Source organism: Cucumis sativus, chromosome 6, assembly GCF_000004075.3.
Source record: "Cucumis sativus cultivar 9930 chromosome 6, Cucumber_9930_V3, whole genome shotgun sequence".
In the NCBI taxonomy this organism is placed as follows: Eukaryota; Viridiplantae; Streptophyta; class Magnoliopsida; order Cucurbitales; family Cucurbitaceae; genus Cucumis; species Cucumis sativus.
Genome location: NC_026660.2, coordinates 17,624,819 through 17,696,123, shown reverse-complemented (window position 1 = coordinate 17,696,123; position 71,305 = coordinate 17,624,819). Strand labels below are relative to the sequence as shown.

Below are 71,305 nucleotides of genomic sequence, written 5' to 3'. Positions count from 1 at the left end.
GTAATAGTATATATGCCTTGTTAATTAATGAAAAAGACAGCAACTTTATTTAGATTGGTTCATTGACGTACTGTTTCATTGACCTAGGGTTTGAATTTTCTACCTTTATATTATCAATAATTGTATATTGATATTTAGGTATAGTTTAAAATATTGGATTTTCAAAATGTAACAAAAAATAGATGGTTTTATTAAAAGAAAAACAGAACCAAAAACTCTAAGTGCAATGAAAAATTATTTTAGTCCAAAATATTTACAAATATATAACAAAAATTTTAGAATATGTAATACTTAGTTTCTTAAGTCTTGCCATTTGCTTTTGAAAGTGATATTTATGATGAGGTAATTTTAGAAGGAAAAAAAGTTACCCCATGCTCTTCTTCTCCTCCCATCTCCATCTTAGCATCTTCGTCTTCATCCTTATTGCCCATTGCTTCATTTTTGCTTTTGAAACACATCCAGATTCACCGTAAAACATTTTACAATGGCGGGTTGAAGAAGAGTGTTTTGCATTTCCATTATTCATAAAGATATACACTTTTTACATACATTTTCAAGGATTTCCATAGCCTCGGAAGTACCTTTAGAATCAACTCTAAGTTTGGGGTTTCTCTAAATCATCAAAGCTTCGTTCCCAACCCCACCGCTAGCCCGACCTCCTCTGCCCTCGTTCTCTGCAATTGAACCTCCATTGCCACACTTTTGGAGATCCCAATAACCATAAGCTAAGGAGACCCATTCCTCCCAACCAGCTTTATACATACATACGTATGTATATATATGTATGTTCTGGCTTTCTATATTAATTTTATGATTATTAATGAAACAGACTTAAAAATAAAACGTTAATTAATAATTAAAATTTTAAGGTAAAACTAATTATTCTATAACTATAGTGTAAGAATCATATATTTTATTGAATATTATTATCATTCATTGATATAGTATTCAATATATTCTAGTTTTAAAATCAGCTTAATAACAAGTCAAACCAACGTTTTATTAATGCATTATACACTAATTTACACTTAGATTGATATAATATTAAATTGAAGAGAGTAATGAATGAGTTGTATATAAATTAAAGGTCGAATAATGATCATAAATAGTATGTATGGTTAATCTAATCCATGATAATCATTAATTCAATATTTTTGGTATAATTTATATTTTAAATTATTTTAAAAAAATTATTAGATAATAAATAGTACGTATTAATTCAATATTTTTCGTATGATTTATATTTCAAATTATTTTAAAAAATTATTAGATAATAAACAGTACGTATGGTTAATATAAAAAATGGTTATAAGAATTTCAACCATTTTTGAGTCATTATATTGCATTCCTACTATCGTGCTAATTATGATTATACACTTATTTTATTGATTTTTATTAAAAAAATTAATTTATTGTGTCTCTTGTATCGAATAATTATTTTTTTACCTTGTATTTTTTTAATTACGTTAATATTTATATTTATTTTAATTAGACATTTTATTTTATTTGTGACGTTTTATTTTTAATCATTCTTGTTATGCATATGTGAATCAAAGAAGTATAATATGTGTCTATACCTTATTTATGATATTTTCGAGATTAACAAGATTTTCTCAATATCTCCTAAATATAAACTTATAATTCATAATCAATTTTCGAATTTTTAATATTTAAATCAAATTAGTTAACATTTATTTATTTAATTAATAAAAGTTATATTTAATAAATATTTTGTCTAAAAATAGAAAAATTCCTAAAATAATAGTAATCACTCGTTTAAATTTGAATTTGTTATATTTTATTTTATTATATACAATATTTTGGGTCAGACGTGGCTATGAAAACAATAAAAACAGTCCATTTCAGGAAAGGTTTGAATATCCAAATTCGACATTCTTAGTCCAATCTTTAATTAATTTAAACATTAAACTGTTGTATTTTTATCCTAAGTTTTAACCATTATTTCTCATTACCCAAAATATGCAAAATCCCACTTTTATCCTTAGTTTATGCTCACTTTGCTCTTTGGTATTAACTTTTACTTCAATATTTTTTTACGTCACGTAAAACTGTTTAATTGATTTTAATAACGACAAAAAATTTACTGAAAACAAATTTAATTTATAATTATATATTCAATGGATTGATAATCATGAACACCCATGACCCATCCTTCAAGGTGAGTATTTAATTTATAAAAAAATATTAATAAACTTCAATATCTAAAACTAATAATTCCTTAAACTTCAATATCTAATAACGATCTAAAACCAATTAATTAAATAGGACCAAATTTAAATAATGAAAATGATCAGATTTAGTCTTTCAAGTTTTACAAAATAGTAATTGGATCGTTAATACCCAATTACAGTTAATGTTAACACCTTAATCCACATATTGTCAAAAGTTAGATATTGTTAATAAAATATTGGATGATTAGGCAAAAAGAGAAAAAGACAAGTTTCTTTCTTTCTTTTTTATTCTTTTATTGTATTGAAAGAGGAATGAATAATTAGGGTATATAGTCCATTTGATTGCACATTAAAGCAAGAGAAAAAGGAGAAAAGAAAGAAAGAAAGAAAAGAGATGACCACTTGAAACATCCTTTAGGAGAGAAACTTTTGAATTAAAAAGAAGAAGAAGAAGCAAAAAAGGCCAAAGTATATCTAATAAATGTCAAAGTAACTGTCATCAACAAGTGTATTTTAGTATTTTAGTAATGTATTGTATCGTGTACTGTACTTTATGTAATGTTTGTCGTTTGACATCAAATGTGCAAGAAGAACAAAAACAAAAGGCAAAGAGAAAGTGACAAAAGACAATGAATTCCAAGACTTTTTTGGCAAACTCATCCAAAATTAAATACACACAGAAGAAAGAATAGGGGAAAACCAAAAAAGAAAAAGAGAGTAGTGACTTTCTTTTTCTTACAATTTTTTTGGTATAGAAAATGTGTAGCGAAGATGTCATTTTCTTATATAAATACTCAGAAATTTTCCACAAATTAATTAAACCCAATGACCCCTTAGATGGGGTTAGCCCAGTCAACTGTCAACCCCTTCCATCCCTAACATTATTCATAAGACTAATACTCAATTACACCCGTCTTCCACATTTCCATTACCAAAAACATATAGAAACCTATAAGAAAACATGTTTTTCACAGTCACGTAACAGCTTGTAAACTTGTAATTGAATGGACTACCCAAAGACAACACAAAATGCATCAAAATGTTTTTCAAAATGCACTCAACTAAGTTGTGTGTATAATGTTTACAAATCTAACCAAGAAATTCACCCATCAAATAAGAAAACAAAAAAACTTGCTATTCAGACGGGTTTGTTAGTTAAGAAAATGAAAACACCCATCAAGCCATGTTTTAAACCTATAAACACTACTTTCACCTTCAAATTTCCTCCTTTTCTATTTACTTTTTACCGTTGGTTTTAAACCAAGCCAAAATTTAAAAACTAAATTTTTTTTTTTTGAAAACTTGTTTTTGTTTTGGAATTTGAAAATTAAGATGCATGATAAGAAATGGAAAGGAAATAAGCCTCATTCTCAACAACCAAAAACCAAAAATGAAATTATTCAAATATTAAAATATGGGAACTAAACAAGCAAAAAAAAAAAAGAAAAGAAAAAAAATCAGTAAAGTGGGTTTGACTTTGGGGTTGCTATATTGGCTAAAATTTCATAGATCTATTAGGTCAGGAGATTGACTATTTTGAGGTGACAAAGGAAGAAACTTAGATTATTCAAAGCACTTACATCAATCCAGCTAACTATCCTAAAGGAAAGTCTTGGTGACGAAACTTTTAGGAGCTTTCCTAATTCATACACAAATTCTTCCATATAATAATAATGTTGCAAAAGGAGAGAAATGTTTGTTTTATTCATAACATAACTCTTTTTTTTTTTTTTTTTCATTTATACATATATATGTGTGTGTAGAAGTGTAATGTATTGCACAGAAGAAGAAAAAAAGAGAACTTTCTTCACCTCTCTAAAACATAAATAAAAGAAAAAAAAGAAAAAGAAAAAAGAAGAACAAATAGTATAGATGATAAGGTGGGGAAAAAATCAGGGACCATCTTACAGACTACATACACAGTTTTCATTTAGGAGTATTATTCATGTACAAAGATATATCAGAGCAAAGACACTGATATGTACCTTGGAACAATCCCAAGTAGCTCTCGCGATCATCTGACCTGAACCCGAGGCGTTGAAAACTTAACTCAAATAATACAGCAAATAGTCGATGCGTACCTTTTAACCAAGCTGCTTTTGGATGAAGTCGGGTGTAACACGTGTTTCTTCAAAACATTCCTATTCTGTTGAGTCAAGTGCGTAGTTCTGTACAGGTGATATAACTATTCGTTTTGAACGTCATTTATTACATTACAAAACATGCTTCACTCTGCTTTTATCTTACACGCTTCACAAATGTCTATGCACCTGAAAGAAAGCATATATATGAAAAGAAAACTCACATCAGTTCATAAAACAGTCGGATAACAGTACCAATAATAGTTGACTTTGTACTAACTGCTAGGGAGCATTGGGGGTAAAAAGTGAAGCTGTGAACTCCTGGGCTCATAGTGTAAGAAGTTAACAAGCAATTTTTTGCCTTTTAACTCCTTGGGCCCAAACATCCAGCAGTTGATTATAAAAGTGTACTAACATTTCGAAAAGCAGTTTCAAATCTTGAAGTTTAAAATCAAGCTTTCGTTTGATAACCCTTCGTCTAAAAATTTTCCCTCTAAGTATTAACTGAAAAAAAAGTAGGAAACTCATGCAAATAAAAGCAGGATAAAATGCTTTATAAAAAAAAACTCGAAATGTCAGACTTACATAGCTTTTTCAGCAACTTCTATACAGCAACTTTGAAGAAGTTTAGCAATCTTAAGGATCTGATTCCTGGGCATGGGTGTCTTTATTCTGTTGTGGGGGCGATATTTGTGATGAATTGTTAAACCTACGACAGCGTACTTCTCGTAAATAACTTTGAGAGGCCAAATACTCGAGTGCTACAACAATATCAGTAATAAGAGGGCGAAACAATGGTTGTTCCTGAAGACACATTGCAGTAATTGCAACTGCGTGTTGCAAACAACGAAGAGGGAACTGTCCTTCCAACAGGGGATCAACTAGTTCCAAAACCCTTCTTCGGTCGCCAAGTATAGGACGGGACTGCAAAATTAATGGAAAGTGATGAAACAAATTAGCCCAGGAAAATAACTGCAGTTATATTCTTAACTCTCAAAATATACATTGTATGGAGAATGACACAAAACTAGAATCCACAAAACTAAGCAAAAAACTCAAATACTTCAAATCAGCAAGTCAAATGGATCGTGCAAGAAGGACAGATGAGAACATGCACATTAAACAAAAGTAAGTGAGACTAAGCTTAACTGGCATGAAGTATGTGCTAACGACCAAAAAATCAGTAATTCAAAGCCCCCACCCTATTGTACTAATAAAAAAAGTGGGACTACAAAGTATAAACGGGTGTAGAATCTTTGAACAAAAAATGATTATTGAAGTACTGACCCAAACAACTAGGTTCTGCTCTCCTGGTCTCCTTTTTGTATCAATTACCTTGCGCCCTGTAATAAGCTCAAGTAGAACAACACCAAAGCTGTAAATATCAGATTTAACGGTTAATTTTCCACTCATGGCGTACTCTGGAGCACAATATCCATACGTTCCCATTATTCTAGTTGAAACATGAGTATTGTCACCAACAGGTCCCAGTTTAGCCAGGCCGAAATCTGAAAGCTTAGGATTAAAGTCATTGTCCAATAAGATATTAGCTGATTTCAAGTCACGGTATATGACTGGTGGATTTGCTTTGCAGTGGAGATACTCAATGCCTCGGGCAGCGGCAACTGCAATCTTCATCCTTGTATTCCAACTCAAAGGCTTTTTGTCAGTACCTATATCTGAAATAAAAAAAAATTCACCATAAAGATACCATGTTATTTGCTTCTTTTAATAGATCTATATCAACCCAGAAACCTTCAGTGAAACTATCAAATATCAAACTATTAAACCACCAATACATCCAAAAGCTTAAGCTAGTGGTTGAAGGAAAATTTAATTATATATCACCAATACAAACCATAATGGTTTTACTATGATTTGCGCATCCATAATCTGACTTTCTATTTACAACTGTTCTTCAGTTCAACTTCTTATTAAACATAAAATTTTCGAGTTGTAAGATAATATCTTAGTTGCTAGCATAAGACCTATTCTCAATTATCATTCAAAAGAGATGAGAAAAAAAAGCTATAGGTCAAAGCTATGAGAACAGTCATTGACTTGGAGGTCTAAAGATGGATATTATAGCGACTTTCATTAGTGACTAGTAACCCAAAAAGACAGAGAGAAAACTTGAAATTTTCATGATAACAAAAACTAAAGGTTAGAAAGTTGAAAAATCTTTTACATTATATAGGATAACATTACATCACAATTTATTCCAAAGAGATTCAGCTATCTTTCTAAGGAGGATATAATACCATAGCTTCATTGCATTTACGTATTTGAATGAGAATTGAAAAACTCTAACAAAATGTAATTAATAAGTCAATTATGTTAGATAAAATGATAAATTAACATAAAAAAGATTATAAATACGTTTTTCTGACTCTAGTATATCAATTAACTTATCATTGGCTTGGTTGATTCACCCAAGTCAATGGCCAAATTGGTCAAGTAGGATCAAGTCTAACCAGTCCCTCTCACGATCCATACAGAATTCTAGTGCTGCAGTAGTATCTGCCATTCATTGTTTGCCATAAAAGAAGCATTTAATAATTGTGTCAGACCCCTAAAATAAAATAATACAGCATAAAAGGACGAATTTTTATGAAAAAAGTATGTACTGTTGTAGTACTAGAAATCTTCCTATATGTGATATAATATGGATATTCACATGATCATACAACTATACCTTCGGAAAAACAGAATATAGGACTTGCAGAAAAGAAGACGTAACTCGTGTCAGAAACTGATAGCATAAATTTATTATATTTATAAGAAACAAAATAGTTCTTAATTGCTAAGAAAAAGTTCATATAATTTAACAAATTGAAAACGAATAGAACAGAGTTAAAAAAGCAACAATATGGGTACATCCCGACCTACCCATCTTTATGCATCCCACCCTCATCACAGACAAATTTTACAAAAAAAAAAAAAAAAAAAAAAAAAAGAAGTGAATTTGCTACGCAGATAAATGATGATCGGACAATTCGGTGGGATGCACCTAAGAATTTTTCAAGTGCAAAAAGAACAGCATTTACCAAAAAGATGGTCTTCCAGGCTTCCCATAGGCATGAACTCATAAACCAAAAGCCTTTGATCCCCATCAGTACAGTAACCAATCAAGGTGACGAGATTAGGATGGTGCAACAGACTCAACATGAGAACCTCCACAATAAATTCCTGAAAGCCTTGAAGCCCATCACGATTAAGCTGTTTAACTGCGACAATCTGCCCACAACAACAAATAGTAAAAACTGTAAAAGAAACTAATAGTTTCTAGCCATAACAAAGCTGACAAAATGCAATGAAACATTGAAACTTAAATTACCTGTCCTGATTCCAAACGTCCTTTGTATACACGTCCAAAACCACCCTCTCCAAGCAAATTTACTTCCTTGAAACCTCTTGTAGCCATGGCGAGTTCACGGAACGTAAAACTACGAGCAGCTGCGCTCCTCTTCGGACAGCTTTCATGCTTGCTCTCACCTTCTTTTCCCCTCCATGTACCTGAATTTCAATGGTTCATAGCCTGATTATAAGAGTATTACCCAAATGCACACTGAAGAAGCACAAATAAGAGCAAGATTATCAACACCAACATGCCTTTAAGTCATTACAACATTTCATAAATCTGATATATAAAAAGCAAAAGCGGGGGAAAATAGAACAAACCTGAGGAATTAGCAGAATGGCGGGATTCAAATCGAATACGACTATCAGTTTCGACCCGGCTCCCATCTTGAGTACGAGAAATACAAGAAGAAAAGCAAGGCATATTGGGCGAACCCAAAATAAAAAGAAAACCGCAACCGAAATCGGGAATTTGTTAACAGAACAGAAGAACCCAAATCATTCGCTGCAGAGAATCATTCCCTCCTCCTCCTCCTTCCCCCTCCGAAACGGAGAGATTAAGAGAAGAAAACCCTGAAACAAAAACTCCCCACCCCGAAAAAGAAAAAGAGAAAAAGAAGAAAAGGGGTGGTGGAGATTAGTGCAGCAAAGAAGACAGCGTCAAGAATCTGCAATGAGAAAGAATGAGAAATATTGAGAAAGGGGAGAGGGGGTTTAGAAATAGAGAAGGGAACAGAGGAATGAATTGCAATGGGGAAAAAACAACAAACCCAAAAATAGAAAGAGGGAGAAGCAATTTAGCGCCACAGTTAGCGGAGAGTGGCTCCTGAATCATACCCATCTTTTTACTTCTCTCTCTTTTTAATTCTTTATTTGGGGAGAAATAAAGAAAGGAAGAAAATGGATATGGATTGCGTTCGGTGGCGGTGGGCCTGTTCTCCCACGCTGCACCCTTCTCATTTCCCAAACTTCTGACCGGCGGTTAAGTTCATTTTACGGAATTGGCGTTGTAAAATGATGTTATCTACGAGAAATGCCATTGGAGAGTTTCCATTTGGGGAGGCCAAAGGAAAGTGTTTCTATCAAAGTCACCCTCACTCTTTCTTTCACCACTCCCTCACTCCCTCACTCCCTCACTCCCTCCACCCTCACTTTCTTACTCTTTCTTTTCTGTAACAAAATATCATCAATTCAAAATACTATTTGTAGCCACTTACAGTTGTTTGTTTCCAAATACAAATTTACAATTGATCATTTTTTGTTTGTCAATCATGTTGTACTTTAACGGTTTCTTTCAATGATCAATTCGTCTTATTCATGCCTATTTACCTTTATTATCAAAATAGCAATTTTAGCGTTGAATGTTCCTCTTTTTCAACCTTCCAATATTATTTAAGGAACACAAAAGGTAATAAGTTTCAAATATGTTTTACTTTTTTAAAAAATTAGTCATCAGGTCATGAACTATTTAGACCAAACATGTGTGTAATACATTTGAGGCCAATGAAACCAAAAAAAATTGAGATGATTTTGGGTGAAAGAAGATGACATAATTTTTAAGTAAGCTAGTCTAGACAGCTCACGACAACGTCAATTGTTCTACATGTTGAAGGAGGTGAGACGACGATGATAACGTAGGAAAGAACCAAACAATGGTAGCAAGATTATTAAAAGGAGAGAAGAAAAGACACACTATAGAAGTTAAGAAAAAACAGAGGGAAGAGTGAAAGCCACCAAAATTACCCAAACTTCACTCAAACGAGAATCAAAATACAAGTAAAAGATAAAAACAACGTCCCGTTAGTTTTTTCATACCAATCAATTAAATATAGATAATTTAAAGTATCATTTTTTTCCTTTATTTTGAGAATCAGATATACATTGACTCTCTAACCTTGAGAAGGGGTATGTTTTGTTTCTAAACCATCAAGTAAATGTGATCATATATATATATATATATATATATTTAACTTTTATTAGCTAGTGCTTATTATTTTATATGCTAACATTTAGATACTTGATGATTATGTAGCTATTGAAAAAGAATTGAGGGACACATTATTTCTATAAGTTATCATATCATGTATCTCCTTCAAATCATTAATGTTGGAATTGACTTTATTGCCCATTTCATAATCATTCTTCAAACTTCTAGTAGGCATGTCGATTGGTATTTTGGTAAATTTTTTAGTCTATAAAATCTACACTGGTTGCTCCGTGTTGGAGATGAGATCAAAAGCTCCACATTTGTTAGATAAATGAATGACAACTATCTCTATTAGTATATACAACATATCCCAAAAGTAAAGACATGAGAGTTAATAACGTTCAAAATGAATAATATCATATCATTATAGAGATATTTGAAGAACCGTTCTTCCTACTCAAATTTTGACTTTCTATTTATTGTTTGATTTCGTAAATTTTTTGTTCTTTTTGTTAAAGCAGTAGAAATTAGTAATTAAGCAATTGAATAAAAGTCAGTTTTTATAAATCTAAACTTATATTCAACAAAGAACCTATGTGGTTTGAAAACAAACTTCTTGATCAAATTATCAAATTCATGTAATTTATAGCAAACAAAAGTGTTATAGTTATCATACTCATCTAACTAAAACCTTCTCTAATAACACTATTTAGTCTTTTATTTTTTATTTTTCAATTTTATTCTTGTTTTTCTACTAAATTTTAAGGATGATTTTTTTTTTTTATCCTTTCTAAACAAATATGTGAGTTGTTAGTCAAATTTCAAAAACCAAAGTTGATTTTTTAAAACGAGACCATAACAAATAAATTTATAAGCTTAATTTAAAAAAGAAAAAGAAAAAAAGATTGTTGTTGTTCTAGAGATTGAGTATTTAATTAACAAATAGTTAAAGTAAAGTAAAGGTTAGACAAAAGGTAATCTATGGTTAGATTCCCCAAACCAAGCAATTGAGTGAAGAAAAAGAAAAAAAGCAGTAAATTTAGCTTTCTATTTTATTTTTATGGAAAAGATGTGTTTTGAATGATAGTGGAAGAAATTTGAATGATTTCACATTTTGGGTTTGCATTTCACATTGACCTAAGGCCCCTACTTATTTTTCATTAAAACATTATGGGGAATGATGACTTTATAGATCTTGTCCAAATATAAAATCTAATCATAACGTTTTAAATATAGTTGCCGACGTTAAAAGTGGGATATCAAATGTATTAAAATGTCAATAGAAACGTTGTTAGAATAGTATCGATAACATTGACTATCAATTTCTATCGAACATGAATGATGAAAAACCCTAGTACAAGTACAAGTGTGTAATTGAAGAAATTATGATATTACACCCATTACATTTTCTTTTCTTTTTTTTCAAGTAATTAAACAACCGTCGTGGAAGACAAGTTAATTATATTGATCCCAAAAATAGAGATAGAATAAGATAGAAGAGACTGAAAATGTGGATGAGATTGATTATGAAGACACCAAAAACAAAAATATACTTGAATTCATCAACCAAGTGTAACCTATTACATTTTTTGTATTATTCTATTCTGTTTGATAATAATTGTTATCAAATAAATGTCATTGGAATTAAATTTTCAATTTTAATACACGTTATATCCTGATATATAAAGGTATACAATTATATTTAAAATAATTAATATATATTTCAACGTAATTACAAATATAGTAAAATATGTCTAAATTTATCGATCATAGAAACTCATCACTAATAAACCATATTGTAAATATTGATCTATCACATAAGAGTTTGACAACAATATAAATCTTTCACTAATAAATTTTGATATATTTACGATTTCTTAGAAAATTTGCTGAACACATAATTATTATCCCTAAATTGTAAATATTTACTTCTCCAAAAACATAAAAAGGTTGAAAACAACCTACTTTATTATTTAAAAAAAATACAAGTAGAGTTCAAAATCTCACTGGAGACCACATAGAATCACAATTTAAAGTCTACATACGTAATTGAAACTTAAATGTATAAACTAAATAGGCATGTTAAAGATTAAGACCAACTAAATTTAGTGTGACAAAAAGGCTTTTTTCCACACATATTTGAGTTATTGGATAAACAAACAGGCAAATCCATAATAAACTCCAGCATAAGTAACATCATTGCTGAATCTACTGGGAGCACTATTCCAGTTAGGTTGACTAGAAAGGCACACATTAAGTATTATTGAGAACTAATTTTAATCCTCAAACATTTGTATAACTCAACAACTCAACGGTTAAGATATTCATACATCTTTTAACTAGAAGCCAAGAGTTCGTGCTCCAAAAGTGATACTCTTCATCTTAAATGATAAGATTTAAACTTGCAACCAAATTTTTAAGAGCACTAAACAAGAGAATCGAAGCTTCCTTCTCAAAGGGGGTGGTACACCACAACACAGTTGGTGAAGGTTGCTCCTAGAACTCCTAAGAACATACAACTCTAGAGTACAGAAGCTCACATTGGGGTCTTTAGTTTATAAGTGCAGTGGATGAGAAGGTATCCATCTCCTATAACATTTCCTTTGCAAAGTACTTTTGGAGACGAGATTTTTCTTTTTGAACTTCACTTAAATCTCTTAGAAGAAAATTTTCCTTGCGATAAAAGAATTCTCTCGGTCTTGAAAGCTTCCTGAACCCTCGTCCTGGAAACAATTCAGGTGTGACTTAGTTCATGGAATGAATATAACTCCTACAAAATGTATCACCATCATGATCGAGTGTCAAATATGTTCGAAGCATTACATCCACATAAATGATTATCATGAGCAGTAACGTTCTACTTTTTTGGCTATCAAAAAGCTATGTTGCACTCGTTGCTTCGGCCTAATGGATATCAAACTTTGAACAATTTCATCCCAGTAGAATGGAATTGCATATAATTCTAAATTTCCAACAGGCTCCACACAAGCATATCATATTAAGACCATTGGTAGAACTATGAAACTAAAATATGTTTCCTAATCCTTGTAATGGTGTTTGTATGTTGCAATATATCTATCCATGTATGGGGCAAAGAAACAACCCCATCTGTCAAATTGAAAACAAAATAAAACATTGAAATGTTCAACTATGAAGTGGTGACTAATCACATGTTTCGAAAGGATACCATGTCAGTAGTAGTAGTAACTACCTGTACGGAGACCTGAAGTCGCATTTATCAGATCCTTCTTAATTTCCCCATTTCAGCATGCCCTTTCTCCTTTGTTAACTCTTTGCCTGTCACCATGAAACAATTCTGTCCACATAAATAATATTACGCCAGCTTCTAAATAGTTTTAAGTTGCATTATTATTTTACAGGGGAGGGAACTTGCAATCAAAATAGAAGATTATATTCCAGTCTCACTTAAAATGACAATAAACATTTTTTTAAAAAAACATGTCAAATATTTGAATTGACAAATGACCGATGCCATATTTATAGAATTAATTAGTCCCAGGACACTTTCAATTTATAGTTTACAGTAGTTCAATGAATCTCATACACATTTAATATCAAGTGCTTGAATGTTCAAATCTCTCTTTTCATCAGTGCCTTCGTTTACTGCAACAATTTTGCTCGCTCCTTCAACCACAGCTGTGCCTAGTGCTACTCTTACATTGCTCCTGAAACAATGTGAGACCTTTGACTGTACCACACCACTGCAACCAGGATGAGTCAACTACTTGTTCGGCGTTCATTGTGACAGCAGGTATAAGTACTCGCCTAATATAAAAAATCAGAAGACAGCATATATCTGATGGCCATGTGTTAACCAAATTGGACATTGACACATAATGTATTTGGTAAGAAGAGCCAACCAACTGTCCAATAAGAAGTTCGGTGATCACAAAATTACTAAATTTACCACAATTTTTGTGTCAACCGATCAAAGAACTCAGAAGTTCAAGCTCTGCACAAGCAAAACCAGGATATTGCTATTGGTCTCTAAAAGGGAAAAAAAACTATACTAAGACAAAATGGTCCACATGGAGAACAACTGAAAGAGAGAAAACCCAACAACCCAAGAGGAGCCAACCCACAATAATTACTTTTGGTTTGAATGAAAGTTTCCAAACCATCCATCATTGAAAGGGTCTTCTCGGCACATCTAATGTAACACCCGCATTCCAATCCCTATATATTGAACATTTTCCACGTAGCACAACCTGACATACAACTTATTTTTGTCCACCCACCACAAACAGATCTTTTGTAAGTTCCAGTATGATTTTCACTGTCACCCTTCAATTTCAAACAAAACTGTCCAAGAGTGCACCATGGTTCCAGCATTCTTTTCCGTGACCCTTCAATTCAAATAATATTGCCGAAGAGTGCACCAGCTTTTACTTCAGCAAAGAAGCTTACCCTGCTACTTACGTCCATAAAATGAAAGGGGCTAATAGCTGTTGGGTATATTGGATTCGAACAGGTTCAACTTACTCCTAATGTTAGTCAATAAAACAGGTTCATCACCGCATTCTTGATGTTAACAAATTCCTCGGTGGCAATTGTTTTAATGCAAATCTCCTTAAGGGAGTTGTGTTCAGTTTGCAAATTGCTAATGACAGCTTTGACATATATTTTATCACTCATATCAAATATAATAAACTTTCAACCAAGAAACTTATGTTTAAGGGCTATTTTTCAGGCTTTTGTACTTTAGACAGTAAAATCTCCTTAAGGCTTTTGTACTAGTGTGAAAAACTTTGGTTTATTATTAGGATATTAGCAGTGAGATAATGTAGGGGGACGTTTCGTGGGACTACAGTAATTATTAGGCACAATATATTTATTTTTAAAAGGCTTGAGCGTTCTGCAAGTGATATTTGGTCCCTTATTAAATTTAAATTTTTCTGTGGGGTTCAGCAACAAATCTTTTGATAAGATCGATATATGGAAGTCTTATTTGATTGAAAGAACTTGCCCTAGGGTCGCCACGGTTCAGCAACAAATCTGGCTCGGTAATTCATCCAAAAATCAATAATAAATAAAGAGATAAATACAAAGGTAAGAAAGTATTATGGAGAAGAGGGATGGGAAGAATTTGGAAGAGTAATTTTGGGAGCCTCTCAAGTTGCTTGGGGTTTAGTACTGTAAATTTCCATGTAACCTGTAAATGCAATTTCACTGTTTATATTGTAGTACAAATTAATTCTGAGCTATTTTCTGTCAATATCCATAGAAATGTCAAGGACCTACCATTATTATCCTTTCAATAGGAGATCTCATCATATTTTCTGGTATTGTTTCCCTTGGCCTTGTCAATATATTATATTATTCTCTCAGAAAAAGAATGTCGGATAAATTTTTTCCACCTAATTACTTTGATATTATCACTTCAACTCTCTGAAGAAGGATAAGAAAGAACATAAAGTTAGTATTGATTGAATCCCACACAAATAGGTTAGGCTGAAGTCTGAACCTCATTGTGAACCTTATATGTGTAGAATATTTATGTGGAAAACCAAGTGTTCCGTAAGCTTTTAAAATGAAGAGAAATCAACTGAGTAGAAGAGCTAATAACCCAATGATCAAAGTTACTAGGATGAGAATTGAACCTTCTAAACAAGCTACAGGAGAGCTTGACTCTCACAACGAGTATGCCAGCTTCAATCAATTTCTTCTTGCTCTGTCCTGAAGAGGTGCTAAATATCACTATGCCATTCATAGTTGACATTGAATTAGAGAAAGAAACGTGGAATACCTGGTTGAAAGTTTATGGCAGCTTACATTTGTGTAATTGATGCATAATTGCTCAAAACTGCACAGAGTAAAGAATAAACTTAGTCAAAATAGTGGTGATAGTTCTCAGCTATACTAAAAAAAGTAACTTCTCTGATGTTACCTATTATTTAAATATAACCAATTACAAAATAAACTTCAATGACCTTATGCTCGATTACAGCATCCAACCAACAAACTAAAGCATATTGAAAAAGCACAAGAACTCCTAAAAAATACTGGGATTTACAGTTTCTCATTTACGTTCAGGATGGGTATGTGAGTCAAACCAACCTTTATAGCAAAGAAACGAGGTGAAAGAAAGCTAAAGGTCCTACCCCAACCAACCTTTACATCAAAGAAATTGAAGGATATTTCACGAGAACACTCAAGTCTAGTTTTCTACTGAAGTCTAAGCTTTCATCAATATATTAACTTTAAAAGTCCCTGTACCTACAATAAAATATTCGAGATTAATCTAATCAATGAGAATGTGAAACTGACAATCTAGTTTAAGAGTTCTTGACAAGTGTCAAAATGTCAAGGTAGTTCATACGTGAAGGAAAACAAGAAGTCAGAAACCAATTTACATCATCCACTTCATAAACAAAAATAATATTTACATCAAGAAAGAAGAACATGAGTTATTATCTTAATGTTATGCCAAAAATCATATCTTGTCGAAATGCTTGTCTTCACAGGAAACTGTTTAATGAAAAGAGGACACTTGAGCTCTATCTCAAAATCAACAAACAAATGAGAAGTACAACTCCATTACATAAATTCCCTAACGAAACATTTTATTGATGAAATATACAAAAGGAAGGTAAGAATCACCACAAACCACGAAAGTTAAAAAGGGCTGTCCAATTAATAAAAGTTGTCTGATAGCTGTTGAGAGAAGAAAGCTCGAAGAGAAAACAATCATATGAATTTTAAATGTATAAGAGAATATACAAAATGAAAAGAGTAGAAGAGCTTGCCTTCCCATTATTACTGAAGTTCTACTCGTTCAAGCACAATTGCCTATAGTGTGGTACCCACTCAAAAATTCCAAATGTGTACCCTTCCCTGAGCAACATCAACCTTCAATCACTAGAGAGCTAGTAGCAAAGGTGATAAAGTATCTAGTGGGTAATGATTTTGCATTCATCAGTATACACCACTGAAAGAAAATAGGGTTGTCGTCCTTGAAACTATAAATGATTAATCAATTTCCTGAATACCATCAAATCCCTCAATCAACATACTGTATGTCTTAGGATGAATTTGGCAACCTTGTGTCTCCATGATGCCAAATAGATCAGAGCATTTATCAGAAAGGCCCTTCTTAAGTAAGCCATCGATGAGTACTTTCCAAACCATTTCATCATAATTATATTCACACTGAAGAAAACTACAAAACACTCTTTTTGCTTTCTCATCATTTCCTTCATCATACAGACCACAAAGCAGCAGCTTGCAAGAATCTAAATGTGGTAAATGTCTATTCTCTATCATTATGTCTAACCACCTAATTGCTTCCCCGTACAATCCCAATTGACAAGAACAACCGAGAAGAGAGTTATAAATGTCTTCATTAGGTGATTGTCCCTTTTCTTTCATATGATCAAACAATCTGTGAGCTACTTCCAAGCATCCAACCTTGCAAAGACCTGTAATAAACTTGCCATAAGTATTAGCATTGGGAGCACACCCATGCTCGGCCATTTTGCCAAATAAATCCAAAGTGAATTCATAATCTACTCTCCTCCAACAGTTGGAAAAATCATTTGATGCAACCCCTGATGACAAGTCACTCAACTCTGAACTGCTACTTACTTCTTTAGGCTTTGCATTTGAGAGATGTTTAATTAAACAAGAATATGTGTAGTAAGACGGCTCACAACCAACTTCATGCATACGCTTCAGAATGCCAAAAGCACCATCAATTGATCCAAACCGTCCATATGCATCAATGAATAATGTATAAAGCATAGTGTCTGGCATTATTCCTTTTGCATTCATCTTACAAATTAAAACCTCTGCGTCTTTTAGTCTACCATGGCTACAATATGCATGAATAAATGCAGTATATATAAATACATCAGGATGAGAACCTGTGGAAAGCATTTGATCAAACATATCATGGGCTTGGTCAAACTCATCATCTTTTAATAAATTATCTATAAGAATGGTGTAAGTATCAGCAGCAGGCTCAATGTCCCTCTTTATCATTATGTCCACAAGTAAACGAGCTTCTTTAAAATTTTTCTCTTTGCAATATCCATCAATCAAGGAATTATAAGTAATTGAATTTGGAACACATCCAGCACTAAGCATTTTATCAAGCAAGAAACGACCATCACTGACTTTTCCAACCTTGCAATAGCCATCAATCAAAGTACTGTATATTACTTCATTTGCCTTTATGCCTTTCTCCTTAAGAGACTCAAAGAGAGAACGAGCTTCTTCAACCAGCCCTCTTTTACAGAGTGTATCTATGAAGACGCTGTAAGTCCACTCATCAGGAACCAAACCACTTTCATTCATCAAACTAAGGAGCTTATAAGCACTGCCCAGATCCCCCTCTTTACACTGTCCATGGATCAATATATTGTAGGTAACAACATTTGGTTGAAGCTTCCGCTCAAGCATTTTATGAAGTAGTGACATGGCCTTGTGGATATTTTTTCCCCTGCAAAACCCCAGTATCAATTCGTTATAAGTGCGAGCATTTGGGCTACAATTATTTGATTCCATGAGACTCAAAATTTCCAAGGCACTCGCACTCAATCCTTTCTTGCAATAACCATCAATTAAGGCATTGTACGTGACTACACTTGGAATCAATCCTTTCTCAAGCATCCCATTTAGAATTTTCTTGGCATCATCAAAATTGCTGTCCTCGCATAAACTACAAATAAGAACCGTATAGGTATGTACATTTGGCTGACAATGCTTCTCAGTCATCTCCTTGAACATATTAAGTGCTTCTGTTTTCCTGCCCAACTGACACAATGCAAATATGATAACTGTGTAGGTACGCACAGTAGGCCAACAATTATCCTCATGCATTTGTGAGAACAATTTAAGAGCTTCATCAACCCTCCTGGCTTCACAAAATCCATGAATCAGATTGGTATAAGAAACCTCGTTTCTGAGGCAACCTTTATTTGGCATTGATAGAAAAATGGCATTTGCAGCGTCTACATTCTTATTCCTACAATATCCTAATATCAAAGAAGTATAAGTAAATGTATCCAAACTCAAACCGGCTTGCACTATCTTACTGACATACAGCTCTGCTTCAACTACGTTACCCAATTTACAATATCCATTGACCATTGTGTTGAGTGTAAAAATATTTGGTGTAACCATGTCATCCAACATCTCTAAATACACACTTTTCATTTCATCAATCATGAGAAACCTAGACAACAACATCAAGAGCATGTTATAGCACCTAAGAGTGAGCTTAAATTTGAAAGCGTCCACCCGGCGGTTCATACTCCGCAGCATTTCCAACACGAACAGCGCATTCTCTGATGAATCCGTAGACTTAATCATTAAAATTCGCATATTTTCAGCAATGCGGAGGTACCCATTTGGAACAAGGATATTTAACATAGAAACATGGGATTGAACATTGTGTTTGAATCCATGCTTCTGCCCGATCCAATTGAAAAACGCAAGAGCAGTTTGTGGATCGAGATTGAGGGCGAAAAGAGCAGAAATATGGGAGGGAGCAATAGAAGGGATAAGATTTTTGAGAGAAGGATGTTTCTGCCAATTGGGGCGAGAGAGAATGGAGAAGAGTTGAGCGGGTATATCATGTTCTACAGAAAAGCTTTGAGGAAGAGATGCAGGTGATGTGAAAAATCTATGCGTGATTGAAAATGTAAGTCTAAGCCTGAACCCAAGGACGACGAGAAGCTGACCTGATTTGATAATGGCAGTGGAATTTCTAATCATCGTGGGGCATCGAACGGGGGTGAAGACTCCATGCATAAATGAAGAGTTTGGCAATGAAGTAAAAAGATTCATCAAGCAATAACCGACCCTTACAGCCCAGATTCGAAAATCTCAGGAATCGGCAGACTGAGGTTTCGAAATAGTCTATCGTCGGCGATGGAGGTCCAATGCGGCGGGGATTTTACCCTTCTCGCCGGTCCAGGAAGAGGAGAGGAGGAATATGGGGGAAAAAGAAAAATGGCGGAGAAAATAAATGGGAAAGAGAATAAGTACTCAATTTAACACATCCGAATTTTCATTTTATAAAAATGTTTGGGCCTAAACTCTGTATCTCAAATTTGTTTTTTCGAAATTTTTGGTATAACTTTGCTACACCATTCCAAAACACACAATCTTACAAATTAGAGATTCAAATATAAATTTTACCTCAACTTTTAAAACTTATTAAAAATATCCCAACGGTTCAAATTTTTTAATGAAAATTGTTAGAAAGTGTTTATTTGTTTTTTTTTTTTTTTTGAAAATATAAGATAATCAAAATCTTAGATACTCGAATTATTTATAAATATACGAAATCGTTAAGTTCGTGTAACTCTAGTATGTTTAATAGGAAACTTTTGTAGGTATTTGGAAAATGTTTTTATCATCATCTTTGGTACAAGTAAATTTATATTATGTTTCAATAATCGCCTTACCACTATTTAATCATTTTATATGATTTGAGCTTATAACATATTTGTTTTTTTCTAAATTATTACCATTTATATCATTTTTAATTTATATGTTGTTTAAATTTAAATATGTGATGATATAATAAAAAGTGATATATAGGATTGAGTTCTTATTTTAATGGAGAATTTTTTAAAATGAAATAATCGACAAACTATTTACGTTCCATAACAAAATTATAATTTAATCCAAGCTCAAAGTATTCATATTTTTTAGGTAAATAGTTTTTATTTTCTTATACTCATATAAATTTCTCTGTTTTAATTATATACTACAAATAAAGATCAATATGTCTGTGAAAGAAAAAAAATTACAAAAATAGTAAATGAAAACTTAAGAAACTTAGAAAGATCTTACCATCCAAAACTCTTGAGATACCCTATAGAATGCCCAATAATCTCTAGATGTTGAGACATCTTATACTACTACGAATTCTTGGCTAGTTTTTAAAGATTTGGACACAAATGATGGTTTTGATCATATATTTTTTTAGTCAACAAAAACTTAGCTCAACTAACATCTCATTATCCTATTAGCCACAAGGTTTTGAGTTCAACAAAATAATATGATAGTCGAGATGCCCACTTCATGAGAATTGAGGATGCGAGTAAAACAAATTATCCCTTAAATTTTTTTGTTTCAAAAGTACCCTTTAATTATTGAGAAGTCTCGTAAATACTTGAACTTAAAAAAGTTGAAGTATTTTCGTTGACCTAAATTTTACATCAATTTTCTGATCGACCAAAATTTAAAGTTATTAAAACATAAAATTTCAAAATATCACACAAAATTTTAAAAAACAAATTCCCCCTTAAAACATACTAAACTAATAAGTACTAATTAAACACACAAATGTATTTGACTATTAACATGTTAAACTTTTGAAAGTATTTTAATATTTTCAAAAGTTTTAAAAATACTTTTAAACTAAAATAATAATAATGATAATAAATACTCTTATTGTTATATAGCACAAGTTCCATAGTTTAGTAAGATATATTAACTCTAACAATAACAAAGAAAATAATAGAAGCACCAAAAGATTTTAGGACTTGAATTATTTAATTATGTTCTATGTTAATAATTTAGCAAAGAATAGAAATGTTACATTTTAAAAACCTAATGAAAACTAAACTCAAAAAGTAATTAGTACATTTGACAAACGATGTATTATCCTTTTCATTTTCCCTACAGTTGAGAGAATACCATTAATTAATAACACAAAGTTAGCTACAAAAAAAAAGCAAACACCCACATGTCATGGTAGTTAGGCACTTGCCTTACCACATCATGATCATGATATGTTTCTTGAAACCCTATACATTGTTTATCCTTGCCCGGCATTGATCGATTTCGTCCAATACACAATGTGCAAGGATTGTTATATATTTGGCGTTGCTCCCTTAGTATTACCTTCGAATATTTGCACAAGCGAATTGAAAACAAGTCTTTGTAGCCGATTATTCAATAACCATACTATAGCAGTAAAATGAGGTTCTTACCATCTTACTAACTTTGGGAGCAGACTTAGTTTATTATTAGATTGGACCATAAACAAATTATTAATTATTATAGGGTTAAAATGAACTTTTAACCTAATTTTAATTACGAACAACTTGTGAATAATCAACTTGCACGTAATGATTAGGTTCAAGATTACTTACTAGTACAACTCTAAATCTTCAGTGAAATAACCTATAATTAATGAATAACGAAAAACTAATTTTGTGTTAGTTTATTAATACGATCTTCTAACTAGTTCATACAAATAATTCAAGGTCAACGAGGAGAGAGTAGAACTCACCAAATAGTTAATGGTAAATATTCACTCTAGCCTTGTCTTTTTTTTAAAATTGTTATGAAGAACTCACAATTTGATGATCCAATGCGTCGGTTAATTAAGTGATCAGTTTAAAGTGTTTATTTATTTGATGTAATAACTCAAATGTGGATCCAGCAGAATGTTTAATTTACCATTTTTATTTTATTAAAAAACTACGAGTACGTTTGAATTAAATTAAGAAAAAAATATTTTTCAATAAATTCATATTTGAGTTTAAACTATTTTTTCTAAAATTTATTTTAAATATACTTAAAATTATATTTTGAGTGGTTTCTAAAGACTTTATTTTTTGAAAAATAACTTATTTTATAAATTAAACACTTGAAAATGTAATCCAAGCATATCCTAACCTATAATTAATTGATAATTAATATAGTTCTTTTGCTGATGATGAATGGTATAATTTTATTACTTAATTTTGACCTTACAACCACATTTAGATATCGTGTGTGGAAAAGAAACAAAGATTGCAAAAATTGGAAAAGTGTGCAAAATATTTACCCTTAGCAGGAAATTCAACTTAAATAAACTTTTGCTTTTTTTAGTGATTTTTTTTTCTTCATAAAATGTAATAGTTTTTTCTATTAATTATTATTATTCTGCTTAGAAGAACCCAAAACAAAATTATGTATAGAAGAAGGAAAACATATATGGAAATTTACATTGTTAATGATAAATTAAATAGGTATTTAGAGTTGGGTTAACCATTACTTACCTAACAAAAATATATAAAGTATAGATTATATTTTTTAAGGTATATAAAGTTATCAAGTTTGGTGACACGACTGGTTATTTCCTCCCCCACTTTACTTTTCAGCTTTCACCATTTCTCATTCTCTTTCAGTTCATATACCAAATTATGATCATTGCTTGAAATGTTCATTTCTCCTACCAGTCTTCCACACCCAATGGAACAGAAAATGACAGGAAGAAAGCAGAGAAGAAAAAAAAAATCCTCTGGAGGCTAAAATGGAGAGGGTGAGGAAGATGAGAGGAATGCATTTCCTTAAACGTATAAACTATTCTTTAAAATAAATTAATCAGAAATATATTTTGTTGAATATATTTTCTGCTAAGCTAAGAAAAATATTGACTTATGATAAGATTCTAAAAATTTCAAATCCAAGTTGAAATATCAAACGTGACAGATTGTAGAATAAAAGGAAGATGATGAAGGTGGAATTTGTTTTCCACGATCACATGTGAAGGCTATACTTTAATTTGATTACAACTTTCTCTAAAAAAAATCAAAACAAATATAAAATAAATTAAGGAATGTGTGGAGAATATGATTGGGTTTCAGGAAATTATTGATTGATTTCCTACGCCAACTTTTACAATAATAATTTATTTGTCTTATCAAAATATTATAGGAAGAATTAAATTGTAAGGTCATGTTTGTTGATTTCTTCAAAGAGGAAACAGTTGTTATGATCCAAATTTATAACATAAAATATTGAAAAAAATAACGATAAAAGAATCAAGGTTACTTAACCTTTCACGAGGAGAATCGAAATCGTTGAACTTTATATTCACGTATTAGTATTAATTGAATTATGATGCAAGTTCAATACTGTTGAATTAACGTTTAATGTCAAACCTATCTTTGTGTAATTGATATTAATATTTATCTTTTTATTTAATCACTTTGTTACTAATTATCGATATATTTGATTTAATAATTCATCTTAAATTAGTTCTTCCACCGTTGTTTTTTTTTTGGATTCTATTATATTTGCAACTAATGAAATGTCATCCTATTTTTTGAAAAAATTATACATTCGCTTTTGGTGAGAACATATCTCTAGTTTTGCAAAAAAAAAAAAAATCTTTTAGAAAACAAATCTTAATTTTATGGTTTTTTTGTTATTTGTTATTTGTTAATAGAGAAAATAAATCTTTATGTAGAAATGATGGCCAACCATGAGGCAACTTCATGCATGCAAATATATATATATTATTGGCATAAAAATAATTAAGTTGGTTAGTCGAGCAAACAATACTTTTTAGTAGCTAGCTAGGATTGTGATGAGGTTGTGTTAAGGAATAATTGTTCTTCTAAATGTTGTGATAAATTATATCTATAAACATGACTCAATCATCTAGACAATCTCTCGATATCAAATTAATTATATGTAAGACGATGATTGTTTAAATATTATAATCGATAATTTTAATTTTGCATTTAAATGCACTTTTTCCAACCAAAGTTTTGTTTTTGTAGATTTTAAATTGAATCTTCAACCAAATTTGTTAAAAAAAATACATGTATGTAAAAGTTAAATATAAATATTACTAAATGTATAAATATAATTAAAACGTGAAAGTGAGAAATTCCATATCAATAACTGAAACCATGAATATTATATCATTCTCGCAACCAAAATTAAACCATTAAAGTAAAAGTTAAACTAGTCGTTTTTATGTTTTATTTTTATATATATAACCATATTTTTAAATGTATGATTGAGTTACTTAAGAACCGCTCTTGTTCTGTTCTTAACTAAATTCACTCAATTTAAATATTAACATTATTTGTCATCTTTCCTTAGTCTTTTGAATTTTATAAATCTAAGAGGTGAGGTTGTGTGGAAGTAGAGGAATTATATATGAAGAGTATGGAAGATTATATATATAAAGGTTAATCACGTGAGTTGAATCTCAATACACAATCAAGGCATATGGAAAACACAAGAAGAATTTGATTTCTTGAGGAGGACATAAAGCTATTCTATAGAGAACTATGCAAAACTTTATGTAAAATCTAATCATTCTAACCCAATATATTTCTATTCTACATTATATTTTTTTTCTTTCTTTTTTGCATTTTGTATATTAAATTAATACATAAATAAAGGAAGACTATATAGAAAATTATCTATTACAAAATGAACACAACGATTAAAACTTTTAATTAATGCGTTTAGGACATTGTCATATACCCATCAACGGAGGAGAAGGAAGCAACCGTCACAACTTGCTTCCAAAGCTTATTTATTCTCTTTTTTTCTTTGTTCTTTTTCAAAGCGTTTGATACAATATTATATTGATGAGTTTGTGTGAAATTAAAAATATTTTCAATTACTCTCTAACAATAGTCACTTGACACATGTTCAAAAGCTATCACTGATAATCTCTTGTTTCATATGTTTAACAATATTAACATATGATTGAGTCAAACAATTTTTAATATATTTTTTTTTGAGATTGTTATGAAGACCAAAGATTTGCCTAAAAAATATTTTTGTTCTATTTTTAATATTCACTAACAAAAATTTGGATTATTTTGCTTTATTTACAAATATATTGTTTTGTTTAGTATAGGAATTTAGAGTATATGTGGCCAAATCTTTAAAAACTAGCTACGAATGAAGATAGCACAATCATAGACGTTACTTCCTCGTAATCATAATTTTAGGAGTGTTTTAAAAAAATTCAAGCTCAATTTTAAATATTAAGAATTTATTTGATAACACATTTGTTCTTTGAAATTAAATTTTAAAAACAATCATGTTTGGATAACTAATTCACTTTATAATTTTTTAACAAACAAATTTATTTTCAAAATTACAAAGAAATATTGAAAAAAAAAAAACAAGATTTTAAAAAATACACTTTAATTTGTTTTTCAAAAACAAAAAAAAAACCAATTACCATAAATGCTTTTTGCTTTTAATAAACAAACAAAAAATTTTAAAAGAAAAAACAAAAACAAAAAACTGAAATTGTTACCCTAAAAGCTTAAAATTTTTGTTTTGTGTGTTTAAATTTGGCTAAAGAAGAAAAAAAAGAATAATTTTGAAATAAACTGCTATCCATATATATGTATATATATATATATATGAACGAGAATCATAAATGTAACTTTTAACATTTTTTAATTGTACAAATATTATTCAGTGATACTCATTTTGAGAATTTAAATAGGTATCCATCACATTTGACTTCTAAAAATAATGATGATATAAAAATATTAAAAACACAATTGTATTGTTTATTAAATTGAATTATTAAGACATATGATCATCCTTTCTATACGTTGTACAGCTATCAACCTAAATCCTTTCTATACGTTGTACAGCTATCAACCTAAACAATAAGACAATACAATACCCTTACCCTAAACTAAAATCAAGTAACAATACATTATCATTTCAATTTTGAACCTTTTCCCCTTATTGTTCAACTCCTTCTTCAACCCCTCTATTCCACCAATTATCCTCACCTTCCTCTCTTCACCATTTTCAAACAATGTTATTCTAAATCTTAACTCTTCTACTCTAAAAATTGTTAATGGTCTAATTAAAAAAATTCCATTTAGTCCAAACAGATGGGCTGGCTTGTGATCTTCAGTGTTGTGTTGTGACCAAGTTAATGTTATTATTCCCATTCTAGCTAACTTCCCTTATCTTCTTCTTCCTCCTCCTTGAGGCTTAAACTTTACAAGTCAACTTTGTCCATTCCTCACGTTATTCCATTTGTTCCTTTCTCTCAATATCTACTTTTCTTGTTTAATATAATCTCTTCTTCATTTTAGTTTAACTTCTACCCTTTTCTTATTTACTCTATTTCTTTTCTACGTTTCCTAAATTTATAACCATAACTCAAACTCCATTCCTTACCCTAATATTCCCTATATATATATATATAGTATAAAGTTTCTACCATGAGCTAGAATTTATTAAACAAAGTTAATCGAATAGAAAAAAAAGTATAGTCTTTCGATCCTATTCTAGAAAGTGATTAACAAGTTGTGCGACTTTTAATTTTGATTATTGATAATAAGTCTTTTTCATTCTTGATTTGATGAGTGACGGAGCTAGAACTTAACGTTTGGGGTACAATTATTTTATATATATATATGATTAAAAGTTTAGCTCATTTACTTCTAAATATATTTCTATATATAGTTCTAAGATTTTAAAATGTGTATTAGTAGTAGAATGTGCAATTACGGATAGAATGAGACTGCATGATTATTTTGCCAAAACTTCATTTTACTAGATGTGTGACACGTACGTATCCTTGCTCTCACATGGCTCTACTCCTGGATTCGGTTAAGTTTAATGTTTATATTACCATATGTGTCTAAACATATTGAAAGCCGGCTTTCTTATAAATTTAATAGCACAATCAATGTTTTACATGAACATTAAAATAATAAATGAGTATATGTGAAAACTTATATTATAGTTTGGTTTGATTATCATTTTGTTTTGTTTTTTTATTCATAAATTATTTTATCAATGTTTTCATAAACCAAACTTTAACGTTTTAAAAACTAAAACTTGTTGTTGTTATTAGAATTTAAAATGATTATTATAAAGATTTTCTTAATATTTGTTAGAAACTTTTTAAAACTAAAAAACTTAAACCAAACTTGTAATTAAAAACTTTTCATAACCTATTTAAAGAAATTTGGTTTGGGTTCAAAACTTCCATAAATTTATATTATCAATTATTATTCATGAAAGAGTGAAATATTTATAAGTTAATAAATAACTAGTAAACCATAAGGTTTTAATTATATTACATTTTAGTCTCTAAACTATTTTATTTAGTCTTCAAACCTAAACCCATAATCATAATCTAATAATCTCCAATGCAATAATATAATATTATAGGTAAGCTTTAGGACTCAATTATTTGTCTATTAATTAAGGAATTAAGATAGACATCCATTAATTAAAAAAAGATAATGAACAAATTTAAAAGTCGCATGTATGTTAGGTTTGTATCAAACAATTTTATTAAAATAAACATAAAAGCAAATGTAATTAAGATAAAGTTATTTAAATTTTGGATTTACTTTTTGTTCAATAAATAAAATGCTACTTTTAATTATTATTGAAAATTTAATTTTCTTTCTACCCTTTCAATTTCCAAACACTCATTTTCACTAGTCTATGTTTATTTATTCTTTTAATAGTGGTGAGAAATGGTAATAATTATTGTAATTATTAAATTAACTAATAAACATTAATATAAAGATTTTAAAAAAATTATTTAATGCTAACTAGAGGTTAGAAAGAGTAAATCTGAAAAGCTAGTAATCAAATTGGAACAAAACTAACTAAATAATTAACATTTTGAACTTAAGAATTAACCTTTTTAAACTTAAGATGGCAAAAAAAAAACTAAAATTGGTAGTAACAGAAAATAATTTTGAAATGATGACGATGACAGTAATAATTAAGAAATATAGAAACCAAAATAGGAAAAACATTGTGTGATTAGTGCAAACATTCGGGTAAATTTTCCCTATATATCTGTTAAGCGTTTACTTATCTCAAATCCCTACATTAATTCCTTCTTAATCCCTTCATTTTTAATTACCATGTGGGTGAGTTAAGTCAATATACGGAAACCCAGCAGGCAAACACGACCACCAATCAACACCTTCCACGTATATCACATTCTTTTATTTGTGTGTGTATATATATATATAACCCCCCTTCACACTCCACCCCTCCCCCGCCGCCTGTGACGCAACTCCCATCACCGCCAACTCCTCTCCATATCCTTTGAATTTCCTCCGACAACCATGCGGCGGAAGCCGCGCTTCACCGGCCTCATCTTCTCCGTTGCCTTCTTTCTTCTCTTCGCCTTTCAATTCTCCCGTAAGGTCTTCTTCTTCGGCGCCGATCTAAATATTTCTTCTTCTTCTTCTAACCTTCTCCCTTCGCGTTCTGCTAATTCTGTTGTTCATTACGCTCTCCATGAAACTAATCTCGACTTCCCTCAACAACTCACTCACCGGACTCGCCACGTCTCTTCCATTCTCGATCCTATTCCGACGGTTTCGCTCCTTCTTCCCGATTGGGAAGTTCTTCTGATTTCTTCAATCGACACGCCGCTTTCTTCTCCGGATTCATTTCGGGACTTTCTCTGTTTGTTTCAGAACAATGCTACTTCATCGGCTAATTTTTCTGGGGTTTTGGATTTTACTGGTCGGGTCACGTTTAAGTGTCTTATGCCGGAGTCCGTTCGTCGTCTCCGGCCCTTTTTTCAACCGTTGCTAACCAAATCACCGGACAAGGAATTTTCGTCTTCTTTGTCTTCTTCTTCTCCGGCGCCGGAATTGATGAGGTGGACTTTTTTCGCTTATGAAGCTTTTGAAACAGAGGAGGATGTCGTTCTGTTCGTCAAAGGCGTGAACAATCGTCAAGGAAGTAACCGGCAACCGACTGATTTAAACTGCGTGTTTGGCGATGGCGATGACGCCATTAGAACTGCCGTTACCAGCTCCGTGCAGGAGGTTTTCCGATGCCGTCATCCGAATTTAACGACCAGTGAAGATCACGACAAATTCAAAATTACTCTAGAAATTCTCGACGCGAGAGGGAAAAACATCCTCGTGCCGTCCGTCGCTTATTACTCACCGCGCCGCAGCGGCGATGGTGGCGGCTTAGTGGAGACTGAGGCGCAATCAATGATTTGTGCTTGTACGATGGTATACAACGTCGGAAAGTTCTTGAGGGAGTGGGTGATGTACTACTCGAGAATCGGCGTTGAGAAGTTCATTCTATACGACAACGGCAGCGAAGATGAAATTTCCGCCGTCTTGAAGGAATTGAAACAAGAAGGTTACAACATCGAGATCGTTTTCTGGATTTGGCCTAAAACGCAAGAGGCTGGATTTTCTCACAGCGTTGAGTATTCGAAGAAGTCATGCAAATGGATGATGTTCGTCGACATCGACGAATTCGTCTTCTCCCCCTCGTGGTTAAACTCATTGAAACCGTCGAAGAACATGCTGAACTCTCTACTTCCGACGAAGAATAGCGGAATCGGAATGGTCACAGTCATGTGCAACGACTATGGACCGTCCGATCGTATCTCGCATCCGGCGGAAGGAGTAACACAGGGGTACAATTGCAGGAGAAAAGTAGAAGAAAGGCACAAATCGATTGTTTTATTGGAAGCCGTGGATCGGTCGTTGTTGAATGTGATTCACCATTTTAAATTGAGAAAGGAGTTTCAGTCGAGACAGATGCGGGTGGAAGAGGCGGTAGTGAATCATTACAAATACCAAGCGTGGCCGGAGTTTCGAATGAAGTTCCGACGGCGCGTGTCTGCGTACGTGGTGGATTGGAAAAATTCAGCGAATCCAACGTCAAAGGACAGGGCGCCGGGGCTTGGGAACACCGCGGTGGAGCCGCCGGAGTGGCCAAGGAAATTCTGTGAGGTTAGAGATGATCGGTTGAGATTGCTGACGCAGAGATGGTTCGGGTATGAGACGGCGGACGGGTATAGAATGGCATGGCAGTCATTATGATCGGTTGTTTCTTTGTAGATTTTCTTACCTTATTGTTTTCTTTTTTGTGTATATTACTTTAATTATTTAGAGTTCACCAAAATACAGAGAATACAAAAACAAACCTCATTACTTCATTTACAACTTTTTTCTTAATATTACATTTTGTATGTTTTTAGAATAACAACGTCAAGATAGAGAATCAAACATCCCAGATTTTAACTTCAGTGTATAAGTTGTCATATGTTAAAAGTGTTTGTTATACCAATGATATAATAACATCCTATAGTCTTTACATAATCTTCTATAGACTTTGTTCTTGGTAGTATTCAAACTTGTTTTTCCAATGGTTGAGAGAACAATCAAATCTTAGATTTTGGAGTTGACAATGAAAATTTATGGAATATTTTCTTTGATAATTTTAAAAAATAACTCTCCATATATACAATTTGTGATTAAATTCTTATTAAAATATTCATTTTATGTTTAAATACAAAGGAGATATACAAAATAGGAACTGCTTGTCAAAGAAACAAAAACCAAAAATAAAACTTGCTTCTCTGTCAAGTTTGTTGAATTTGGACACTTGTTTCCTTCATCAATTAGGCAAACTTAAAACTATATTTAAATTAATATATTTTTTTAAAGGATATTATTGTTTTCTATTACTTACAATACAATAACGATGGATTAGTTTTTGTTTTTTGTTTCTGAAAAATTAAAATTGTAAAAATACGAAGGAATATTTTTAAAAAATGGGAGAAAAAACAATCTATTTATCATCTAAACAATAAAATTTATTACTGTTGATTTTATTGGTGGAGTGTAAATATTTTGTAAATCTTTTCCATTTTCGAAAATTTCCCAAAAAAACATAAAATAAATTGGTTACCAAAGTCAGATACTTATTTTCTTTTTTCCAACGTTGAATAAGGAGATGGTAGTAAAGAAGGATTAGTTAGGAAATTGAATAAGTAACGCTTTTTTTTTATAATTATAATGTTGATTGAAAATTTTGAAGATTTAATTTCTTAAAATTGAAACGTTTTTTTTTTTTTTGTTAATTTTTATTTTTTGCAATGAATAACGGGAGGACAGTTTAACCTTTTGTTATTTGAAAGGTTGCTGTTGTTTTTGACCAATTGATATATACATAAATAAATATTTTTGAAAATTTGACAAATTAATAGAGTTATTATTTCTTTGAATGCGAGTCAAGTTTGTTAAAAATTATTTTTAAAAGGAGAACAATTCTTCAATTTTCAAGATTCAATGATAAACAATCTAAAATTTCCTAAGAAAAAGATTTAAAATATGTAATTTTTGTTAAAGAACAGTCAATGCATCATGGTTTACTACGGAAATAAGGAAAAATTGTTAAAAATGGTAAATTTGACAACAAAAAAAAGAAAGAATAATATTTATACTTACTATGTGTAATGAATTTTTATTGTTCAATAAGTTTTTTTCCATGAATTGTAAATCTTCTTTTAATTTTGATTATTCTTACCAAATACCCAAAATCAAGAATAGTATTAAATTTACCATAAAATGATAATAGATATATTATTAAATTGTAATTTTCAATAAATCATAAAAAGAAAAAGAAAATACTCAACAAATTGACAGTAAAACTAAAAAATGAAAAGAGAGAATACCAACTCAACTCAGTTTCATTCAATCATGCCATTATTTGTTTTCTTATTTGGTCAGCGGATTGTTCTTGGCACTTATCCAAAGGAATAAAACTAAAGCTATATACATATTTATACATATATATATATATATATATATATATATGTATGTATAAGTACACAATTATTGTAATGAATGATTATTCAATATAACAAAAGATGACAAACCAAAAATTGCCCTCATTTTCTGACTTGTTTAGATGACGAAACAAAGTTTAAAACAAAAGAAGAGGCAACAATGACATTGGTGAAAGCTATGCATATTAAAAAAATGATTAAATTTTGATTAGTTGTAAGATAGTTTGGAGTCCGTATTCTTAGTTTATATCGTTTTTACGTCACCTTGCGAGGTGGGGTTTATATTAATACATTGTTTTCTCTAAGAAGTAATCAATATAATAATTTAATTCTTTTTAAGATGTTTGTAAATAAGAGAATGGGTTTTCTTAGTAGGAAAATTAACTCACATTTAAATCTAATAATTAAATGAGATATTTTTAAGAATAGCCTAATGTTAAAATTATTTACAAAATATAACTAATTTGATTTTTTTCACTATACTATGTACCATTCATAAAAAAATTCTTAACTAAATTGAATATATAAATTATTTTTGTTTGGTTTAATTTACAACAGAAAATTTTGTTAATGGTAGAAAACAGTAATTTTTGTTTAATTTAGAAAAACGGTCAAAATTAGCAAAATAAATAAAATAATTAGCACATATTGAAAAAATAAAGTGTAATCATTTTTGTATTTTCGTGATTTTTTTCTATAGGGTGTATATAGTTTTTTTTTTTTTAATCCCACTTTTATTTATCTTTTAATAATGGGAGAATTATTGTAAATTATAAATTTGGTGAAAATATTTATCGTATATAATAAAATTTTAAACTATATTGATGAAAGACGCTTACTTGATCAAATATGAAATTTTACTATATTTTTGTAAATAGCTTCACCCATTTATTTTACTATATTTGAGAGTGCTCCTTTGTAATTTTGTTATCATTTTTTTTCATTATATATTTTTTCTTTTACACCCTAATTTTGGAGAATTTTTTTCTTACTATAGCAAGTTTTAAAACAAAATTAATATTCTTGTATTCATGGAATCATGATACAACCAATTACAACGTTCATTTTTTGTTATCAATTTGTGTGGTCTACATATTTTATGTTGAAAGTTTAGACCATATTTTGTGGCGTCGTCGTGGTTAATTATAGATACTATATCATTATGATTTTGACCAAGATTAAAAAAAAAAGAATCATGTTATAATAAAGAATAAAAGATACTTTGTTGAATGAAGAATGGATGGAAGTGGGAAAGGAAAATGATAAAATTAAAAATGGTAGGAGATGACCAAAATAGAAACAAAAGTTAGGTTTTATATAGCAAAACAAAACAACAAAATTGAAAGAAAAAAGTGCACATTTAATTAAGAATTTTCAAAACAATGAAATGGTCCATGGATTAAAATAAAAATGTGAATGAGACAAAAAAATAACTTTATTTTTACATATAGTTTGTAAATTACCATATTATTACAAATATATGTCAACACTATCCTAATGTGGAATAACTCAATCACAAAAGAAACAAGAAAAAAAAAAGAAGTTAATTACTACTTTAGTGTCACATATCAATACCATAAAATCACACACACATATTATATTAATTATAGTAAAAATTAATATAGTTAATTATTCTTTTATGAACAGTAGTTTTTTTAACGCATATTTACAACAAGAAAAGGTTTATATTTATATGTGTGGATATGGTAAACTTTATATAGGATGTCGGTAATAACGCTAGTAAACATAATTTTTAATTTGTAGTTTAAGGAAGAAAATAATGACCTACAATATATCACACATAGATGTCCATGGGATGGGGTGAGACGAGGTTGAAATGTCACTCCTCGTCCCTTTATCCCATTTTCCATCCCCGCAAATTTCTCTACAAGAACAGAGCGGGAATTCCTTGCAAGATTTCGTGGTGATGGAGTTCCTCGTAGAAAAATATTCCTCGCTTTTGTTTTGATAATTAAATATATATATATATATATATATATATATATATCTTTGTCTTTGACCCATAATTGTTAATGGGGAAAAATATTCTCCACTACCTCCTCCGTTCTCCTTGTATTCGAGATTTTTCCCTCATTTAGGGTGAGAGCCTGCAGATTAAATGGAATCTACGTATATGCAAACTTGGTATAATACTTGGCTATATACATACAATTTTGAGGCTCAAAATTAAATAATGAGGAAGTACAAGAAGCTTAATTTTTTTTAGTGTAATAACTGGTCACCTTTCATGGTATAATCACACATATTATATTAATTCATGGTTTGAGAGTTGAATTAAATTGATTTTTGATCATGCTCATTTGGGTCCTAGGGGCTGTACTTGCTTGGATTTCATTCCCTTTGTGCTTTCTCGATTTGTGATGAGCAATTATATTTTCAGCCTTTAACTTAAAGTTATTCATGACATTAGCCCTTGCTACCAGGTTAGGACTCATGTGTTAGCTCTTTTGTGCTATGAGCTATATTTAGAGGAGAGACTCAACTTAAAATAGTATCTTCTATCTTTGAGTCCTCTTGTATTATTTATGTGTTTGGCTTTAAGTAACCAATCATTGCATACTTGTTGTTTGTCTAGAGATTCATTGGTTACCTTTGGTTTTTTTTGGGTAGCTAGCCAAAACCCTTTCACTATGCAACTAGCTTTCAAAAGTGTTTTCTCCCCTTGTGAGTGAGTAGAATTGGGATACTTTACAACTCTATCAACAACAACAAATACAGTCAAATTAAATGTGTGTTTGGTTGAGATTTTAAAGTGTTTAATTTTGTAAAAAAGAAAAACTATTTTGAAAAAAAACTGTAGCGTTTAACAAATTAGAATAATGTATTGTTTAGAAATTTATTTATAAAATAATTTATTTTAGAAAAATAATTAAAAACTAATTTTTTTTTAAAAAATGAAGCTTAGGTGATTGACTGGAAAATTGACCATTTTTTCTATCTTTGTGAAAATTACAAAACTGTCGTTCATACTACCATCTCCAATCTTATTAATATTATGGCGTTGAAAGAAATAAAGTATTGTTGATAAAATATCTCATATTTTTTCTCTTTTATCTTGAATAATTACTGAAACAATACAATAAATCAAGCTTGTTTATTTATGGTGGCATTATTAATTTATTTTTCTCTTATTTATTTATTTTTTCAAAAGAAAAGAAAAGGAAATAATTATCTTAATTATGAATTTAAATATCAATATATTTCTACTTCTCAAATAAAACTATCTAAAAAATGTGATAGAAAGAAAAAGTAATGCTTCTGGTTCTAACTCGACTAATTTCAAAATTTTAAAACATTTAGTTCTGAGGATATCGTGTCAATAATTTAAAGTATATTTTTTTTAAAAATAAAATATATGTATTTTTATGAAATTAGGTCACACTGTTTTAGTAGTCTTTTATGGTAATTTGAGTTAAGTCTAAATATTTTTGGTATATGACAAGATAAACAAAATTCACATATGAACACTTAAAAAAAAGTCTAACCAAACATATAAGTGTTTAAATTTAAACTCAAGAAAGTATTCAAAAGGAAATGTATATTTTTTAAAATCATTTTGCTCTTAATTCAATCCAAACGGACCCTAAACCAATCGAAAAAACAACTCATTATACTCACTCAAAAGTACTATTTAATAAAAAAAAAGGAACCATTACAAAAATAACAAAAAAATCTATGATAACAAGACTCATGTCACTATATTTCCTAAATTGCAAAAATAACAAATTTAAAAATTGATAATCCTCTAATATATCACTAATTACATATCATATTTGTTATATTTCCAAAATACAAAAAAGAGGTGTTATATATTGTTTTTTTTTTTTTCTAAATGTTTTCATCTATGTGATTCAATTTTTGTATTAGACAAAAATTAAACTTAGAAGACTTGAAATATTGAGCTCTCTTAAATTGTAAATACAAATTTTATGGAAATGTTTTAGTGCAATAGAGACTTGTAGATTCAAACTTCATTATGCACATTAATTGAATGGAATATACGGATGATATCTTATGAATTTGTTCTTCCAATAAATCACCATTATTATGGAAGTAAATTGAATTTTTTTTGAAAAAAAAAAGTGGAAATTTTGTAATTCTCCATGCACACTACTTGTGGTAAAAAATGATTAATACAATGTGAAACATGGAAATCTCCACATCCTTTTATGGCTAAGATTAAGAATAATATAATAACAATTGGGTTATTGAATATACCCTTTTCCTCCAACTTATTATTATTATTATTTCATATTCCCTATTGAATTGAATTAATTAGGTATATTGGTAGAATGTTAGGTTATAATTTGAGGTTGTATACTATACAATTAATTTATGAGCATATGGTGTCATTATAAAACATTCATGCTATGCTAGGCTGTCTCTATATAATGTTGTATCGTTGTTAACTACTTTTTTTAAAAACACAATCATTTCCAATTTCTTCTACACTTTAGTTGTCTTCAAATTAATATTATACATTCTCTCTTTTGGTCTATTATTATTGCATTATTACTATCATCTTCTTGCCTTTTAAAATCTCAATTAATTAGCTCATAAAAACCCATTCTATTTTCTTAATTTACCTCCCCTAAATAGACATAATTTCACACCTTTATAATATTTATTTTCACACCATTCCTTATTTATTTTACCGAATTTGAGAGTGTACCCTTTTCAAAATAGGTTTAAAAGACCCCTCAAATAATTTTATTGTTTTATTTTAAATAATTATATAACATTTTAAATTAAATGAATAATTTCTAAAAAAAATATTATTTTTTATTATAAATATCATATAATTATATTTTAAAATTAATACATATTATATTTTTTTAGATCTTATAAACTTATATTTTTAAATTTGGGACTAGAAAGATATAGGATAAAAATGAGTTTAGCGTTATAAACTTGAAAACTCAGAATGTGATAAAAAAAGTTTTCTTTATTGTTTACAAAAACTTTTAAACTAATATGACTATACTTTTTAATATCTTCTAAAATTTTATACATAAGAATTGATGGATGAAATTATTGTCTAATTAATATCTATTAAGTCTGGCTAAAAGTAAAATATATTGTTTAGATTGAATAAATTTCAATTAATACATTTAAATGTAGCATTAAATATGTTATACGAACTAATTAATTTAAAATCTTATAGGTCTAGTAATTATATTGAATAACTAAATTAAGTTTAATTGCTGTCCAAGATAAAAAAGTATAAATTTACTTTTATTTTTATTTTCATTTTCGATAACGCCAAATTTAATTTATGACTACATTTATTGTTCTCCTATATTTAATTAAAAAGTATAAAAGAATGAATCAAACTATTTATCAAATATAATAATTTTTTATTATATCAAGACGGAGGTTATGAATATTGATAAAATCTAAAATGTCATTATATTTTGTAAATATTTGGATCGTTCGTCAATTATAATACATTTTAAAATAAATATACTTTTCTGAAAAGAGTGTTGATTATAAAACTATTATAACCTAAATAATTTTTTATTAAATTAAAAAAAATAACGAATAACATTTTTAAAAATAATAATTAAGTATATAACAACATTTTAAAAAAAAGTTGTAAATATAACAAAGTGTATCAGTCATAGACTTTTATCGTTAATAGAGGATAGACTCTATGGTTTATCAGTGAATATATTTATATTATTAATAGTATTTGATGGATTTTGCTATATTTGCAATTTTATAAAAATGTTGCTACATATTTAATTATTTGGGGAGTTTGTAAAAATAGCAAAAAAAATTATGATAATAGAGCTCATATCACTTACATTTTCTAAATTGCAAAAATGACAAATTTAAAGGCAGATTATCGTCAATTAATAGTCATATTTGCCAAATTTGCAATATACAAAAAAAATGTATTATGAGCTTTTTTTTTAAATTTTTTTTTGTTATCTAATACCATTTTTATAATTATTTTGAATCTAGTGTTATATTTGCAGCTATTCCAATAAAAAATTTAAGTTGATGTTTACATCCGAGATGCGTTAACCCAACAAAAAAGAAAAGAAACTAAATTTTGATATATGTACTAATACTTTAAATCTAGTTACTATATTTGCAACGAGCCATAACTATTCCACACGTTTGAATTCAAATTATGTAACATCATTCATGCTCATAGAACAATATTTAGATATAAACAAACTCTAGAAGGAGGATAACAACAATCAAAGCTCAACTTTTGCTACCTAGAACAATAAACCTATAAATTTATCAAACATTAATGGTAGAATGATGAGTATAGTGATCACCCACTCAATAAATCATAAAATCTAAAGTTTGAAACTTCTTCATGTTCGAATTTCTACTTATGGGCAGAAACAATGTGTATTGCAACACTTTTTTTTTTTTGGCAATCTCATACACTCTACTCCTTGAGAGATGAATATGATCACAGCATTAAAATCTATGTTTCTTTGTACCCTCCCCTTTAAAAGCAATATAGATTTTGTATGATGAGCATAAAGACAAAAGTCCATTCTCTTTTTGTATGTTATATAGCAGTGGCTACCATCATATTTCTTTCTATGATTTATCATTGGGAAGTACATTCAAATAGGACATTATATTAAATTGTATCTTACAATAATTCATTAGCGATCAAATATATATTCTTTAAAGAAAAATTGACATAATTTCGCTTTTTTCTTTAACAAAATGGACTCTAAATTGACACAAAAACAACTGACTCCAAAAAATGATACAATGTTGACTTTGACCTTGACCTGTAAAGTCAATTAGGTTAAGCAATCCAATTGATTGGCATTTTCCAAAGCAAGAGAGGCAAGTTAGATTCGACCTCGACCTCATAGTCCAATCCAAAGTAAACCAATTGGGTTGAGCAACCCAATTACTTAGTGCATTTTTCATTGACATTTAGTGTATGTATTGTATCCGTTTGAAATGAAACGATTTTATCCTCCAATTTGACTTCTTCTCAAAAGCATGATACCTATCACAAAGTATCACTCTTTTGAAACCAAGTGTAAGCATAGTTTAATTTTTCTAAAGTTTAGAGATATCATTGAATTTTTTTAAAATTAAAGAATATTTTTCGTATAGTTTTGATAAAGAAAACACGACCTGTTATTTTCTATTACGAGCTACACATAAGTCACATTGCAATTTTTTTTTAGTGAATAGCATAACATATCCTTTGGAGTAAAAAGATTTAAGTTGACAAGTCAACAAAATGAAAAAAAAAAAAGAGAGAAGAGAATCTTTTAATAAAAGATAAGAACAAAAACACAAAAAGGGAACCTTTCAAAAGAGAGAGCGTGTGTGTGTGGGAACAGGTGGTTAGAGGTTAGAGCTGGAACTCTCCGCAACACAACCAAGAGCTCGGGTCTGTGAAAAAATGGTGGGGTCTCCTTCCATCCTCGTCAATTTTCTCTCTTTTGGCCTGCGCCTTCTCTCTCTTACGGTCAAAGACTCAAACCCACCCTCTCTCTCTCTCTCTCTCTCTCTCTCTCTCTCTCTCTCTCTCTCTCTCTCTCTCTCTCTCTCTCTCTCTCTCTTCTTTTGGTTGTTTGGAAGCTCCTGTTGCTTCCCCTAATCACATCCCTTCCTTTCTACCTCGTATTCCCCCCATCGCATCTCACTCCGACCTCAGAAAAAGTCCCAATTCCATCTCCACCATCATCAATTTCACCCCTATCCTTCTCCCTTCTTTCATGGGTGACAGCCAACTACCCTCTAGTGAAGTCCACTTTGGTCAACCAGCCCTCCTGGATTGTTTTTTTCAGGAAGTTAGTCTTGCCCTGATTCTTACCTGCTGAAAGGAATCACCAAGCTTTTGGATTTTTTTAATGTGCTTGCTTTTAGCTTCCCCTGGCACGCGTGATCACGATTGGGTCGTAGCCATTGCAGGTTTGATTTCGGGGTTATGCTGTTTTTGATTTGTTCAATTCTGAAATGTTATTTTGACGTTGTTGTGATTGTTGGGATTGGTTTTTATTTTTTTATTTTTCTTTTGAAGTTCATTCGGGTTTCTTGTGCTACTGTGTGGTTAATCTTGTGCTGGCTCTGTTTCTCAGGGCTTGAGTTATAGATCGGATGGCAGAGAGTTGGGATGGAAGTTATGAGGATTCTGGAAGTATATCTGACGAGAGTAGTTATTATGCGAGACTGCATATTGAACCTATTTATGATTCGTTTTTGTGCCCTCTAACGAAGCAAGTAATGAGGGATCCTGTTACTATAGAAAGTGGGCAAACGTTTGAACGTGCGGCCATTGAAATGTGGTTCAACGAATGTAAGGAAAGTAGAAGGAGGCCAATTTGTCCAATGACACTTAAGGAATTAAGAAGCACGGAATTGAATCCCAGTATTGCTTTGCGGAATACTATTGAAGAGTGGACTGCTAGAAATGAAGCTGTTCAGCTAGATATGGCTCGTAAGTCACTTAACTTGAGTAGTCCAGAAAATGAAACTTTGGGATCTTTGAAGTATGTTCAACATGTCTGCCAAAAGGGTTTGTCAAGGCACATCGCACGAAATGCTGGGTTAATACCTATGATTGTTAGCTTGTTGAAGAGCACAAGTCGAAAAGTCCAGTTTAGAGCTTTGGAAACCCTTAGAATTGTGGCACAAGAAGACAGTGAGTGTAAGGTTGTCATTCACGAGTTATAGTATGATTTCATTGGCATGTCAAACTCGGAGTTTCGTGAACCTCTTGTTTCATTTGGCAGGAAATGTTAGCTGAAGGTGACACTCTTCACACAGTAGTAAAGTTCCTGCGTCATGAGCGTTCAAAGGAGAAGGAGGAAGCTGTAGCTTTGCTGTATGAGCTTTCCAAGTCTGAAGCCTTGTGTGAAGAGATCGGTTCAGTTAATGGGGCAATTCTTATATTAGTTGGAATGTCAAGCAGTAAATCTGAGAACATCTCCACAGTTGAAAATGCTGATAGAACATTAGAAAACCTGGAGGTGTGTGAGAATAACATTCGACAAATGGCTGAATATGGTAGACTGAGGCCTCTTCTGACACAGATTCTTGAAGGTATGTACGTGATCTCCAGTTATAGAGTTCTCTGTAGTTATTAGTAGTTATCATTTGGTATTTGCTTCTTTTGAAGAAAGTCAGGAAGCAAACATTTCTTGTCGTTGCTTGCATGCAGGAGAGGATTCAATTTACTTAAAAAAGTATTTGTTTCCATGCTTTCTGTACAATAATTCAACATATTTATAATGAAATACAGTTGCATAAATACATGCCAAACCCCATTTTGTGGTATCCTTGTTCTAAGTTATATTTGAAAGACCCATTAGAATGTGCATGTCAAACCCGTGTTGAAAAATATTTCTGCTGGTTACCTGCTAGGCATTCTCACACTTGCCTTATGGATGTGACTATGATTCCTAGACCCTAACAATAGGAAATATTTTACTGAATGCTGTACTTCACCTTTGCCTATTATACTGGTATCAAGTCCGCTGTGGAAAGAAATTATAGTACTTTCCTAATAAAACATGCACTCTATTTTGAGAAAAATATTTAGTTTACTTGCTAGATATGTAGCCAACGTAGACAGACACATTGGACATTTGATTTGTAAGGTCTAATCTAATATTCTTTCTTTCCTTCTCTTTTACTTTTTTTTTCCCCTGAAAACGAGTTCTTGTATTTTGATTTTAGTGATATCTAGACATGACGGTTTAGTGGAGACAGATAAAAACCATATACCTGGAAAAGCGGAGTTTTGGAGTCCAATTGAAGAAAAGTTTACAAGGACACTGGGGAACTGGAGAAAATTTGTGCCTGTCCAGGAGTGCTTTAATCTTGTGTACCTTAGTCTTTGAAATCTTGCCAATTTAATTTATGTCAAGTGTTCCTAATGGTAAGGAAAGATGTACTGTCCTTAGGAAAGAAGATAATGGAATTTCTTTGAATGGCAGCAAGCAAGGGAAATCAAGTGGAAAGTAGTTTCATAATCACTAGAGTGAGTAAACTAGGGCATTGGTAATTTGAGAAAATGAATAGCCTTAGCGAGAAAAAGGGTTTTGGGGATCCACTTAAGTCTACATATCTATGGAATTAAAGTAACGGTAAATGTAGAGGGACACACCTTTCAAAGAGAACTTATGGATATGAAATGGTTTTGGGGATCCTCTTATTTTACATCTAATGTGGAAAGAGTTTATGGTTGGCATAAATCGACAAATCTATGGAATTAAAGTAATAGTTCCTCTTCGATACACCTTTCACAGAGACAGATCACTTTTTTGTGTTTTGCTAGATTGTTGTGCTGTGATGTAGGATATTTGGGGAAAGGAGCAATAAAGTGTGCAAAGGTTTGAGTAAGGACCCTAGTAAGGTTTGGTCCATAGTGCGGTTTCATGTTTTGCTATGGGCTTCAGTTTAAAGTTATTTTGTATTATTCCTTATGTATCATCTTACTTGGTTGGAAACTCTTTTTTTAAAAAGGGGCTTTTGTGGGCTTTTTTTTTGTTTTTTTTTTTTGTGTATTGCCTATATTCTTTCATTTTTTCTCACTGAAAACTATTAATTCTATAAAACAAAACCATCATATAGAAGAGAGAAAATGGAAAGAAGTGGAGAAGACTTCTGAATCCTTCGTATCTAGTATCCCTTGCAAGATTGATGATGATATGCTAGCTGAAGAAAAAGATAAAAGATAGGACGCTAAAGTTGATTATCACAATATTTATTTAGGGGTATTGATTGTGCCAGGTTTTTCCTAGCAAATCTTAAGAAATATGGGATAAGTGGAAATTGAGGGCAATAAGGAGGATGGAGATTCTAATGCAAAGCAGACTTGAACTATCCTTTCATGCAAGATTCATGGTCCGTTTGGATTGAATTAAGAAAAAAATGTTTTTCAAGAAACTCATTTTTCTAAAAATTGTTTTAAATACACTTAAAATTCTATTTTGAGTGACTTACAAACACTTTAGTTTTTTTCAAAACAACTTATTTTCTAAATTAAACACTTGAAAATGTAATCTAAACACACCATTAGTCAATGCTCAGGTGAAGAGAAAATTATGCAGCAGACTCAAGGTAGTGCAACTTGCAGTGAAGTGAGAGTTAGAAAGGCCTTTTGTTGACCTGGGTGAAAAAGGCTCAAGTGGATTTGATGGTTGAACTAGTGGCAAAAGTGACCACGTGGATTGGGATTTTTTGGATAGACTACTGATGAAGAAAGGTTTTGGCTACAAATGGAGAATGTGGATTTGGTGGTGTATCAGGAATATGAAGAATTCTATCCTCATCAATGTAGCCCCAAAAGGATTGATTCAAGCTTCTAGAGGTTAAGACAAGGGGACCCTTTGTCTCCTTTTTTTATCTTAATTGTCATGGATGTCTTTAGCCAGCTCGTTTTTAAGGGGTGGAAGGAAGCATCATTGATCTTTTTAGGGTTGGAAGGAATGAAGTTGTTTTATTGCATCTTCAATTTGTGGATGATACTATGTTATTTTGGTGTGGGAAAGAGGAGTCCTTCTTCATCCTTAACCATATGGTGGCTTTCTTTGAATAAATGTCTGGGCTAAAAGTCAGTAGGAGCAAACATAATATTTTTGGTATTAATAGTGATCAAATTAAGTTGTAGAGATGGGTGGAGGTGATTGATTGCGAGGTTGGCCTTTTTCTTTCTTCTTATCTCAGGCTTCCTTTGGGTGGAAACCTGAGCCATGACTTTCTGGGATCCTATTTGTGAGAAAATTCATGAGATCGGCGATGTGGAAGAAAGGGTTCTTTTCTAAAGCGGACAAATGAACCCTGATTAGGTTAGTTCTAAGTGGAATTCCTGTGTATTATTTATTGCTTTTCAGGATCCCTAGCTTGGTGTGTAAGTGCATTGAAAAGTATATGAAGATTTTTTTTGTTGGTAGGGGTGGATGAAGGAAGTGGATCTCATTTGGTTAGTTGGGAGGCAGTGTGCTTTATGAGTTAAGGGGGACTTAGAGATTGGTAACTTAAAAATTCACAACAAAGCTTTGTTGGCTAAGTGACTCTTAACGCTTTCTCCTTAAACCCAACTCTTTATGGCATCGAATCATCGTGAGTAAGCATGACACACATCTTTATGAATGAATGGAGAAAGGGGTAAAGACACTTAACGAAATCATTGGAAAGATATCTCTTTTGAGCTTCCAACCTTCTCTCGGTATACTCTTTGTTTTGTGGGGGATGGGAAGGACACATATTTTTTGGAGGATTAGTGGGTGAGGGAGAGGTCCCTTTCCTCTTTATTTCCACATCTTTATCATATATCCTTTTCCAAAAACTATATGATGTTGGATCTTTTAGTTGGGTATGAGAATTCCGTGTCTTTTCTTTCGGGTTCTGTTGTAATTTGACCAATTGGGAAACGGCATAGGTCGACTCTCTTCTTTCTTTGCTTGGGGGTTCAGTTTTAGGGAGGGGAGAAGAGTGTTTGTGCTTGGAGTCCTAACCCAAGTCAGAGTTATACGTGTAAATCGTTGTTCAGTTTGTTGTTGGATCTCTCCCTTCCTAGGAAGTCTATTTTTTACGTGGTTTGGAGGATTAAGGTTTCCAAGAAAGTCAGGTTATTTATCTGGCAAGTCTTGCTTGGTCGGGTTGACACTGTTAATAGGCTTGTTAGGAGAAGGACCTTAGTTGTTGGGCCCTTTTGTTGTTTGCTTTGTCGAAAGGCAGTGGAAGACCTTGATCATCGCTAGTATATGTGGGCTTTGTGGAGTTCTTTTCTGCCGGAGTTTGGAGTTAGCTATGTTGGACCTCAGAGTGTTTGTGTGATGATCAAGAAGTTCCTCCTCCATCCACCTTTTAGAGAGAAATGGCACCTTTTGTGGTTGGCTGGGGTGTGTGGTATTATTTGGGATGTTTGAGGGGAGAGGAACGATTAGGTGTTTCATGGTAGGGAAAGGGATCTTAGCAAGGTTTGATCCTTCATTAGATTTCATGTGTCCCTTCGGGCTTCAATTTAGAAGATCTTTTGTAACTATTCCATGGGCAATGTTTTACTTAATTAGACCCCCTTCTTGTAGTTTGGGAGTTTTAGTGAGTTGGTTTTTTGTATGTCTTTGTATTCTTTCATTTTTTCTCAATAAAAGTTGTTCCTATAAAAAGAACTAAAGGCAGAAGTAGCGGCCCCCTCTCCCTAAAAGAGCCTTTATCAAGGATACTTTGTGTAGAAAACTATCAATTCGCTTCGGAGGTCTAGGAAAATTGGTTGGGGGTTCTTTGGCATTTATAGGCTCTTATGGAGGCATTTTAGTGACTTGGAAGGAAAATAGAGTTGAATTCTCTAACAATGTTGGGAATCTTCTCAACCTATGTCTGTCTGCTTGAGTTCTAATCAATTGTTTAACGGGTGGTTATCTAGCACCTACAGCCCCTCTTCCAGTCAAGGGAGAGGTCACTTCTGGCAAGAACTTAGAGTTGTTTATGGGATATGTCAGGGACCGTGGTGTCTATGTGGTGATTTTAGTGTTGCTAGATGCTGGAAGAGAAATTGGGGGAGGGTGAAGCACGAAGAGTATGAAGAAGTTAAATACTTCAATTCTTAATCTTGATTTTGTGTGTATATTTTGTTTATTGGGCAAATTGTGTCTCCAGGAAAGGGATTGATGCTTTTAAGAAGGTTTTGATAGAAAAAGTAACCATATTATTTTTTATCATTTCCCCATCGCGTTGAAAATGGAGATGCTTAATTGGGCCTCTCTCCTTCTAAATTCAACTTGCATATCATAAAAAAAACTTGAAGAGTTTCCTTACCTAATGGCATAAAGAGGTCTTCAACAATATTCAAGACTCTAAGAAAAGACTCTCTGACGCTATGATGGCTCAGATGTGTTAAAAGCTAACAGGCAGTGGAATCAAAATTCAAGAGGGACAGAAACAATCTAAAAGAAGAACCGGCTAATATGATCTTAATAGCTCAAAGGATGTGGCTTCAAAATTGTAAGCTTAGATGGTTGAAAGAGGGGCATCAACTAGAAAATGAAGGAGTTATATTTCAACCATGGAAACTGCAAAGGGCCACTTGTTAACGACATAGCAAGATACAAAAACTGAGGTGGTTAGTTGCTTTTCTAATTTGTATGTTAGAACGGTTGGACACGGATTCACATTTGATAATTTGAATTAGACTCCTTTAGACTTGAGTGGGAGAAGAAACTTGAATCTCGGTTTAATAAGTTGAAGATTTTCAAGGCGATTTCATATTTGAGAAATAAAAAATCACAAATTGTATGACTTGGGGCTTTAGAAAGAATGTGAAACATAGTGAAGCACAACCTAGTTTTTGGTGTTCCACAATTTGTTTGAAAGGGAGGCATTAATAAATGAAGAAATGAGACACACAGTTTCCTTGCCCATACGAGAGGCAATGTGGCCAAAGTTTGTGATTTCAAATCCGTAAGGCTAATTACTTCCCTTTACAAACTTATAGCAAAAGTGTTGGCTAAAAGGCTTAAAAAGATCCCCTAACCATTGTTGATGATGTGCAAGCTGTTTTTTGGGGATGACAAATTCTAGATGCTATTTTGGTAGCATCAGAATATTTGGGTGATTCCAAAGCAAAAAAAAAAGGAGGCTTTCTTGATGAAGCTGGACTTTTGTTTTCTACTTTTTGATGAAACCTGACTTGGGAAAAACCCACGATAAAGTCAATTGGTCCTACTTAGAGCAGATGCAACTAGTGATATCAAAATTGTACGATTCATTAGTTGGTATCGTACGAATTAACTCGAAATGGAGGTATAACTGTTTTGAATCTAATTTTAGAGGAATTATATGTTTTGGAATATTGAATCGTATGAATCAGGTTGAATCGTGATAATCCAATTAAAGAAAAAGGAGTTCAGGATGTTGATTTACCTCCCAATAAGATTGAGGATTTTTTGGTGGAGGCTTTCGGGTCCTATTTCGAAAAAACCTTGATCCCGTTGGATTGTGCTGTGACAGCTTTAGAGTCAACTTGCCAAGAAAGAATTTTGAATTTCTTTGGAATCTTAATCCTCCAAACCACATCAAAGACCAACTAAAGTAACCCACACATACCTCACATACTGACAATCCTAAAAAGGATTTTCCTCCTTTCAACAAAGAATACAACAAAGGATCCAGTAACGAGGTCATCTTCCTAGCAAGTTTATCTATAGTGTTCACCCAACCAAGAAAAACTTGCCAAGTAATGAATTTGATTTTCCTTGGAATCTTAATCCTCCAAACCACATCAAAGACCAACTCATTAATAGAGGAGGGATCCAACAACCGCGAATATCCCTTCTCTCAACACTAAAAATGTATTCCTCCAATAAAGGAAGAAGGGAGGCAACCTCCACCATTTTCCTATTGGACAAATGAAGGCGAAACCCGAAAGAAAAGGACGTAGAGTTTTCGGACCAAACCAAGAAATTAGAGACCATGCGTTTTTTTTAAGGAATACAAATGATAAAGATGAAGAAATGCAAAGCAAAGAGGGCTACATCCCCCACCCACTAATCATCCTAGAAATACATATCCTTACCATTCCCCACAATACAATGAACCAAATGAGAAAATGAGGGAAGCTCAAGCGATATATCTTTCCACAGATTTTGGTGTGTGCCTTTAACCCCTTTAGCCACCCAATCAAAAGGATGAGTGTCATGCTTACTCACAAATTACAATGATTCTATGTCACAAGGATTCAAGCTCAAGGGCAAAACGCAAAAGCCACTTAGGCAACAAAACTCTATTTGAACCCTTAAATTATCAATCTCTAACCCTCCTTGGTTAACAGGGTGCCCAACAACCTCCCAATTAACCAAATGAGAACCCTTCCCTTCATCCACCTCTTCTTAAAGAAAATCTCTTATAAGCTTCTCAAGGTTCTTAAAAAGTGAGCAAAGGAAGGACAATAAATGAGAATGCTGCTAAGCACTGATCTGATTAGAGTTAGCCTACCAGCTTTGGAGAAGAAACCTTTCTACCACGAAGCTAACCTTTTACCGATCTTTTTAGAAATGGGGTCCAAAAAAGACGTGGCTTTCAAATTATGAAGTTCATTACTTGGATTGTAGTGTATTGTGATCTTGGAGAATATGTGCTTTGGTTAAGCAATTATTGTATTTTTTTTATAGAAACAAACTTTTCATTGATAAAATGAAAAGAGGCTAATGCTCAAAATACATGGATACAAAGTAAGCATGGAAGCTTTTTTTTTTTTTTTGGATAAGTAAAGTAAGTATGAAAGCTAGGGCTTGGCTATTTCAACTAGGTTGACTGCCCGTAGCGCCGTTCTCATATTCCAATATAATAAACAGCTAATAATCTGGAGTACAATGCACCATATGGACAGGATTACAATGAGAAAATGAAAGCATCCCAATTTAGACAAATATCATGAATGGAATAATCCATGGAAAACTTAGTTTGAGAACAGAAAGAAGAAGCTAGTAGACGAGTTTGAGTCAAAACAATCTGACCAATCATTAGACTTGTCATGGAAGACCTACTGGTTACATCCAAACCGTAGTTTTGAAATCAAAGTTTTGACTGCAATTGGACCACAGCAATTGTGCTTTAGCTGCTAATGATGGACATAGCAAAATTTGGTAGATAATGTCACAATATAAATGATGCCCAAACACCCATTGTAAACTAAAGTAGGAGAATAGCTTCCACCAACATTTGCTTGAGAACGAGCAATTGAAAATTAAGTGCTGCAAATCTTTACTGTTGGCTAAACGGAGGGGGTGTATGGAGGGATTAATAACGATACTGCAATTTATTTTGCAATGAATCGAGTGCTTGATGCCTAGAAGGAACCAAAAATTAATATCCACATCAGAATATTAATTGGGGCTCTTAGATTCCAAAGTACTTGGAAAATTTCTTTGTTAACAGGGGATGAAGCAATCGAGTGATTTGATAAGGATTTAGCCGAATATTTTCCAGACAAAGTCCAATGACCTAGCTGAAAATCAGGCACTTGAGATGGACTTGTGCTTCTATGCTACAAAGTAGTTGCTAGAGTTCTGGGAATTCCTCATCTTTTAGTTGCCTTCGAGGGAGTGAATTCCACAAACCAGTATCTGTGTCCTGATGATCATTTGTACTTCCATTAGGTAGTGAAGCAATGCGGAAAAGTCATGGATATCTCACTTTAAAAGGAAGATCCGGACACCATAAATCAAGCCAAAAGAAGATTCTTCTTCCATTTCCTAATTTAAGAATTGCTAGTGATTCAAATATGCTCCAAAATTTTAATCTACTAGCCAAAGGGCCTCTGAGCATTTAAGACAGGATTCCAGGTCGAAGGGTGAGAAAGCTTCCTTTACAACTTTTAAGTTGATGAATTCAAGTTGTAATAGTATGTCTTTTCCCTTTTTCAGAATTTGATAGTAGGTCTTTTCCAATTTCAACACTAACGTGATAAACCTGCATGTGCAAATGTATTAAAAAACACACAGTAAAGAGACGAAAAAGAGTAACTGAGTAAAAAATGCAAAAATGGATAGTTGAAAACAGAATGCAATAAACAAACTGAAATGTAAAAACGGGAAATGATATTTGAGCTTTTTATTTATTTTCTTGGATATTGCTTTTGTACATAAGTGTTGAAGATTATTGTATTATAAGAGAACTTTAAAAGGTTAAATTTTCTTTTGTTTCATCACATCTGTTGCAATGGAAATACATGTGTTTAAGCTTTTAATTTTTATTTTCAAGTATTAAAAAAATATTATGAAGCATTCGATTGTGTTATTTAATGATGTGTCTGTGTTAGTGTGTTCTTTCATTCTTGTCAGTAAAGGAAGTTCTTCAACATTAAAATGATGACTGTGTTCCTCTATCGTAGATATTGTTTTTAATGATGACTGAGTGGAGATATTCATACTATTTTGCTGGTTTTTATTTTTTTATTTTTAATGCTTTGATGGGATTGTTACAGGCCCGCCAGAAACTAAACAATCCATGGCTGCACATTTGGGCGAGCTAGTTCTAAATAACGATGTAAAACTCTTTGTGGCTCAGACTGTGGGGTCGTCTCTAATTAATATTATGAGAAGTGGTGATAAGCAGTCAAAAGAAGCTGCATTAAAAGCCTTGAACCAGATATCATCGTTTGATACTAGTGCAAGAGTTTTGGTTCAGGAAGGGATACTTCCACCTCTCGTTAAGGATCTTTTCACAGTTAGTTCGAATCAACTTCCAATGAAACTAAAAGAAGTATCTGCAACAATTCTTGCCAATGTTGTGAGCTCAGGCTGTGATTTCAATTCAATTCCAGTAGAACCTAATAATCAGTCTACACTTGTGTCTGAAGATACTATCCATAACCTGCTACAACTCATTAGCAATACCGGACCAGCTATCGAATGCAAGCTTCTCCAGGTTCTTGTTGGACTTACAAGTTCTCCTTCAACTATTTCAAGTATTGTTAATGCCATTAGAAGCTCTGGTGCAGTTATCAGCTTGGTTCAATTTATTGAAGCCCCACAGCTCGACTTGCGTGTTTCTGCTATAAAGCTCCTCCAGAATATCTCCCCACACTTAAGCCAGGAGCTAGCAGATGCTCTACGTGGTTCAGTTGGCCAGCTGAGCAGTTTATTTAGAATCATAGCGGAAAATACTGGAATCACCGAAGAACAGGCAGCTGCTGTGGGGCTTCTAGCTGATCTCCCAGAAATGGATTTTGGCCTCTCTAGGCAGATGCTTGATGAAGGAGCTTTTGAGTTGGTCTACCTTAGAATTGTTCAACTCCGCCAAGGGGAGACTAGAGGTGGCCGATTTTTAACACCATTCCTTGAAGGCCTCGTTCGAATTCTTGCAAGGATTACAAGCCTTGTACCGGCTGCTGAGTGTGAGCCTGATGCTAGAGCATTTTGTCGCAGGCACAATCTTGCTGCTTTATTCATTGAACTGCTTCAGTCTAATGGACTCGACAATGTGCAGATGGTTTCAGCCCTGGCATTGGAAAACTTATCTCTAGAATCCAAAAATTTGACTCAGATACCTACGCTTCCCGAACCTGGATTTTGTGCCTCAATTTTTCCATGTCTCAGCGCACAACCGGTTCTAACAGGGCTGTGTCCTCTCCATCGAGGAACATGTTCTCTGAGGGAAAGTTTTTGTCTTTTGGAAGATAAGGCAGTGAACAAATTAGTAGCCCTTTTAGATCACACAAACGAGAAGGTCGTCGAGGCAGCTCTTGCAGCACTATCTACGTTGTTGGACGATGGGGTCGATGTTGAAAAGGGGGTTAACATTTTGTACGATGCAGAAGGTGTTCAGCCTATATTTAATGTGTTGCTTGAAAACCGTACAGAGAACCTGATGAGAAGAGCCGTTTGGACGGTCGAGAGGCTGTTGCGCTCAGACGACATAGCAATTGAATTCTCAAATAATCCAAAGGTGAGTACAGCTCTTGTTGATGCCTTCCAGCATGGTGATTACAAAACAAGACAAACTGCTGAGCGTGCCTTAAGACATGTTGATAAGTTACCCAACTTCTCCAATATATTTCCTAATCCTAGTAATATGGGATAAACCTTGTTTCTACACCTGCTCTTGTCCAATTATTTGTGGCTTCGGTTGCCTTTGCAAATGGAATTTTCTTTCCCTTTTCTTTTCTTTTCTTCTTCTTATCATTATTTCTTATTTTGGTTTGCGAGAGAGCCTAAGTATTGAAGGTAGGTACTGGATGTATAAAGTCTTCAGTTCTTTAGTCTTATTATCAGAAATTTGGTTTGTTGAGTGGTTCTTATAGCCAGTAATTTCTTTTGTTGTTAATCAAATAAACATCATATCAAGTTCGGTAAGGCAATATTGGGGAAAGGTGGTGTTTTTCCAAGTTTTTAATTTTCTGGTGGATTTCTTGTCAATGGATTTATCGATATACTTTGCTAGATTTTATTTCTTTGACCCACTTGCCTTAATTTAGTCTCTTTAATGCTCCATTTAGTAATTTCTTCCCATGGTTGTCATATTTCTTAGGTGCCAGATTTTAAAAATAAAGACTATATTCTAGTTTTTAAAACTTTGGTTTTGGTTTTTGAAAGTACCTAACAAAAACAAGAAATTTAAAAGTTGAAGAATAACAAGTTCTTTTTTGGTAAGCGTAAAAGGTTAAGACGATACCAAATTAGCTTGGTGACTTAAATCAAACCATAATTCTCAACTTCGACAAATTAAGAATATATATATACACACTCATTGAATACTGATATTTACACATTTATACATCTTTACAGATTTCTTTACAGATTTCAACACCTCTCTTAAAGTTGTTCAAGTTGGTAGCATGAAAAGTTGGTTTCATTTCATGCTGCCTTCTATATTAAGCTTCTCCAAGTTGAGAAGCTCATCAATAATTTACTTGTAAAATAATGAAAATGATGTTACATTTATGTTAAGGGAAAATGGATGGTGAATGTAGGTAGAGATGTTAACTTTACTAGTCAATAACTTTGTATAGGTTTCTTTCCAAAAAAAATTTTAATTCTTCAAATACGTTTCTTTAGCCAAGTAAAGTATGCAAGCTGAAAGTGCAACTATCATGAAAATTTGGTATTATGAAATTCTAACTTCCACCTTGAATGATGACGGTGCCTCAACTTAGTTGAAACTCCTTATCTCTAAAGTGCTAGAATGACTCTTGATTATCGTTTATGACATAAACCATCATTGACAAATAAATAATGGCAAGTTAATCTTCAAAAGTAATTGTTCAAAATGACAAAACTACTACAAATATTTTCAAATATAGCAAATTGCAAGTTGATAGACAACGATAAACATATACTCGTGTCTATTAGTAATAGATGAACAAAGATGGACATCAATGACCCCTATTTAATGATAGATGATAGTAGTCTATCAATGTCTATCGATAAATAATCACATTTTGTTATATTTTGATTCATTTGAATGTATTCTTTCACTTGAACCCTGAAAAATTTGCACAACATCCAACAAACAAGCATTTAAAAAAGTACAAAAAAAATCACCAATTATGTGCACCTTCGGTTACAAAAGAGAGAATGTTAATACCACACAAGGAAAAATAATGAGTTATAATAAAAAAACAACAAATATTGACAACTAATAATTTACTAACAAAAGTCTTTAAAAATATAACAGAAGCGTCATGAATTCCAATCCCTGACCATACTTGATACTTTGCTGACTATACTAAATTTAGTTCATAGTTTCAGTAACGCTATAATTTCACTTCCAATAGTCTAACAAAAGTTGCCAAATGTGAACATAACAGTGAAAACATTGGTGGATTTTACATAATAGCAATAATATGACTAAATCATCTACTAAACCACCCCACACATCCATTTTCTTAAAGTTAATATACGAAATAGAAAGGGAATATCTATGCAATTAATTGAATCGAAACGGCCGAGTCCTATCCTTCAATGGCTGGTTCAGTTTAGTCCCAATAATAATCCACAGGGCAACATTAATTAGCCAAAAACCAAATCTAAACCCATAGTGTAAGGATGGTTGGCAAGTGACCTGTTTCATTTGAAAGGAAATATTTCCTAGAAAACTTTGTCCTCTTCCAGAATTGACTGCTAGAACAGAAAGAGGACAGAAATTCCCAAGAGTACATTATGAACACAACTGGGAACAATAATCAATCAGCACAGTAAGTTTATTATGCTAAAACTTGTGTTCGTGGAATATCATGAAACGAAACGAAATTTACTTGAGATATAAAATCAATTACGAGAAAGATGATTTGACATAAAATTACACAGTAGGGTGCAATATATAACCCCTAATGTCTGTTGAAGAAACTAAGATGAATTAATCGCGTCCAAAAAATTTTTGATACAAAATGTGAAATTTTACCTTTGGATTGCACCACATATCTTCAACATGAGAAAGCATTATTTCAGATTTCTTCAAGCTCAAGGCAACTGAGGCGGATAGAGAGAGAGGATCTTAAAGATGGAGAACTGCCATTGATTTGGTCAAGCAGGAAGATGCATCCATTTCATGAGTTACACGAGTTCTTGAAATGTGATTCCAGTCTGATACTGCGTTGGAGATGTCACACACTGTCAAAAAGTCTAGTACCTGGCCGAAGATTTTGAACATTTCAATTCCAAATATAAGGTTTCTGTCAGCAACAAATGCAGCATTCCAGTCCATTGGCGCATCGGGATGTACTGATACCTCTGTCCAGGCAAGGTACACAAGATCTAACTCCCACAGTTTCCTCACAGCCTTGTTTCTCTGTCCTATTTGTCCATCCCCTTCACACCAGGAGACGGAAAGCATGAACAGCCGACCATTAGAGGATACAAGTTTGGGGTAGTACTCATGAACGCGAGGTGGGAATGGGGATGTTTGGATTCCAATCCAAAAGCCTCTTTCGATGTCATAGCCTGCAAGTCTGTCTGTCTCAGAATAAACATAGAAGATCCCATTGCAGACAACCCCAGAACATATAATACCGAAATCCACAGGGAGCCTCTGAATTTCTGTCCATTTATTTGATGATGAATCATAAATCTCTCCTGAATCTATCGGCTCATCCCAAGATCCTAGGCCTCCTATAGCAATAATCACAAACCTACGATGTCCCTTTGCACGAGACTGATCACTCTTTTGTCGAATAAACTTATATGACTTCCTATTAGACAACATTGAAATATCGTTGTCTTCCACAGGATTTCTGACTTGACGCCTTAGGGAGAGCCTGTGAGGATCCTCATAAACATCCAATGAACCACCGGCACGTGATCTCATATAACGTCTATCTTGCCGATTATGATGGCTCTGAACTACTGAAAAATCTGAGTTGACCTCAGAAGTTCCCAATATAGGCATTGATCTGGCATACTTCATAGACGCAATTTTGCGCCAAGATTTAGTTAAAGGACTAAACACTAAGACCCCTTTATGGGTCCTGAAGGAGCTCTTATCTACTTTCCCAAAGTTGGTCAAGCTAGAACATCCACCAATGACATATATATCATCTTGAATACTGGCTATAGAGAACATAAATCTTCCCTTGAGAATATCAGCATCTATTTTATGCCATTGCTTTAGAGATACATCCAGTGCATGTATCTCGCCAGAGCAATAGCCCTCTTTAACAGCACCAAATAAAAATATCCATGGAGTCTGATATAAACATTCCCGTCTCATTTGTAAAAACCGACGAGTGCTAGTTAAATATCTCCACTTTTTGCATACAAGGCGAGCATTCATAAGACTTGTAAGGGGAAGCCTCATCAAGCACATTTCCAGAATGTCATCAGGAAGAAAAATATGAACGTCACTGTTCCTCGCAGAGTCCCGAAGTCCAGAATGCTTTGGGCTTTGTTTTTTACGAAATCTTTCCTTTACACCATATGAGAAGCAATCCACACCATTTTCTTCAACACCGAATAAGGATTTATATCCCTTACCTTCCTCGCTGGCACTGGATCTTCTTCTACTACCTGGGTCACCAATTTCTTCACCAGTGTCAGCACCAACTTTGCAACCTCCACCTCTACCATATAATGTAAGACATCTCAAAGATATTCCCCTTGAAATGTCCTCTTCCTCAGCAACACCTTTGTTATTCTTCCTCCTCAATTTCTGGCTCATACTTCTCATGAGCCGTTTAGACATGCTCAAATCCTCAAAATCTTGATGAAGGTCTTCCAATTCAGCTTGTAAATTGTATAACATTCCTTGTCATAATGTTTGCAGTAAAAGTTAGTCTTTCCATGACCATATGAACCATATTACAAAACTCATCCTTTAGCACACTTCATTTTTCTATCTAAGATGTGAACCCTAAGAAGAACTGAAAAGTCTCACAAGAGAAAATAAAAACACATAGCCGCTCACCAACAGTACAACACTATTTCAACACTATTTCTTTACTCACTTGAACCACCTGTACAATAATAAACCACATTCACTTGCTAATTTAACTAAGAGAAGAAACGAGAAATATCCAATTACTAACATTCAAACATCCTCATTCACACACATCATCCAAAACCAGAATCACAAATTCCCTTGTTGTGATAGTACGATCTACAAAGACTTAAAATTTCACACAAACAAAATCCGAACATAATTACCAACAGCAGCAAAGTCAATCATTTCAGAGACTCTAATGCCGACGAAAAAGAAAAACGCACACTCCAGATCCACAACATTCAGTAACTACAACATATTAAATTAAATCCATCTGGAAAAAGAAAATCAAGATTCAAAGCCCTGTAAAACAACGACAACGACGACGACGACGACGCTAACTCAATAGCAACAAAACAATAAATTCCTAGAGAATAACACAGTTTATTAACACTACAGGCAAGATGAAAAAAGAAAAAAAAAGAACAAAAGAAAGAAGAGAAGGAAAAAAAAAAAAAAGGAAAGAGGAAACTTACATTAGGAGAAGAGGAATCGAGGAAGAAAGGAAAGTGAGAAATGCGAAGAACAGAGAAGGTGTAACAATGGCGGAAATTGGTGTTTGGTGAGAGAGATTTGTAGAATTTTAGTAAAGGCGAGGAAGAAGGAAAGGATTTGATGTTCCTAAACAAAGCCTAAAGAAGACGAGGCCTTCCATCATCACCATCATCATCATCATCATCACCTTCCCTTCATCTCTCCTAAATTCTATTCTTCCATTTTCTCGGTTATGATCCTCTACGCCTACTTTATTCTGCTACTGGCTCTTCATCCGTTGGATTCCTCCTCATCGTTAACCTGCTTCCCTGGGCCCCTTTTACGTAAATAAATTCAAAAAAGAAAGAAATAAAGAAAAAAAAACAAAAGCGTTTTGCTTTCTTTTTATTTTTTTTTTATATTATAGTTATTAAATGTTTAAATTCTATTTCCGTCTTTTTTCCTTTTATTCTCTAAAGCTTTTAGTTTTATTTTAATCCGTCGGTTTTTTTAAACAAATAAACGTCTATTATATATTTTTTAAATATCTTTTTCATTCATTACATTTATAAAAAAAACGATGACAAATAAATGCTCATTATTATTGTTTGATTGTTTTTCTCAGTACATTTTCTAAAACAAAATTGCATAAACATTTCAAAAAAAAAAAATTTAGAAACATCCCATCCATTTAAATTTATAATTTAAAAAATTTAATGACATAATATTTATTATTATAAATTTTCTTTTTGTTATTTTTACAAGCAGTCATTTTCTAAAAATATATTTAGATTAAAGTAAAATCGTTTTCAACCGTATTAGTACAAATATACTAAAATGTCAAATTTTATTTACAGTAAATCATAATAAGTTATTGAAAACAATACGGGATTCAATTTGGTAAGTGATTATTCTCCATTTGACCGCTTTTTCAAGGTTTGATTTTTAGTTTTTGAAAAGTTAAGTTTATTTACCCACAACTCTTTTGTACAATATTCATCTTGCTTAAAATAAAATAGTTTGATTTTTAGTTCAAAAATCAAATAGTTATTATAATAGACTCATTGTTAAAATTTTAAAAAAATGTTTATTAAAATATAAACAATTGGTCAAGTAAAAAAATATATCATTTAATAACGTGAGAAATCACGGTCATCAATAACTTCATTTTAATCCATTAAACTCAAAATAAATAAATAAAAAGAGGCAAAGTCACAATGAGAAGAAAATTGAAAATTTTAGCAAATTGTAGGAAATTAAGAGAAAGAATTGGACACTTTCCTTTCCTAGGTATCTAAATTACTTTTTTATTCTCAAATTCGTATAATTATTATTTTGAATTTATAGTAACTCATTTAAAAAGTCTACTAATTGAAAACAAGTTTTAATTTTGACTAATAGATATATAGGATAATGAATATTAAACCTTTTTTAATAATAATTATTTAAAACTCAACAACTATTATTATATATATTTAGTCTTAAAAATAATCACATTTGGATTTTATGATAATTCCACCACCTAATACTTATTGTCTAATACTTCTTTGAGTAAAATCTTATGTAGCTTATGTAGACATATACATTCAAAGAAAGTTCTTTGAATTTTGAAATTGAGAAATTTATGAGATTTAAATGTTTCTTTTTTAAGAAAACCTAATAATAAATTATTGAGAATATGATATATCAATCTTTTCGTTATTGTCTTATTAGTATATTTAAATTTTTATTCAGCTAAATTCTTGTTTGTATTGAGAATTTTTTTTGCTTTCCGTAAACTTAACTATACTCATGCCTTTTTTATTTGATTCATTTAATAACTACGTAGGTATATATCCCTTCATATCAAAACTACAAAACTTATCGTGACTATAATTTTTGTAGGCATATCTCTTGACCGTGTAACTACAATTTTTTAAAAAGTATAAATATATTTAAATTTTATCATAAGTATTATTTTGTAAACATTTTAAGTTATGTGCATCATACATATCTCTAACTAGGTAGTTTATAAGAAAAGACTATCTCCTGTCGTAAGAGATCTTTTGGATAAAATCCAAATTAAAGTTTTATGTCTAGGAAGTGTAGAATTGTACATTTGAGTTTTTCAATAAATGTGAAAAGCATATTAAGAGAAAAAAATTTGAGATTATTACTCGATAAATATATGAAAGTAATAAAGATAAAAAGATAAAGTTACTCGATAAATGTACAATGATAGAAACTTAACTATCTACAACATAAGAAGTTGGTGAGCCAAATGATTAACTTTAATGTTAGATAACTAACCACAATCCGGTCTAATATTTTTTTAGTTTTCTTGAATTTCATGTGAAAAATCAAAACATATGCGGGAGTTGTCTTCGTTCCTCTTCATTGTATATTTGAACTCAAGAAAGAGGGAAAATGTTTCATACAATGGAGAATAATGAAAATAGAAGATTTGGTTATTGGGTGAATTAGAAGTAGTAAAAGAGATAAAGGGAAAGGAACATAAAGTGATTAAAAGAGCAGAATTTTTCTTTGCAAAAATCAAAAGTGGGAAACTATGACTTTATTTATTTACTGCCTGCTCTGGGTTGGGAGTGATTTGAACCCTTTTACGTTTAGGATGAAAGAGTTATGTTATTTACGGTTGAATTAAACTCGTTTAGGGTTTCAAACTTTGTATTTTCTTTATTTTGTTTATTTGCTTTCATATTCCTTTACTTTTGTTTATAATCTTTTCCTTTTTCCAACTTTTTTTATCCTCTCTCTTTTTTGTATTAATTAGTGAAGGTTAATTAATTTGATCAACAATGGTCAAGAACAAAATAGTATCTTAAACCATTCAAATTGTATGGTCAGAACTAACTTAGTTTAAGACCTCGTATTAATTTACGATCTTAAAGGCGGAATATTTTGGTTTGACCTATTAAAAAAGAAGAAAAACACAATAAACACAGATTTTACCAAATAAAATTTCGAGCAAAAATCGTGAGAATTTTTATTGGTTAGAAAACTAGTATGATAATATCTATACACATAGAAAATACAGGTTGACAAGCTTCAACCATTTATCGAAGATTTTCAGAGTATATTCTCATCCAAATTTACTATAGTTGAATCAAAACGAGAATAAACCTGAAAAGTGGAATAAGGCCGATGACCAAACCACTGCATAATGGTGCGATTTCTCAACTCTTTTCTTTAATATACCATATTTTATGTATATAAACATAAAACAAGATTATTCTAAAATAAACACTCCTAAATTTTTTCCTTTGGTCATAATTTTTTTTATAACTTTATGTGAGTTTCAATTTAAAATCATTTGAAAACGAATGAATCATTCAAAAATTGGGATGCAAAGTAATCTTTATATAATATATATTCAAATTCTTACTAGCTACCTAAAAAGTTACGATTTATTGATACACATAAAGGGCCTTCTAGCTCGTTTGTTGAATGAAATATTTTAAGAATCACCAAACTCAAATTTTATTTGATTATAAGATTAAGGTGGTCGGGAAATAAATTTTTAATTAGTTCTTACCTGGAATTATTTAATTAGCATGTGCTATTAAAATAGGTAATTAGTTATTGACCATATATATTAACTAGTGATTGAAAATGGAATTAGAATGACTTTTTGAACAATAACTATTCTTAGAACACATACCTATACATAGTTATAGAACACTTTAGAAAATTTGACTAATTTGTTCTATAAATAGGGATGGTATTCATCTTTCACACATTTTTAGAAGGACAGAGAAAACATTTTAGGGTTTTGATTTCCCTAAGAAAGGGTTATTGGCATAAGAGTTCAAGGTTTTTGTGGTTTTAGAACATAAGCCATATAAAGTTTATTTGATAACATCTTTTTCATTTCTTGAAAATAGAATTGCGTTTGGTAAATCTTACCAAACGCCTCTTCTATTTCTAAAACATTGAAAACAAGAAGCAAGAGATCATAGAAAAAGCAAAAACATTATCAAACTATAGTTTACTGGGTATAACATTCTTTCTCACAAACTTCTTCTAGTTTTGTTATTAATATCATTATCTTTGATCCTAGCTAACCCATTATTTTGATTAGTGGTTAATGTTTTAGATTGATTATTGTTCACACAAGGTTGCACTCTAAACCTTGTTTGAGCTCTAAGAAATGGGTGGCGGTGCCGGTGCCGGTGGTCCGAGTAGGGAGTTAGATCAAACTCCGACATGGGCCGTTGCCGCTGTTTGTGCAGTCATCATTCTTATTTCCATCATATTGGAAAAGGTTCTTCACATGGTTGGAGAGGTACAACTTTTTTCTTCTTCTTCTTTAATTTTTTGCCTTTCTTCCTCCTCATATTTCACCTCTTTTTGATATTTAGATCTTTAATTAACATTTTTTTTAATATTTTCATTGAATTATTGTAATAGAATAATACATTTCAAATTAGATTCATATATATGTCAAGTACAATCTAAGTAGTAGTACATCATCAAACGATGTCCAAATATGCTAATAAAACTATACTTTAGCATTTTTAGAAATTATGAACAAAAACCAACTTTTTATACTCTTTAGGATAGTTATGTTATTACAATTGAATTGGTGTACCTAAATTTATGTTTAATTACATTTTTCTAATGTGTATTAGATATTTCAAAAAAGGAAAAAGAAAGCCTTGTATGAAGCGCTCGAGAAAGTTAAAGGAGGTAAAACTACTTTCCTCTTTATTTTCTTGATTTTATACACGTATAAATACAATCGGTATAATATATGATTGTCAATTTTTATTTGTATTAGATACAATTTTATTGAATGAAAGTAATATTTAATTATTATTAGAAAAATTCGAATATGTACATTTGTAATTGCTATCAATCCATTATTTGAAGGGGAATGATTAGGCACATACATTGTAATAGGTCTCATTCAATAATTTGGCGAGACTTTAAATTTTGGTTATCTAATCTTGAAAAATTTTAGTATTAAAGTTCACATTATTTGATTGCATTTACTACAACTTTTTTTTTTTTTTGACAGAGCTTATGGTTTTAGGATTCATTTCTTTGCTCTTAACATTTGGGCAAAATTATATTGCTAAAGTTTGTATACCCTCAAAGTATGAAAATACTATGTTGCCTTGCCCTTTTAGAGGGAGTAGTACTACTTTACCTAAAAGCTCCCATCACGCCGAGCCTGATGATGATGAAGAGACTTCCGATCACCATCGTAGGCTTCTTTGGTACGAGCATCGACGTCTAGGTGGTGGTGGTTCTGTAGAAGGTTGCAAACCAGTAAGTTATGTTTCTATTTGGTCTCTAAACATTTTACTTTTCCTAAATGGAAGCGTCAATTTGTAAGTGATGGATTTGATCCTTAACTATTCAGAATATATATCTTAACAAGTTAAGCTATATATATATATATATATAATGGTTGCATAATTTCTCACAAACTTTATATTTTGGTTGAATGTAGGGGTATACACAACTTATATCTCTAAATGGTTTGCATCAAATACATATCTTCATCTTCTTTCTAGCCGTTCTCCATGTTGTATTTAGTGCCATAACGATGACTCTCGGAAGATTGAAAGTAAGTATATAGATACTTGTCAAAGTTTTTAACTTGTTTTTATACTTTCAAATGTGTTCATCTTTTTATTCTTTGATGTTGTGTTTATTATTTTTGTTCAAATTAAAATAATCTACGCAACCAACACATATTATTATAACTTGTACTAAAATAATTTTCACATCAAACACAAACTATTATAACTCAATTACAATAACCTAGAATTACAATAACTTATCACTCTTTATCCCAAACACTTCCTAAAGTTTAATCGACACAATAATCAAATTATATTTTTCTTTTCAGATTCACTAAATCTAACACATAAATTTTTTAAACAAAAGGAACTTTAGAGTTGGTTTGTTTGACAATCCATATTATATTTGTGTACTTTTTGAGATTCCTTGAGCAAGTCATTTAGAAGTTATTTAAAATTACGTAAAAAAGAATGAAGACTACTGAATAAATACAAATTTGAACAAATGTAATGACTTAGTTATTGTAATTACTTTTACAATGTTGTTTTTGTAATATGCTCTTTTTATCTCTCTTAAGATTCGTGCGTGGAAGGTATGGGAAAGACAGACCGAACAAGAACATGATGCCATGAACGGTATAGTAAGAAAGATGAGGGCTCCATTCATGGTTCTTTTATTTGTAATTAACTCCAACTATGCATTACAATTTTGTCATTTCCTTTCTCTATACAGATCCTACAAGGTTTAGACTTACTCACGAGACATCCTTTGTGAGAGATCACAGCAGTTTTTGGACCAAAACCCCCCTCTCCTTTTACTTTGTAAGAACCCACCACTTTTTCTTTTTCTTTCTTTAAACTTTATTTTACGACTCTTCAGATATGATTCTAGAGAAAAATTATGCAAAGAGCATAGAATAATATGCATATCAGTATAGTTAAAAATAGATTGTCCTGAAAACACTGTCCACGACTATTACAAACCAACGAATATGGTAACGACCTATGACTATAGTAACCAACTCAATGTCCCAATCACCAGTAGGTTTGTAATGGGTTGTAATCCAAACCCATGCTTGAACTGAGGACTTTGGGCACTGGTTTGTAATCTCATTCCAATGCGGATTTTAATATTTCATCGTAATTGATTATATTTTAACCTTCCAATTAGGCACTTTAGAGTTACAGTTACGTTCAACTGTGTTTTGGTTTGTTTGATGAGTTATAGTGTTTCAATTTTAATATGATACTCAGATTTATTTTTCAGGTATGCTTCTGGAGGCAATTCTTTAGGTCCGTTAGTAGGCCAGATTACTTGTCCCTTAGACATGGTTTTGTCACTGTGAGTACTTCCTTAAATTACTACTTCTGAAACTGAAATGTTTATATTCACAACGTAATTGAAACTTTTTTATTACTACATATTACAGGTCCATTTAGCCCCTGGGAGTAAATTTGACTTTCAGAAGTACATTAAAAGGTCATTAGAAGATGACTTTAAGGTGGTCGTGGGAATCAGGTAAAAAACTTTAAGCCCCTTTTTGGTAACCATTTCATATTTTGTTTTTAAGTAAAAATGTTTGAATTCTTAGCCAAATTCTTTCCAGCTTTGTATTTGATCAATCATTTTGTATTGGCATGCAGTCCTCTGCTATGGGCATCAATGGTGCTTTTTCTGCTTCTCAATGTTAATGGTTAGTATGACCTTTTAAGTTATTTTTTTTCCTTTGTAAAACATATGGTTAATTTAATTATATTCTTTTATCAAACATTATTTACTTTGGAAGACAATATATTCATTATTTTTGTTATTAATTTTAATTTTCAGGGTGGCAAGTTATGTTTTGGGTGTCTATATTTCCTCTAGTGGTAACAACTATTCTCTTTTATTGCTCGTCAAATCTTTTAGCTTGTTTGATATCGTTTTTCGTTTTCGATATATTGGTCATATTCTAATAGTATAAAAGTATTTCTTTTGTTTGAAAGGTGATCTTAGCTGTTGGAACAAAGTTGCAAGGAATTATAACACAAATGGCTCTTGAAATCAAAGAAAGACATGCAGTGGTTCAAGGGATTCCCCTTGTTCAAGTCTCTGATAGACATTTTTGGTTTAGTTGGCCCATTTTGGTTCTTTATCTCATCCATTATGTCCTTTTCCAGGTATTTTACATTTTTCAATTATATATCCTTCAATAGATTAAAATTATCTTAGTAATTTATGGTTAACCATCATGCAGGATTAACCTAATCATAAATAGATATAACACCTGTCAAGATATAGCTTTGATATGTACTCACATCAATGTGTGAATATACATACATGAAGACAGTTCATTATTTTAAGAATTTAAGCAGCCTTATGTGTATATATATATATATGCATAAATATAATGTTATGCTCTTATATATATTGTTTTCTATCCAGTAAAACAAAGCTTACTATTCAATGTTTACTTTTGCAGAATGCATTTGAGATTACATATTTCTTTTGGATATGGGTAAGAAGAACAAACTGATCAATTTTTCAATTTTTCATTCCAAACATTAGAGTTTATGTTTTCTATAATATATATATTTATTCTAATTGTGCTCATATTTGTGTTGTGGTACAGTATGAATTTGGGTTGAGATCATGCTTTCATGACAACTTTGATCTTATTATCGCGAGAGTTGGTCTAGGGTAAGTTATTGATGTCTATCGATGTTTCTTGTTGATCTAACCTTTCATTTTAGTGCTTCTGAATTTTTTTCCTAAGGATAATTGACAATATACACATTTGTTTTCACCAAACCAAAAAAATTGCAAATTTTGACAGGGTTGGAGTCCAGATTTTGTGCAGTTACATTACACTCCCATTATATGCTCTTGTAACTCAGGTATTTCTCAATAACAAGTGCAATTTTCTTTGTATAATAATTAAGATTAGAGAGTATGTTTCAAAGTGATTTCAACTATTATATATCCTTTTACATGTTTGACACTTTGCCAGCCTCGATGACACAATTTGGTTTGAATTTTGATTAGATGGGATCAACAATGAAGAAATCCATATTTGATGAACAAACTTCGAAAGCATTGAAGCAATGGCATAGAAGTGCTTTGAAGAAAAAGAACGAAGGAGGAAAGCCTGAACCAACGCCGATGCGAACTTTAGGCGGTGCCGTTGTTGTTGGAGGAAGCCCTCCCGAGTCACCGATACAACAACCTTTGCATGATCAATTCCAACATCAAACAATGACTCAATCATCACCAACCGACGTCGAAGCCTCCGCCGTTCCTTCAGTCAACATAATGACTACCGTTGATCTCCACCAACAACAGCAAAACTATTCCAATCGTGACTTGTTGAGATGAAAGCAAAAAATATTTATTTTGCTGTGAAGTTCTATGAGCCAAGAAATTTACTAGAGGGGTTTTGGTTTGTAAATTATACACACAACCAAAGGATAAATTGCATATGTCTTACATACACCTTTGAAAAAGTTTGGCTGTTGTAATGCTTTTTTGTAAATCATTTTGAGCTTAAGTGGCTGATATGGCTCTCCCAATTTTTGGATTCTTTGTTATGTCTTTTGTTCATAATATCTCAACAATGAACCCTTTCTTTAAACTCTGCTTTCTACTTTTGTTAATTTATTCTTATTATTATATACTATTATATATATTTTTAGATTAAATTATAAATTTTGTACTACACTTCTAAGTTGTGTTGTTTTTTATCTCTAAATTTAAAAATTCTTTTAATCTTTTTTCTAATAAGTTTCTAAACATAACATATACTAATTTTCTTTTAACTAATTTTAATCTTGTATCAACAAATCTACCATGACTATATTATCTACGTAATTAAATTTTGGGTCTAGTGATATACTATTTATAATTTTTTTAGTACAATCAGTTTGGAGAAAATTATTAAATCACAACTCTTTCCCTATGATAAGGATCCACTAAATAAAAAATTGCAAATTCAGAGAACTATATTGTAAACAAAATCAAAGAAAAAGTGTAATAAGAGATCGGGTTGTTTTAGTCTTAATTAACAATAATTAAGATAACTACCAATTGTTTACTTACCCTCTATATAGAGACTAAAGAATTTCATCTTGTGGCTTTATGTTTCAAACTCCGTATTTTGTTAAGTCCTCAAAATAATAGATGTATTGGATTCAATACCAAGTTCATTTTCACCTATACAAGTAAAGGAACAAACCCTGGTAGATAGATAATTAATCTAAGATTAAACTGATTTAGATGAAAGAGACTTGAAAGTAAATCTGAGAAATGTACATGTGTGAGAGAACAAGTGGAGGCGTAATTTGATCACTTATAGTGCCTTTCTTTATTTGTCTTCTAGGTAGTTTTTCTTCTTCTTCATTAAAAAGAAAAAAATCTAAAAAGTGAACAATATTGGGAAATTTGTACAAATAGTCGCAAAATGAAAAATGATCCTAAATTTAAATTTACTCGAAAAATAGCCTTTTCTTTAAGGAAGTTAAGGAGGGGTTAATTTTGCGTAGTGCTTTTATCGCCAAAAATTACGACTGCTTGAACCATTTCGTTTCCCTCTTAGTCGTCGTCTCTCTCGTCGTTCCTCACTCGTCCTAGACTCAGAGTATTCACTGCCCATTGCCTTTGCCCTATGGTGCGATCTCTTCCTGATCCAGAGTGAGTTCATCTTTTAAAGGATCAAGGAGAAACTAAAAATGGCATTTAGGTTGGATCTATTACTTATCACGCTCGCTCTGATTCTTTCGCCTGTACTTTCCGATCTGATCTTCACCAAGGTTGATCGTCGGGTAAGTTTCCTTAGTAGGTTTCGTAGTAATCTTTTATCATTTTCAGTACCTCATTCGATTACTCTCTGCAGCTTCCCTCTTGCGTTGCACACCTTTTCGTAATGCTTAGGGATTTGTGTTTTCTGATAGGGTTTGGCTCTCAATTGTTTTGTGAATCCATTTTGCTTTTACTTTTTCTTCACCTAAATAATATATGGTGGCTACACTTGCGAATTCTGAAACTCCATTATCGATTTAATTAATTTACCTGGCCATGGTGGTATTGACTCTATTTCTCTTCCCGCTTGCAGATTGATTTGACTTCACAAATTGTTCGCGTATCTTCCACTATAAGGGTACGGTATTTCTTGCGGCCATTTCTTTTTTTATTTTTCGTGATATTAACATGAACTTGGAAAAGCGTAGTTTTTTATACATTATTTGTAATGGGACACATTGTGGAAAATTTTGAAGGATTCACTGAATAAAACGAGTTAGTGTAGGAAAGGAACGGGCGTTTGAGTAGCTATGCGTTTATAATATTGGTTATATTTGTAGACATTGTATTTTAGTTGCATACTGTTTAGCTTTCCGCTAAAAATTTTCAGTTTAATTCATCTTGTAATTTATATAGTGGAGATTACATCATTAATGATATGTATGAGTATTATTATTTTCTCCCAAAACTTTGTTATGTAACTTCTTTGTGTTGTTCCAGGTTGAAAATGAGGGGACTGACGTGGTCTCTGAAGTACTTTTAGCCTTTCCCGAGGAACAAGCAAAATACTTGGCTCATATCCAAGCAACACTCAAAGAAGGAAAAGGAAAAACCAAAGGACCTGCTATAAATTTCCCTGTCGATGTTGTTTATCCCAAGGAAATACCTCCGGCATTGAAATTTTACTCAGTGTCACTGCCGAAGGGATTGAACAAGGGTGATAGCTTGACTTTTGATGTGTTAGCTGTGTTCACTCATGTTCTACGTCCATTCCCAGAGACAATCACTCAAGGCGATGTTCAGTTTGTAGTGTTTCTTGACAGTGCATACTTTTTGTCTCCTTATACTGTGAAGGTCCAGTCACTAAGTGTTAAATTGCCCGAAGCAAGAATTGAGTCTTACACAAAATTGGAAAATACTAAGATTCATGGTTCTGAGATCAAGTACGGTCCTTATGAGAATCTTCCACCATATTCATTTACACCCATACGCTTTCATTTTGAAAACAATAAGCCATTTCCTGTTGCTCAAGAGCTTGTCCGTGAGATAGAAATTTCTCACTGGGGCAGCATTCAAATAACAGAGCATTATAATCTTGTCCATGGTGGTGCTCAAAGTAGGGGAGAATTTTCCAGGTTTTTATTTTTTTCTTTCTTCCTCAATAATTCTTGCAAGTCTTCGTTCTAGCAGGACATTTAACTTTGTTGCTTATTTCTGATGCAGGCTTGATTATCAGGCCAGACCTTATGCAAAAGGTGCTTCAGCATTTAGGAATCTTGTTGTGAAACTACCACCTAGAACTCATTCAGTATACTACAGAGATGAAATTGGAAACATCTCTACATCGCATCTATGGGGTGATTCTAAGAAGGTAATTTTTTTTTTTCCGCAATATGACCTCATTTATTTTACCTAATTATTTTCTCAATTTTAAATTTTCAGACAGAGCTGGAGATTGAACCTAGATATCCATTGTTTGGTGGTTGGAGAACTTCTTTCACTATTGGATATAGTTTGCCACTTCAGGATTTTCTATTTCAGGATCAGGGAAAACGTTTTCTTAGCATCTCTTTTGGTTCTCCTATAAATGAAGTTGTGATTGATAGGCTCGTTGTCATGGTAATTTCCTTTCTTCCTCTATGGATATCTTATTTGCTGAAATGTGATTTAGAGGGTCATCTCACTTTATTGAACTTTTATTTGGTGTTTCTAAAACTTAGTTAACGTTCAGAGAAGGCTATGTGAAACTGCGAATTCATGGGTTGTTAACTACCCATCTTTTATGATGTATGAAGTTTTGTACCAAGATAGTGTTCCAACTTTCTGTTTTTCTTTCCGCTTCTATTTTCTTATTTCTATTCCAATGTTCAAGCGATGGATCCATATTAAGAACCTAAGCAAATGGTTTTCTTTTTTGTCCTTCATATAATTGACTGGTTTTTTCTATGCTCCAGGTTGTTTTACCCGAGGGCTCCAGTGATATATCTGTCTCTGTTCCATTTTCTCATAAACAGTGGTATGAGGTATGATGGGCAATTGACAAAATTCTTTTATAAAGATGTGTCAATTTGGTTTTTCTAAAGCCTCTTTTTTGAATGTTACAGACAAAATTTTCACACCTGGACATTAGTGGTAGACCAGTGGTTGTACTGGAGAAGGAAAAAGTTGTGCCAGAGCATAATCAACATTTCCAGGTATCTGTTGTCTTTTAAATCAAATTTTATCTGTTGTGGATGTTCTATATTATCTGTCCATTTGGCAAATTCATGGACGCAGTAATATTCATGGTATGTATTGTACCTGTAATTAAAGGTTTCTCACATCTGAACTATGAAGTTTGCTTAGCCTCTCGTATGCTATCTGCAGGTCTACTACAAGTTCAACAGCATTTCAATGCTTAGGGAGCCTGTGATGTTGATTTTTGGATTCTTCATCCTTTTTGTCTCATGTATTATTTATATGCATTCTGACATGTCAATTTCGAAGTCTTCAGCTTCTTATTTAGCAAAACTACAGTGGGATGAGGTACGGAAGATAGCATTCTGTGGTATTTATCTAAGAATGTATTGAATTTTGGCAGCCGTTTAGTAGACGCCTTGCATACGCATTTCTGTAACTGGATTCTCACTGCCTTGTTGTGTTGTCCATTTCATTTCAGGTGCAAACTGTGATTCAACAAGTTCAGAATGTTATCAACAGATGCTTAACCACACACGATAAACTGGAAGCATCATTGCGTGATCTTTCAAGAACTGGTGACGTCCAAGCTTGCAAAGCAGCTCGCAAAACAGTTGAGGCTTCATTGAAAGAGCTTTCAAAAGAGCTGAAGCCTTTGATTTCATTCTTGCAGTCGTCCCAGCAGGCCACCCAAATATTGCCCAAGGTTTAATTTCTTCTAGTTTTTCTACATAGATTAGCGAATATATTATGCACTGAAACAATATATAGTGAACGAAAAAAAAATAAAAAACTACAACCTACAAAATAGGTATAACCATCATGTATACCACACGGGTTTAGCCTAGTTGTAAACAAAGGGCATGGGTTTGTTAAAGGGCTAAGGGAATGTGTTCCATCGACCATTCACTTAAGATTTAATATTTTACGAGTTAAAAAAAAAAAAAAATAAATAAATAAATTATCCTACAAGTTTTTCTAGCACCAAAATGTTGTAGGATTAGGTGTGTTGTTCCGTGAGATTAGTTGTTGTGGTGTGCATATGACTGGACGCTCATGAATATAAGATATACACACACAATGTGGTATGTCTCATGTTGGCTCAAACTAAACTTTGATGTACACAAATGGATTTCAAAAGTGGGATGCTGGTTGTCATTTGAAAAGTAGCGGTGTTGGTTGTCATGAACAATATATGTTAAGTATGAAGTGGTGCTGCTTGTGCAGGTGGAAGAGCTAGTGGCCAAGGAGAGAGAGCTGCAAGAGAGATTGGTTGCAAAACACACAACGGTGGTGGACTGCTATGAAAAGAAGCTCGGGGGACGTGAAATTGAGAACAAGGTTACTTCACAGCAGCAAAGAATTACAACATTAAGGCAGGAAGTTGATGATCTTCTGGAGTTCATTGATGAAATATAATGAATCAAGAATTAAGATTGGTCAATGCCTGTTTCGGATTCCGAATTTTGTTGTGCCTCATTTAGAAAATCTTGTTGCCATTTTTCTTTTCTGAGAGTCTGGTGGTTCCCTTCTAAATTATATGAGACCTGTAGACTGACGACTTGCAAGGTTTTGAGTTTTGATCCAATTAGAAAGCATAGGCCTGGAATAGAGATGATGCTTTCTGCTCTATTTGCCGTGGGTCTGTCAAGTCGTGCTAGCTGGGATATGTAGCATTTTCGAAAAATTTTGGGCTTCTTTTCCCCTTTCCTTCTCGTTTTGTTAGTTTTATTTGAACTTTGAAGGGATGATCAATGGCCTGATTGGGAGGGGATGTGTTGAGATAGACAACCTCCTCCCAAGTCTTAAGAGGCGTTTAGGTTGGGCTCTATCTTTAGACTTTTAAGTAGAGATCATGTCTACACGATGGGGTTGGAATGTCATTCTGTTTTCATTTTTGCTTTCTAGGAAATATTCTCCACGGGGATCACATTTCCTGTGAGAAAATCGGGCATTCCTAATTCAATTTGTTATATTATTTAGGGCAAAATAAACTCTTGAATGCATCAAATAGACATCAATTTTGTAGTCCTGGTAGTTGGTACAAAATTTATAATTAAAAGGGTTTAACTATGAGCAAAAAAAATTAAGGATATAGTTGCAAATGTAGCAATTAAATTTAAATTAATTAAGTATATAACACATTTTAAAAAAAATTTATAAATATAACAAAATTTGTTAAATTTTATTAATGATATAAGTATGTCACTTGTAAATATTAGAAATTAATTGTAATTTTTCAAAATTAAAATAGATATAATATTTCGAAACAAACCTTATAAATCAATTG

At 32.0% G+C, this 71,305-nt stretch overlaps 7 protein-coding genes and 1 non-coding gene across 13 annotated transcripts; 4 read left to right on the top strand and 4 right to left on the bottom strand.

Annotated features, from left to right (window-relative positions):
* Positions 1-4,034: 4,034 nt before the first annotated feature.
* LOC101217131 (probable serine/threonine-protein kinase PBL21) lies at positions 4,035-8,758 on the bottom strand. Of its 4 annotated transcripts, XM_011659037.2 has the most exons (7): positions 8,404-8,758; positions 7,955-8,301; positions 7,611-7,789; positions 7,321-7,510; positions 5,561-5,952; positions 4,859-5,197; positions 4,035-4,462 (listed from the first exon to the last, which is right to left on the bottom strand). In XM_011659037.2, exons 2-6 carry the CDS (start codon positions 8,055-8,057, stop codon positions 4,910-4,912), a joined length of 1,152 nt encoding a protein of 383 aa, XP_011657339.1. In that variant the 5' UTR covers positions 8,058-8,301; positions 8,404-8,758; the 3' UTR covers positions 4,035-4,462; positions 4,859-4,909. The 4 variants fall into 4 exon arrangements, with proteins under 4 accessions (XP_011657339.1, XP_004144242.1, XP_031743873.1 ...); XM_004144194.3 differs by having other exon boundaries at positions 7,955-8,758; XM_031888013.1 differs by having other exon boundaries at positions 7,321-7,536; positions 7,611-7,841; positions 7,955-8,757.
* Positions 8,759-11,683: 2,925 nt separating this feature from the next.
* On the bottom strand, positions 11,684-16,321 carry LOC101208404. Of its 2 annotated transcripts, none has more exons than XR_004217387.1 (5): positions 15,639-16,321; positions 15,328-15,384; positions 15,182-15,257; positions 12,772-12,857; positions 11,684-12,283 (listed from the first exon to the last, which is right to left on the bottom strand). It is a non-coding gene; the product is annotated as an uncharacterized LOC101208404 (transcript). The 2 variants fall into 2 exon arrangements; XR_004217388.1 differs by having other exon boundaries at positions 15,693-16,321.
* A 6-nt stretch (positions 16,322-16,327) lies between these two features.
* Positions 16,328-19,565, bottom strand: LOC116401628 (pentatricopeptide repeat-containing protein At5g65560). Its single transcript, XM_031887172.1, has one exon. It carries the CDS (start codon positions 19,368-19,370, stop codon positions 16,551-16,553), a length of 2,820 nt encoding a protein of 939 aa, XP_031743032.1. The 5' UTR covers positions 19,371-19,565; the 3' UTR covers positions 16,328-16,550.
* An 8,774-nt stretch (positions 19,566-28,339) lies between these two features.
* Positions 28,340-30,427, top strand: LOC101208646 (glycosyltransferase family 92 protein At1g27200). Its single transcript, XM_004144243.2, has one exon. It carries the CDS (start codon positions 28,415-28,417, stop codon positions 30,146-30,148), a length of 1,734 nt encoding a protein of 577 aa, XP_004144291.1. The 5' UTR covers positions 28,340-28,414; the 3' UTR covers positions 30,149-30,427.
* An 8,853-nt stretch (positions 30,428-39,280) lies between these two features.
* LOC101217370 (U-box domain-containing protein 44) lies at positions 39,281-51,817 on the top strand. Its single transcript, XM_004144195.3, has 4 exons — positions 39,281-39,831; positions 39,999-40,572; positions 40,653-40,962; positions 49,850-51,817. The coding sequence occupies exons 2-4, from the start codon at positions 40,018-40,020 to the stop codon at positions 51,445-51,447; spliced, it is 2,463 nt and encodes an 820-aa protein (XP_004144243.1). The 5' UTR covers positions 39,281-39,831; positions 39,999-40,017; the 3' UTR covers positions 51,448-51,817.
* A 1,722-nt stretch (positions 51,818-53,539) lies between these two features.
* On the bottom strand, positions 53,540-56,576 carry LOC101217599 (F-box/kelch-repeat protein At5g42350). Of its 2 annotated transcripts, none has more exons than XM_004144197.3 (2): positions 56,316-56,576; positions 53,540-55,813 (listed from the first exon to the last, which is right to left on the bottom strand). In XM_004144197.3, exon 2 carries the CDS (start codon positions 55,600-55,602, stop codon positions 53,860-53,862), a length of 1,743 nt encoding a protein of 580 aa, XP_004144245.1. In that variant the 5' UTR covers positions 55,603-55,813; positions 56,316-56,576; the 3' UTR covers positions 53,540-53,859. The 2 variants fall into 2 exon arrangements, with proteins under 2 accessions (XP_004144245.1, XP_004144244.1); XM_004144196.3 differs by having other exon boundaries at positions 53,540-55,604; positions 56,316-56,575.
* Positions 56,577-60,075: 3,499 nt separating this feature from the next.
* Positions 60,076-65,455, top strand: LOC101208890 (MLO-like protein 9). Its single transcript, XM_004144244.3, has 16 exons — positions 60,076-60,308; positions 60,395-60,598; positions 60,945-61,002; positions 61,334-61,587; positions 61,772-61,888; positions 62,423-62,480; positions 62,578-62,666; positions 63,112-63,186; positions 63,275-63,363; positions 63,489-63,538; positions 63,673-63,713; positions 63,831-64,004; positions 64,307-64,342; positions 64,457-64,524; positions 64,661-64,721; positions 64,870-65,455. Exons 2-16 carry the CDS (start codon positions 60,464-60,466, stop codon positions 65,197-65,199), a joined length of 1,635 nt encoding a protein of 544 aa, XP_004144292.1. The 5' UTR covers positions 60,076-60,308; positions 60,395-60,463; the 3' UTR covers positions 65,200-65,455.
* Positions 65,456-66,352: 897 nt separating this feature from the next.
* Positions 66,353-70,898, top strand: LOC101217990 (dolichyl-diphosphooligosaccharide--protein glycosyltransferase subunit 1A). The gene is made up of 10 exons (XM_004144198.3): positions 66,353-66,641; positions 66,932-66,976; positions 67,339-67,973; positions 68,062-68,209; positions 68,281-68,457; positions 68,793-68,861; positions 68,943-69,032; positions 69,205-69,363; positions 69,497-69,721; positions 70,243-70,898. Exons 1-10 carry the CDS (start codon positions 66,549-66,551, stop codon positions 70,432-70,434), a joined length of 1,833 nt encoding a protein of 610 aa, XP_004144246.1. The 5' UTR covers positions 66,353-66,548; the 3' UTR covers positions 70,435-70,898.
* The last annotated feature ends 407 nt before the right edge of the window (positions 70,899-71,305 follow it).

Bases quoted from the DNA above. Each gene is read 5' to 3' on its own strand.
- LOC116401628 (XM_031887172.1), bottom strand. From the start codon at position 19,370: ATGAATCTTTTTACTTCATTGCCAAACTCTTCATTTATGCATGGAGTC.
- LOC101208890 (XM_004144244.3), top strand. From the start codon at position 60,464: ATGGGTGGCGGTGCCGGTGCCGGTGGTCCGAGTAGGGAGTTAGATCAA. The intron at 61,889-62,422 runs GTAAGTATATAG...ATCTCTCTTAAG, and splicing joins TGACTCTCGGAAGATTGAAA to ATTCGTGCGTGGAAGGTATG. The intron at 62,667-63,111 runs GTAAGAACCCAC...TTTATTTTTCAG, and splicing joins CCCCCCTCTCCTTTTACTTT to GTATGCTTCTGGAGGCAATT.
- LOC101217131 (XM_004144194.3), bottom strand. From the start codon at position 8,057: ATGCCTTGCTTTTCTTCTTGTATTTCTCGTACTCAAGATGGGAGCCGG. The intron at 7,511-7,610 runs GTAATTTAAGTT...TGTTGTGGGCAG, and splicing joins GACGTTTGGAATCAGGACAG to ATTGTCGCAGTTAAACAGCT. The intron at 5,953-7,320 runs GTAAATGCTGTT...TTTTTATTTCAG, and splicing joins CCTGGAAGACCATCTTTTTG to ATATAGGTACTGACAAAAAG.
- LOC101217370 (XM_004144195.3), top strand. From the start codon at position 40,018: ATGGCAGAGAGTTGGGATGGAAGTTATGAGGATTCTGGAAGTATATCT. The intron at 40,573-40,652 runs GTTGTCATTCAC...TTCATTTGGCAG, and splicing joins AAGAAGACAGTGAGTGTAAG to GAAATGTTAGCTGAAGGTGA. The intron at 40,963-49,849 runs GTATGTACGTGA...GGATTGTTACAG, and splicing joins TCTGACACAGATTCTTGAAG to GCCCGCCAGAAACTAAACAA.
- LOC101208646 (XM_004144243.2), top strand. From the start codon at position 28,415: ATGCGGCGGAAGCCGCGCTTCACCGGCCTCATCTTCTCCGTTGCCTTC.
- LOC101217599 (XM_004144197.3), bottom strand. From the start codon at position 55,602: ATGTTATACAATTTACAAGCTGAATTGGAAGACCTTCATCAAGATTTT.
- LOC101217990 (XM_004144198.3), top strand. From the start codon at position 66,549: ATGGCATTTAGGTTGGATCTATTACTTATCACGCTCGCTCTGATTCTT. The intron at 66,642-66,931 runs GTAAGTTTCCTT...TCCCGCTTGCAG, and splicing joins TCACCAAGGTTGATCGTCGG to ATTGATTTGACTTCACAAAT. The intron at 68,458-68,792 runs GTAATTTCCTTT...TCTATGCTCCAG, and splicing joins TTGATAGGCTCGTTGTCATG to GTTGTTTTACCCGAGGGCTC.